The following is a 72,089-nucleotide window of genomic DNA, read 5'->3' on the forward strand; positions in this document are numbered from 1 at the left end:
AGACTTAAAAGGGAGATGCAACACAGCAACGGTAAGTACTTTCCCTCGGTTACGAAACCAAGATATCAGTCCAGTAGGAGGATCCACCTAGACTTTGTAAGCAATACCTTCACACAAGTAACAAAGACTTGCAACCCAACGCGTTAGAGGGGTTGTCAATCCCTCCTCGGTATTGAGGTAGATTAAATCATATAAGATTGGATAAATAGATCTAACAAAAGCACAAAATAAAATAAGTAAATAAAAAGTGTAACAAGGTACTTTTTGGATTTTTAGATTAATAGATCTGAAAAACAATATGATAGGAAATAGACCCAGGGGCCATAGATTTCACTAGTAGCTTCTCTCAAGAAAATAACATACGCTGGATAAACAAATTACTGTTGGGTAATTGATAGAAGAGCAAATAATTATGACTATATCCAAGGCAATGATCATGTATATATGTTGGAAATATGCCCTAGAGGCAATAATAGAATGGTTATTATTATATTTCCTTGTTCATGGTAATTGTCTATTGTTCATGCTATAATTGTGTTATCCGGAAATCGTAATACATGGGTGAATACATAGACCACAACATGTCCCTAGTGAGCCTCTAGTTGACTAGCTCGTTGATCAATAGATGGTTACGGTTTCCTGACCATGGACATTGGATGTCGTTGATAACGGGATCACATCATTAGGAGAATGATGTGATGGACAAGACCCAATCCTAAGCATAGCACAAGGTCGTATAGTTCGTCTGCTAAAGCTTTTCTAAATGTCAAGTATCATTTCCTTAGACCATGAGATTGTGCAACTCCTGGATACCGTAGGAATGCTTTGGGTGTGCCAAACATCACAAGTAACTGGGTGGCTATAAAGGTGCACTATGGGTATCTCCGAAAGTGTCTGCTGGGTTGGCACGAATCAAGACTGGGATTTGTCACTCCGTGTGACGGAGAGGTATCTCTGGGCCCACTCGGTAGGACATCATCATAATGAGCTCAATGTGATCAAGGAGTTGATCACGGGATGATGTGTTACGGACGAGTAAAGAGACTTGCCGGTAACGAGATTGAACAAGGTATAGGAATACCGACGATCGAATTTCGGGCAAGTATCATACCGGTAGACAAAGGGAATTGTGTACGGGATTGATTGAATCCCCGACATCGTGGTTCATCCGATGTGATCATCGTGGAACATGTAGGAGCCAACATGGGTATCCAGATCCCGCTGTTGGTTATTGGCCGGAGAGATGTCTCGGTCATGTCTACATGCCTCCCGAACCCGTAGGGTCTACACACTTAAGGTTTGATGACGCTAGGGTTATAGGGAAAGTTTGTACGTGGTTACCGAATGTTGTTCGGAGTCCCGGATGAGATCCCGGACATCACGAGGAGTTCCGAAATGGTCCGGAGACAAAGATTTATATATGGGAAGTCCTTATTCGGTCGCCGGAAGTGTTCGGGGGTTTATCGGTATTGTACCGGGACCACCGAAAGGGTTTCGGGGGTCCACCAGGAGGGTCCACCTGCCCCAGAGGGCCCTATGGGCTGAATATGGAGGGGAACCAGCCCCTAGGTGGGCTGGGCACCAAAACCCCTAGGGCCCATGCGCCTAGGGTTGGGGGGAAACCCTAAAGGGGGCGCCCCCCTTAGCTTGGGGGCAAGCCTCCCCTCCTTGGCCGCCACCCCCCTCTAGATCCATCTGGAGGGGGCCAGCCCCCCTCTCGCTTGCCCCTATAAATAGAGGGGAGGTGGGAGGGCTGCCGCACCCTTCCCCTGGCGCATCCCTCTCCCTCCTCAACACCTCCTCCTCCTCGTATGTAGTGCTTGGCGAAGCCCTGCTAGAGAACTGCAAGCTCCACCACCACGCTGTCGTGCTGCCGGAGGTCTTCCCCAACTTCTCCTCCCCCCTTGCTGGATCAAGAAGGAGGAGACGTCCCCGGGCTGTACGTGTGTTTAACGCAGAGTCGCCGTTGTTAGGCGCTTAGATCGGAATCAACCGCGACCTGAATCACTGCGAGTACGACTCCTTCATCCGCGTTCTTGTAACGCTTCCGCGTCGCGATCTTCAAGGGTATGGAGATGCACTCCCCTCTCACTCGTTGCTAGTCTCTCCATAGTTTGATCTTGGTGATGCGTAGATTTTTTTTATTTCTGCAACGATCCCCAACAGTGGCATCATGAGCTAGGTCTAAGCGGAGTTTCTATGCACGAGTAGAACACAAATTGTTGTGGGCGTTGATTTTGTCAATTTACTTGCCGTTACTAGTCTTATCTTGATTCGGCGGCATCGTGGGATGAAGCGGCCCGGACCGACCTTACACGTACGCTTACGTGAGACAGGTTCCACCGACTGACATGCACTAGTTGCATAAGGTGGCTAGCGGGTGTCGGTCTCTTCCACTTTAGTCGGATCGGATTCGATGAAAAGGGTCCTTATGAAGGGTAAATATAAATTGGGATATCACGTTGTGGTTTTGGCGTAGGTAAGAAACGTTCTTGCTAGAAACCTATAGCAGCCACGTAAAAATTTGCAACAACAATTAGAGGACGTCTAACTTGTTCTTGCAGCATATGCCGTGTGATGTGATATGGCCAAAAGGATGTGATGAATGATATATGTGATGTATGAGATTGATCATGTTCTTGTAATAGGAATCACGACTTGCATGTCAATGAGTATGACAACCGGCAGGAGCCATAGGAGTTGTCTTAATTTATTGTATGACCTGCGTGTCAATGAAAACACCATGTAATTACTTTACTTTATTGCTAAACGTTAGCCATAGTAGTAGAAGTAACAGTTGGCGAGACAACTTAATGAAGACACGATGATGGAGACCATGATGATGGAGATCATGGTGTCATGCCGGTGACGATGATGATCATGGCGCCCCGAAGATGGAGATCAAAAGGAGCAAAATGATATTGGCCATATCATGTCACTATTTGATTGCATGTGATGTTTATCATGTTTTACATCTTATTTGCTTAGAACGACGGTGGCTTAAATAAGATGACCCCTTGCTATAATTTCAAGAAAGTGTCCCCCCTAACTATGCACCGTTAAGAAGGTTCGTTGTTTCGAAGCACCACGTGATGATCGGGTGTGATAGATTCTAACGTTCGAATACAACGGGTGTAAGCCAGGTTTACACATGCAAAAGCACTTAGGTTGACTTGACGAGCCTAGCATGTATAGACATGGCCTCGGAACACAAGAGACCGAAAGGTCGAACATGAGTCGTATAGTAGATACGATCAACATGGAGATGTTCACCGTTGATGACTAGTCCGTCTCACGTGATGATCGGACACGGCCTAGTCGATTCAGATCATGTATCACTTAGATGACTAGAGGGATGTCTATCTGAGTGGGAGTTCATTAAATAATTTGAATAGATGAACTTAATTATCATGAACATAGTCTAATTATATTTACAATCTGTCGTGTAGATCAAATGGCCCACGCTAATGTTGCCCTCAACTTCAACGCGTTCCTAGAGAAGACCAAGCTGAAAGACGATGGTAGCAACTATACGGACTGGGTCCGTAACTTGAGGATCATCCTCATAGCTGCCAAGAAAGCATATGTCCTTGAAGCACTGCTAGGTGACACACCCATTTTTCCAGCAACTCAAGACGTTATGAACGCCTGGCAGTCGCGTAGTGATGACTACTACCTAACCAGCGCTCGTAGTAGCTCCTGGGTATTTGATACCGGTGCGGTTGCTCATATTTGTAACTCAAAACAGGAGTTGCGGAATAAGTGGAGACTGGCGAAGGACGAGGTGACGATGCGCGTCGGGAATGGTTCCAAGGTCGATGTGATCGCCGTCGGCACGCTACCTCTACATTTACCTACGGGATTAGTTTTAAACCTCAATAATTGTTATTTAGTGCCAGCTTTGAGCATGAACATTGTATCTGGATCTCATTTAATGCGAGATGGCTACTCATTTAAATCTGAGAATAATGGTTGTTCTATTTATATGAGAGATATGTTTTATGGTCATGCCCCGCTGGTCAATGGTTTATTCTTAATGAATCTCGAACGTGATGTTACACATATTCATAGTGTGAATGCCAAAAGATGTAAGGTTGATAATGATAGTCCCACATACTTGTGGCACTGCCGCCTTGGTCACATTGGTGTCAAACGCATGAAGAAACTCCATGCAGATGGACTTTTGGAGTCTCTTGATTATGAATCATTTGACACGTGCGAACCATGCCTCATAGGCAAAATGACCAAGACTCCGTTCTCCAGAACAATGGAGCGAGCAACCAACTTATTGGAAATCATACATACTGATGTGTGCGGTCCAATGAGTGGTGAGGCTCGCGGTGGTTATCGTTATGTCCTCACCCTCACTGATGACTTAAGTAGATATAGGTATGTCTACTGAATGAAACACAAGTCTGAGACCTTTGAAAAGTTCAAGGAATTTCAGAGTGAGGTTGAGAATCAACGTGACAGGAAACTAAAGTTCGTACGATCAGATCGTGGAGGGGAATATTTGAGTCACGAGTTTGTCACGCACTTAAGGAAATGTGGAATTGTTTCACAACTCACGCCACCTGGAACACCTCAGCGTAATGGTGTGTCCGAATGTCGTAATCGCACTCTATTGGATATGGTGTGATCTATGATGTCTCTTACCGACCTACCGCTATCATTTTGGGGTTATGCTTTAGAGACTGCCGCATTCACTTTAAATAGGGCTCCGACGAACTCCGTTGAGACGACACCGTATGAATTATGGTTTGGGAAGAAACCTAAGCTGTTGTTTCTGAAAGTTTGGGGATGCGATGCTTATGTCAAGAAACTTCAACCTGAAAAGCTCGAACCCAAATCGGAAAAATGCGTCTTCATAGGATACCCTAAGGAAACTATTGGGTATACCTTCTACCTCAGATCCGAAGGCAAGATCTTTGTTGCCAAGAATGGATCATTTCTAGAGAAAGAGTTTCTCTCGAAAGAAGTAAGTGGGAGGAAAGTAGAACTTGATCTAGTACTGCCTCTTGAACTGGACAGTAGAGCAGCTCAAGAAAATGTTTCTGTGGTGCCTGCACTGACTAGAGAGGAAGTTAATGATGATGATCAAGGAACTTCGGATCAAGATACTACTAAACTTCGTAGGTCCACAAGGACACGTTCCGCACCAGAGTGGTACGGCAACCCTGTCCTGGAAATCATGTTGTTAGACAATGGTGAACCTTTGAACTATGAAGAAGCGATGGCGGGCCCGGATTCTGACAAATGGCTTGAAGCCATGAAATCTGAGATAGGATCCATGTATGAAAACGAATTATGGACTTTGACTGACTTGCCCGATGATCGGCGAGCCATAGAAAATAAATGGATCTTTAAGAAGAAGACAGACGCGGATGGTAATGTGACCATCTATAAGACTCGGCTTGTCTCTAAGGGTTATCGACAAGTTCAAGGGGTTGACTACGATGAGACTTTCTCACCCGTAGCGAAGCTGAAGTCCGTCCGAATCATGTTAGCAATTGCCGCATTCTATGCTTTTGAGATATGGCAAATTGACGTCAAAACGGCATTCCTGAATGGTTTCCTTAAGGAAGAATTGTATATGATGCAGCCAGAAGGTTTTGTCGATCCTCAGAATGCTGACAAGGTATGGAAGCTCCAGCGCTCAATCTATGGGCTGGTGCAAGCATGTCGGAGTTGGAACATTCGCTTTGATGAGATGATCAAAGCGTTTGGGTTTACACAGTCTTATGGAGAAGCCCGTGTTTACAAGAAAGTGAGTGGGAGATCTGTAGCATTTCTCATATTATATGTGGATGACATACTATTGATGGGAAATGATATAGAATTCTTGGAAAGCATAAAGGCCTACTTGAATAAATGTTTTTCAATGAAGGACCCTGGAGAAGATGCTTACATATTAGGCATCAAGATCTATAGAGATAGATCGAGACGCCTCATTGGTCTTTCACAAAGCACATACCTTGACAAGATATTGAAGAAGTTCAATATGGATCAGTCCAAGAAGGGGTTCTTGCCTGTGTTGCAAGGTGTGAGATTGAGCACGGCTCAATGCCCGACCACGACAGAAGATAGAGAAAAGATGAGTGTCATCCCCTATGCCTCGGCCATAGGGTCTATTATGTATGCCATGCTATGTACCAGACCTGATGTGAACCTTGCCGTAAGTTTGGTAGGAAGGTACCAAAGTAATCCCAGCATGGAACACTGGACAACGGTCAAGAATATGAAGTACCTGAAAAGGACTAAGGATATGTTTCTCGTTTATGGAGGTGACGAAGAGCTCGTCGTAAAGGGTTACGTCGATGCTAGCTTCGACACAGATCTGGATGACTCCAAGTCGCAGACCGGATACGTGTATATTTTGAATGGTGGGGCAGTCAGCTGGTGCAGTTGCAAGCAAAGCGTCGTGGCGGGATCTACATGTGAAGCGGAGTACATGGCAGCCTCGGAGGCAGCACATGAAGCAATCTGGATGAAGGAGTTCATTACCGACCTAGGAGTTATTCCCAATGCATCGGGCACAATGACTCTCTTCTGTGACAACACTGGAGCTATTGCCCCTTGCCAAGGAGCCTAGGTTTCACAAGAAGACCAGGCATATCAAGTATCGCTTCAACTCCATTCGTGAAAATGTTCAAGATGGAGACATAGATATTTGTAAAGTGCATACGGATCTGAATGTCGCAGATCCGTTGACTAAACCTCTTCCACGAGCAAAACATGATCAACACCAGAACTCTATGGGTGTTCGATTCATCACAATGTAACTAGATTATTGACTCTAGTGCAAGTGGGAGACTGTTGGAAATATGCCCTAGAGGCAATAATAAAATGGTTATTATTATATTTCCTTGTTCATGGTAATTTTCTATTGTTCATGCTATAATTGTATTATCCGGAAATCGTAATACATGTGTGAATACATAGACCACAACATGTCCCTAGTGAGCCTCTAGTTGACTAGCTCGTTGATCAATAGATGGTTACGGTTTCCTGACCATGGACATTGGATGTCGTTGATAACGGGATCACATCATTAGGAGAATGATGTGATGGACAAGACCCAATCCTAAGCATAGCACAAGGTCGTATAGTTCGTCTGCTAAAGCTTTTTTAAATGTCAAGTATCATTTCCTTAGACCATGAGATTGTGCAACTCCCGGATACCGTAGGAATGCTTTGGGTGTGCCAAACGTCACAAGTAACTGGGTGGCTATAAAGGTGCACTACGGGTATCTCCGAAAGTGTCTGTTGGGTTGGCACGAATCGCGACTGGGATTTGTCACTCCGTGTGACGGAGAGGTATCTCTGGGCCCACTCGGTAGGATATCATCATAATGAGCTCAATGTGATCAAGGAGTTGATCACGGGATGATGTGTTACGGACGAGTAAAGAGACTTGCCGGTAGCGAGATTGAACAAGGTATAGGAATACCGACGATCGAATATCGGGCAAGTATCATACCGGTAGACAAAGGGAATTGTGTACGGGATTGATTGAATCCCCGACATCGTGGTTCATCCGATGAGATCATCGTGGAACATGTGGGAGCCAACATGGGTATCCAGATCCCGCTGTTGTTTATTGGCCGGAGAGATGTCTCGGTCATGTCTACATGCCTACCGAACCCGTAGGGTCTACACACTTAAGGTTCGATGACGCTAGGGTTATAGGGAAAGTTTGTACGTGGTTACCGAATGTTGTTCGGAGTCCTGGATGAGATCCCGGACGTCACGAGGAGTTCCGAAATGGTCCGGAGACAAAGATTTATATATGGGAAGTCCTTATTCGATCGCCGGAAGTGTTCGGGGGTTTATCGGTATTGTACCGGGACCACCGAAAGGGTTCTGGGGGTCCACCGGGAGGGTCCACCTGCCCCGGAGGGCCCTATGGTCTGAATATGGAGGGGAACCAGCCCTAGGTAGGCTGGGCACCAAAACCCCCTAGGGCCCATGCGCCTAGGGTTGGGGGGAAACCCTAAAGGGGGCGCCCCCCTTAGCTTGAGGGGCAAGCCTCCCCCTTGGCCGCCGCCCCCCCTCTAGATCCATCTGGAGGGGGCCGGCCCCCTCTCCCTTGCCCCTATAAATAGAGGGGAGGTGGGAGGGCTGCCGCACCCTTCCCCTGGCGCAGCCCTCTCCCTCCCCAACACCTCCTCCTCCTCCTATGTAGTGCTTGGCGAAGCCCTGCCGGAGAATTGCAAGCTCCACCACCACGCCGTCGTGCTGCCGGAGCTCTTCCCCAACTTCTCCTTCCCCCTTGCTGGATCAAGAAGGAGGAGACGCCCCCGGGCTGTACGTTTGTTGAACGCGGAGGCGCCGTTGTTCGGCTCTTAGATCAGAATCAACCGCGATCTGAATCGCTGCGAGTACGACTCGTTCATCCGCGTTCTTGTAACGCTTCTGCGTCGCTATCTTCAAGGGTATGATGACGCACTCCGGTCTCACTCGTTGCTAGTCTCTCCATAGATTGATCTTGGTGATGCGTAGAATTTTTTTAATTTCTGCAACGATCCCCAACAATATAGGCATCACGTCCAAGATTAGTAAACCAACTCCTGCCTGCATCTACTACTATTACTCCACACATCGACCGCTATCCAGCATGCATCTAGTGTATTAAGTTCATGGAAAAATGGAGTAATGCAATAAGAATGATGACATGATGTAGACAAGATCTGTTCATGTAAGAATAGACCCCATCTTTTTATCCTTAATAGCAATGATACATACGTGCCTCGCTACCCCTTCTGTCACTGGGTGAGGACACCGCAAGATCGAACCCATCATAAAGCATCTCTTCCCATTGCAAGAAAAATCAATCTAGTTGGCCAAAGCAAACCAAAGTCTCGGAGAAGAAATACGAGGCTATAATAATCATGCATATAAGAGATCAAAGAAGAATCAAATAATATTCATAGATAGAACTGGCATAAACTCGCAATTCATTGGATCCCAACAAACACACCGCAAAAAGAGTTACATCAAATAGATCTCGAAGAGAACATTGTATTGAGAATCAGAAAGAGAGAAGAAGCCATCTAGCTACTGCCTACGGGCCTATTGGTCTCTGGTTAACTACTCATGCATCATCGGAGGGGCAAGGGTATTGATGAAGAACCCCTTCGTGATCGTTGACCCCTCTGGCAAGGTGCCGTAAAAGGCCTCTAGATTGGATCTCGTGGTTCTCGAACTTGCGACGGCGAAAACTCCGATCTCTCTGCCCCCTAGGGTTTCTAGAATATTTGGGTACTTATAGAGCTGATAGGCGGTGGAAAGGACCTCCATGGGCCCCACCACCCATCAGGGCGTGCCAGGGGCCTCTGGCGCGCACAGGTGGGTGGTGGGCCCCACGGGCCTTCCCTCGTGCACTTCCTTGGCTCCCAAGTTGTCTTCTGGGTAGAAAAAATTCTTCAAAAAGTTTTGTTGCGTTTGGACTCCGTTTGGTATTGATATTCTGCGAAGTAAAAAACAAGAAAAAACAGCAACTGGCGCTGGGCACTATGTCAATAGGTTAGTCCCAAAAAATGATATAAAGTTGCTATAAAATGAATGTAAAACATCCAAGAATGATAATATAACAGTATGGAACAATCAAAAATTATAGATACGTTGGAGACGTATCATTGGGCCACTAAATTTCCAGAGGAGCGCCTTCAGATTGGCGATCTTGCCATTCATGATGTTATGAAGCTGAGGCAGAAGGATAACTGGGGCGCCGCCCTAGCCGTTCCTGTGTTTGAGGTACCGACAACTTAGTTCGGCAAGTCTAATGAGCCTGATTATGAGCCACCTGTTGAGCAGCCATCTTGGGCTACCAAGGTCAAGAAGAAGGTGAAGAAGGTCTTCTGCCTCTAGACCGATATCCAGCACAAGATGTGCAAGGCACATCTCGCTGAGAAGACTGCTCGCCAGCGACAGATCTTGATGATGTGCCAGCTTGACATTGAGGTTGCTTGTGGCTCTGAGAAGAAGATCACTTCTGAGGAGGACTGGATCTCCAAGCAGAGCAAGTGGACGGATTGTGATGATGAGGTCACATCTGCTCACCATGCTGCTAGAGACGATGATGAGGAGATAGTTGAGGCAGACAACAAGGAGGAGTGTGTTGTAGATGACGGGGAGGAGTACATGGATGAGGACTCAGAGTAGTGCTACCTTCTTGGGTCGTTAGTCACTCTTTGCTCTTTTGGTGTCTCGATGACAAAGGGGGAAGGAGTTTAGGATCGGGGATTTGCTTTCCTAGGGTGTTGCCTAGTCACAAACTCCTTTTTATTTGCTTCGATTTCTCACTTGTGAACTCTTTTATCTTATTTTCTTTCGTGTGTGAGACTTGAGACTAAGTGTGTATGGTGTGAGACATACTTTACCCCTTATCCATCCTATTATGTCTTATTATGTTAGTATGTGATGATATGCTTATTGTGCCCTTTTTAATATTATGTTTGTTGCAAGTATTGCCTAGTCTATAAAACATAGGGGGAGTGTTGATCCTAGTGTGTGTGCTTTGCATTCCAAAAGCATATTCAAATAGTGCACACATCTAGGGGGAGCCCGTCTATATTTTGTAGATTTTGGGTTTGCATACATTCTTTGATATCCATGTGCAAATCCGGTGTTGTCATCAATCTACCAAAAAGGGCGAGATTGTTAGGGATATTTCTCCCTTAGTGGTTTTGGTGATTGATGACAATACAATTTGCGGACTAATCGTGTGCATCGAGTATTTCAGATATTCTATCATATAGCACGAGACGATTTATTTCGCTCGGTGGTATAGAGTGAAGACGGTTTTTTCTGGTGTTTCTTTTTCGGTGGAATTGATTCACAGGAAAACGTACTATCAAGAGGGGGTACGCTTCGGAAAGGTTTGGGTGGAATCAACATGTACACATTTCCCTATGCACCCACATACCTTCCCCGCATCTTTGTAGTTTTGTCTGTTATCTGCTTTAGGAGTGCTTGAGGCTACTTACCAGTAGTACCTCAGCGGTAGTACCGCTTGTGCGGTACTTCCGCGGTCCAGTGCTGCTGGCACTACCGCTTATTTTTGGGCTACTAGACTCTTTCTCTCTCCAGCGGTAGTTGGGCGGTAGTACCGCTCCTGCGGTACTACGGCCCTAGTACTACCCTGATACATCTCCAACGTATCTATAATTTTTGATTGTTCCATGCTATTATATTATCCATCTTGGATGTTTTATATGCATTAATATGCTTATTTATATCTTTTTGGGACTAACCTATTAAGCTAGTGCCTAGTGCCAGTTGCTGTTTTTTTCCTTGTTTTTTTCTTTTATACCAAACGGAGTCCAAACAGAACGAAACTTTTTGAGGATTTTTCTTGGACCACAAGACAACCACGAAGCTTCGGGAGGAGGCCAGAAGGCCCATAGGTGAGCCATAAGCTCACGAGGCGCGCCCTAGGGGGCTATGAGCTTGTGGGCCCCCGTGGTCCTCTGACCCTAATTCCAGCTCTATAAATACCCAAACATTCCTCTTACATTAGGGGGCACACCAAAAATGCCTTTCCACCGCTGCAAGCTTCTATTCTCGTGAGATCCCATCTTGGGGCCTTTTCTGCACTCTATCGGAGGGGGATTCGATCACGGAGGGCCTCTACACCAACCTTGCTACCCTTCCGATGATGTGTGAGTAGTTTACCACGGACCTAAGGGTCCATAGCTAGTAGCTAGATGGCTTCTTCTCTCTCTTTGATCTTCAATACAATGTTCTCCTCAATGTTCTTAGAGTTCTATTCGATGTAATCTTCTTTTGCGGTCTGTTTGTTGAGATCTGATGAATTGTGGATTTATGATCAGATTATCTATGAATATTATTTGAGTCTTCTCTGAACTCTTTTATGCATGATTAAGATAGCTTTGTATTTCTCTCCGATCTATTGATTTGGTTTGGCCAACTAGATTGATCTATCTTGCAATGGGAGAGGTGCTTTGTGACAGTAGGGGTAGCGAGGCACATATTTGTATTGTTGCCATTAAGGATAAAAAGATCAGTTTTTTTACCATATTGCTTTGCTTAAGACGTTACTCCATTCTTGTTAACTTAATACACTAGATGCGTGCTGGATAGCGGTCGATGTGTGGAGTAATAGTAGTAGATGCAGGCAGGAGTCAGTCTACTTGTCACGGGCATGATGCCTATATTCATGATCATTGCCTTAGATTCGTCATAACTATGCACTTTTCTATCAATTGCTCAACAGTAATTTGTTCACCCACCATATGCTTTCTTCAAGAGAGAAGCCTCTAGTGAAACCTATGGCACCAGGGTCTATTTCCTATCATATTATTTTCAGATCTATACAACCAAAACCCCCAAAATACCTTGTTGCAATTTATTTATCTGTACTTTATTTTACATTTGTACTTATCTTTTATACCTATCCCTATCAGATATCACTCTTGCTAGTGACCATGAAGGGATTGACAACCCCTCTTTTGCGTTGTGTGCAAGTGTTTGTTAGTTTATGCAGGTGCATCTATTGGGGACTTGTGTGTTCCTCCTACTAGATTGATACCTTGGTTCTTAACCGAGGGATATACTTATCTCTAGTTTGCTGCATCACCCTTTCTTCTTCAAGGGAAAAATCAATGCAAGCTCAAGAAGTAGCAGGAAGAATTTCTGGCGCCGTTCCCGAGGAGGATCTACATCAAGCCTACCAAGTACCCATCATAAACTCTCATCTCTTGCACTTACATTATTTGCCATTTGCCTCTTGTTTTCCTCTCCCCCACTTCTAAAATGTTTTCAGAAAAACACAAAAATATTTGCCTTTTTATTCACCTTCTTTCCGTTCGTCTTTTCGTTTTCTTTTTATTTGCTTGTGTGCTAGATTGCTTGCTTTGTCACGATGTCTCAAGAAAACACCAAGTTGTGTGATTTTTCCAACACTAACAATAATGATTTTATTAGTACTCCGATTGCTCCCGCTGCTAGTGCGGAATCTTATGAAATGAATGCCGCTTTGTTGAATCTTGTTATGAAGAACAATTTTCTGGTAGTCGTAACGAAGATGTTGCATCCCATCCAAATACTTTCGTTGAGTTGTGTGATATGCAAAAGAATAAATATGTGGATAGTGATATTGTTAAATTGAAGCTATTTCCGTTCTCAATACGAGATCGTGCTAAAACTTGGTTTTCATCTTTGCCTAAAAATAGTATTGATTCATGGAATAAGTGTAAAGTGTTAGGAAAGCAACTTACCTTTATTGAAGGCCCAAGGGGCATATATATTACACATGACTTGAGGTGTAAGGAAACTAAACATAGACTAATAAGGACTCCTAGACCAATACTAATACTCCTTAACACCCCCCCTCAAATGCAAAGCGTATGCAATAGCATTGCATTTGAATAAGTGTAATACTAAAAAAAATGATAATCCAAATCTGCGTCTTGAGAGTGTCGTCATAGCATGAAGAGTCTTCAAAACCTGTCGAGTCGCCAAAGGGGATAACGAAGAGATGGCACATCAGAGGAAGACACCGCATCGATAGAAGATACAATAGAAGTATCAAGAGAAGATGGGTTGTCGAAAGAAGATGGCACATCAAGAGAATGCATCATTGCTTAAAGAATCATGGCCCATGAAACCGACGGTGAAAGAAGCTAGGCGGCAAGAGAATGGGCTTAGATCAACAATGCAAAGAGAGGCCACAGAAATCCTATATAGAGGACAATGACCAGAAAAAGGCTGACGGACATAGGTATGGTGGACTCACATGACATGAGAAAACACAAAATATCAACGGATTTGGTGGACGCAGTGGAAAAAAGAAAACTAGAAAGCTGGGAACACATACTAGAGTAGATGCAATAGTAGCGGAAGAAAATCATGGCAGCGAGGCCAAAATAGCAGAGTAGCAGCGAAGTAGCAAGCGAGAAGAGAGGTAGTAGCACGCTAGTAGTACAAAGTAGCTAGCTAGCACCTAGTAACAACAGGAAGCAGCTAGCATGTAGGCAAGCATGTGGGTCAAGAGGATCACACGCGGGCGGAGAGCAGAGCTGGACGAGGCGACTCCAATTTGGCTTGCAACGCGGTTACTGATGGGGCGCACTGGTGTGAACGTGGCGCAGTAGCAACCAGGTCGAGGCAGGACTGGCCCATCGGGCGGATCGGGTCGGCAGCCTGCCTTGCGGGCGATCACGGCTGGGCAGGCGCCCCGCGGTAGGTGCCCCATGCCCACGTAGCTTAGGAACGACCGGCGGAAGATGAGATCGATGCAGAACAGATCAATCTAGGGGGAGACGGAAATAAATTGGATCGTAAGGACGGGTTGCGGCGTCCGGAGACCTAAACCTAGGCTCTAATACCCTGTTAGGAAAGCAACTTAACTTTATTGAAGGCCCAAGGGGCATATATATATATTACACATGACTTGAGGTGTAAGGAAACTAAACATAGACTAATAAGGACTCCTAGACCAATACTAATACTCCCTAACATAAAATGCTTTTATTTCCAAGTATTTTCCTCCCGCTAAGATCATCTCCCTTAGGAACGATATAATGAATTTTAAGCAACTTGATCATGAACATGTTGCACAATCTTTGGAGAGTATGAAATTGATGATAAGAAATTGCCCTACTCATGGTTTAAGTTTGTGGATGATCATACAATTTTTTATGTTGGATTGAATTTTGCATCCAGAAATCTTTTAGATTCTGCCACGGATGGTACTTTTATGGAAATTACATTAGGATAAGCTACTAAACTCCTAGATAATATTATGGCAAATCACTCTCAATGGCATACCGAAAGATCTTCTACTAGTAAAAAATTGCATGCGATTGAAGAAATTAATACTTTGAGTGGAAAGATGGATGAACTTATGAAATTGATTGCTAGTAAGAATGCTCCTATTGATCCTAATGATATGCCTTTGTCCAGTTCGATTGAGAGTAATAATGAATCTATGGATGTGAATTTTGTTGGTAGGAACAATTTTGGTAATAACGCGTATAGAGGCAATTTTAACCCTAGGCCGTTTCCTAGTAATTCCTCTAATAATTATGGTAATTCCTACAATAATTCTTATGGAAATTATAATAAGATACCCTCTGATCTTGGGAACAATATTAAAGATTTCATTAATTCTCAAAAGATTTTCAATGCTATGGTAGAAGAAAAATTGCTTAAGATTGATGATTTGGATAGAAACGCTGACAAAATTTCTCATGAGATCGATTCTTTTAAGATTAGATCTATGCCACCCAAGATTGATATTAATGAGTCTCTGAAATCCATTAAAATTTCTATTAATGAAAGTAGAGAGAGAACCGCTAGGATGTGTGCTAAGAGAGATTGGTTAAAAAAGCATGTTCTTCTAGTTTTCGTGATAATAATGATGAAGATCTTAAAGTGATTGGTGTTACTCCTATTGAATCTTTGTTTGCTAATATAAAACTTGATAAATAAGGGACTGGAGATGAGTCAACTTTAGCTAGAAGGCGTCCCAATAATTTGGAGGGTGAAGATCTTAATGAAAAAATTGATAAAAGTGGGATTGACGAGGTCAAAACTTTAAGTACTGATGAACCCACTCTTTTGTATTTCAAGGACTTTAATCATGACAATTGTTATTTGATTGATTGTAGTTCCTTGTTGCAATCTATGCTTAATTCACCTCATGCTTATAATCAAAACAAGGCTTTTACTAAACATATCGTTGATGCTATGATGAAATCTTTTGAAGAAAAACTTGAGTTGGAAGTTTCAGTCCCTAGAAAGCTTTATGATGAGTGGGAACCTACTATTAAAATTAAGATTAAAGATTATGAGTGCAATGCTTTATGTGATTTCGGTGCTAGCGTTTCCACTATTCCAAAAACTCTATGTGATGGCTAGGCTTCCATAAACTTGATGATTGTTCTTTAAATTTGCACTTAGCGGATTCCACTATTAAGAAACCTGTGGGAAAGATCAATGATGTTCTTATTGTTCCAAATAGGAATTATGTGCCCATAGATTTTATTGTGCAATCCTTCATGCCCTATTATTCTTGGTAGACCTTTCCTTAGAACGATTGGTGCAATTATTGATATGAAAGAAGGAAACATTAGATTTCAATTTTCGTTAAGGAAGGGCATGGAACACTTTCCAAGAAAGAAAATTAAGTGACCATATGAATCTATTATGAGGGCTACTTATGGATTACATACCAAAGATGAAAATAACTAGATCTACGCAATATGCCTAGCTAGGGGTGTTAAACAATAGCGCTTGTTGGGAGGCAACCCAAATTTATTTTGTGTTTTTTTGTTTTTGCTTCTGTTCTTGAATAAATACACAATATTACTTCTGTAAAAATTGTGTTTTAGTGTTTTAATTAGTGTTTGTGCCAAGTAAGGCCTTTGGGATGATCTATGGTGATAATTGATTTGATTTTGCTGAAAAATAGAAACTTTTGCGTCCAGTAGTAGAGTTGTTAAAATTCACTGGAGTGTGATAAAATCCCTAAATTTTATTCAATGTTTATATACAAATTTCCTTTGTTTTCCTAATTTCTCAGAATTTTTGGAGTTACAGAAGTTTGGGTGAAGTCCATATTACTACAAATTGTTCTGTTTTTGACAGATTCTATTTTCATTGTGTTGTTTGCTTATTTTGATGAATCTATGGGTAGTATCAGGGGGTATGAACCATGGAGAAGTTAGAATACAGTAGATATAACACCAATATAAAATTGGAATGAATTTACAACAGTACCTAAAAGTGGTTATTTGCTTTGTTTCACTAACGGATCTCACGAGTTTTCTGTTGAGTTTTGTGTTGTGAAGTTTTCAAGTTTTGAGTAAAGTTTTGATGGACTACAGAATAAGTAGTGGCAAGAGCCTAAGCTTGGGGATGCCCAAGGCACCACAAGGTAATATTCAAGGACAACCAAGCATCTAAACTTGGGGATGCCCCGGATGGCATCCCCCGTTTTGTCTTCAATCCATCGGTAAAATTACTTGAGGCTATATTTTTATTCACCACATGATATGTGTTTTGCTTGGAGCGTCATGTATTATATGAGTCTTTGATTTTTAGTTCATCACAATCATCCTTGTTGTACACACCTTTTGAAAGGGACACACATTAATCGTGAATTTATTGGAATACTGTATGTGCTTCACTTATATCTTTTGAGCTAGGTAGATGCTCTAGTGCTTCATTTATATCTTTTTAGAGCATGGCGGTGGTTTTATTTTGTAGAAATTGGTGAACTCTCATGCTTCACTTATATTATTTTGAGAGTCTTAAAAATAGTATGGGAATTTGCTTAGGTTTTGAATTTGGTCCTAATATGATGGGTATTCAAGAGGGATATAATAAAAAAATTGAAGACCATTGAATATATGAGAAGTTTGATTCCTTGCAATTGTTTTGAGACATAAAGATGGTGATATTAGAGTCATGCTAGTTGCTAATTGTGGGTTAATAGAAATACTTGTGTTAAGGTTTGTGATTCCCGAAGCATGCACTTATAGTCTTACGTTATGTGATGAAGTTGGAGTATGATTTATTTTTGATTGTTTTCCTTATGAGTGGCGGTCGGGGATGAGCGATGATCTTCTCCTACCAATCTATCCCCCTAGCTAGGAGCATGCGTATTAGTACTTTATTTCGAGGGCTAATAAACTTTTGCAATAAGTATGTGAGTTCTTTATGACTAATGTTGAGTCCATGGATTATACACACTCTCACCCTTCCACCTTTGCTAGCCACTCTAGTACCGCGCAACTTTCGCCGGTGCATTAAACCCACCTTATACTTTCCTCAAAACATCCACCATACCTACCTATTATGGCATTTCCATAGCCATTTCAAGATATATTGCCATGCAACTTTCACCGTTCCATTTATTATGAGACATACCATCATTGTCATATCGCTCTCATATGCATGAGGCATTCATATAGAGTCATATTTTTGTTCTAGTATCGACTTGTAATTCTTGAGTTGTAAGTAAATAAAAGTGTGATGATCATCATTATTAGAGCATTGTCCCATGTGATGAAAGGATGATGGAGGCTATGATTCCCCCCACAAGTTGGGATGAGACTCCGGACTTGGAATAAAAAGAGGCCAAAGAGCCCCCAAAAAGAGGCCAAAGAGCCCAAAAGAAAAAAAGAAGAAAAAATGAGAGAAGGGACAATGTTACTATCCTTTTCCACACTTGTTCTTCTGAATAGGACCATGTTCTTCATGATAGAGAGTCTCCTATGTTATCACTTTCATATATTACTAGTGGGAATTTTTCATTATAGAACTTGGCTTGTATATTCCAATAATGGGCTTCCTCAAAATTGCCCTAGGTCTTCGTGAGCAAGCGAGTTGGATGCACACCCACTTTGTTTTCTTTTGAGCTTGCATACACTTATATCTCTAGTGCATCCGTTGCATGGCAATCTCTACTCACTTGCACCAATATCAATTGATGGGCATCTCCATAGCCTATTAATTTGTCTAGTTGGTGTGAGAATTCCTTTCTCCTTTTTGTCTACTATCACCTTCTATTCCAACTATAGTGCTATATCTATGGCTCATGCTCATGTATTGCTGAAAGTTTGAAAAGCTTTAGAATGTCAAAAGTATGAAACAATTGCTTGGCTTGTCATCGGGGCTGTGCATAATAAATGCTTTGTGTGATGAAGATAGAGCATATGACAAGACTATATGATTTTGTAGGGATAACTTTCTTTAGCCATGATATTATGAAAAGCCATGATTGCTTTATTAGTATGCTTGAAGTATTATTGTTTTTATGTCAATATTAAACTTTTGTTTTGAATCTTATGGATCTGAATATTCATACCACAATAAGAACGATTACTTGATAAACATGTTAGGTAGCATTCCACATCAAAAATTCTGTTTTTATCATTTACCTACTCGAGGACGAGCATGATTAAGCTTGGGGATGCTTGATACGTCTCCAACGTATCTGATGACCCACAAGTATAAGGGATCTATCTTAGTCCTTTCGATAAGTAAGAGTGTCGAACCCAATGAGGAGCAGAAGGAAATGACAAGCGGTTTTTAGCAAGGTATTCTATGCAAGCACTGAAATTATCGGTAACAGATAGTTGTGTGATAAGATGATTCGTAACGTGTAACAAGTAACAAAAGAAAACAAGGTGCAGAAAGGTGGCCCAATCCTTTTTGTAGCAAAGGACAAGCCTGGACGAAGTCTTATATAAAGCAAAGTGCTCTAGAGGACACATGGGAATTATTGTCAAGATAGTTTTCATCATGCTCATATGTTCGCATTCGTTACTTTGATAATTTGATATGTGGGTGGATCGGTGCTTGGGTGCTGTCCTTCCTTGGACAAGCCTCCCACTTATGATTAACCCCTCTCGCAAGCATCCACAAATATGGAAGAAGAATTAAGATAAATCTAACCATAACATGAAACATATGGATCCAAATCAGCCCCTTACGAAGCAATGCACAAACTAGGGTTTAAGCTTCTGTCACTCTAGCAACCCATCATCTACTTATTACTTCCCAATTCCTTCCCCTAGGCCCAAACAATGGTGAAGTGTCATGTAGTCGATGTTCACATAACACCACTAGAGGAAAGATAACATACATCTCATCAAAATATCGAACGAATACCAAATTCACATGATTACTTATAACAAGACTTCTCCCATGTCCTCAGGAACAAACGTAACTACTCACGAAGCATATTCATGTTCATAATCAGAGGAGTATTACTTATCATTAAGGATCTGAACATATGATCTTCCACCGAATAAACCAACTAGCATCAACTACGAGGAGTAATCAACACGACTAGCAACCCACAGGTACCAATCTGAGGTTTTGAGACAGAGATCGGACACAAGAGATGACCTAGGGTTTGAGAGGAGATGGTGCTGGTGAAGATGTTGATGGAGATTGACCCCCTCTCGATGAGAGGATCGTTGGTGATGACGATGACTTCGATTTCCCCCTCCCGGAGGGAAGTTTCCCCGGCAAAACAGCTCCATCGGAGCCCTAGATTGGTTCTGCCCAAGTTACACCTCGAGACGGCGGCGCTTCGTCCCGAAAGCTTCCTTTTGATTTTTTTTCCAGGTCAAAACACACCATATAGCAGAAGATGGGCATCGAGGGCCTGCCAGGTGGCCCACAAGGTAGGGGGCGCGCCCTCCACCCTTGTGGATGGCAGGTGGCCCCCCTCTGGTGCTTTCTTCGCCCAATATTTTTTATATATTCCAAAACAATTCTCTGTGAAGTTTCATGACTTTTGGAGTTGTGCAGAATAGGTCACTAATATTTGCTCCTTTTCCAGTCCAGAATTCCAGCTGCCGGCATTCTCCCTCTTCATGTAAACCTTATAAAATAAGAGAGAAAAGACATAAGTATTGTGATATAATGTGTAATAACAGCCCATAATGCAACAAATATCGATATAAAAGCATGATGCAAAATAGACGTATCAACTCCCCCAAGCTTAGACCTCGCTTGTCCTCAAGCGAAAGCCGATATCGAAAAATATGTCCACATGTTTAGAGATAGGGCTGTCGATAGAATAAAATACGGACATGAGGGCATCATGATCATCTTTAGAACAACATCATATAGTGTCATATAATTTCTTATGCTAAAGTAACAATTCATTCACAAGGTAAAGTATGAATCAGAAATTCATTGAAAACCAACGAACTATGATCTCAGTCAATGAAGCAATTGCAATTTATCATAACACCGTAAAGAGTCAATATAAGAGCTTTTTAGAAAGTCCACATACTCAACTATCATTTAGTCTTTCACAATTTCTCACACTCACGCGATACTTATGGGTACAAAGTTTCAATCGGACACAGAGAAAGATAGGGACTTATAGTTTCGCCTCCCAACCTTTTACCTCACGGGTAATGTCAACAATAACACTTTATGATAACCTACATCCGAGTGGATATATATATCCGGATCTCTCCAACACATAGTGCTTGCCAAAGGAAAAAGTGTAAAAAAGAAAGGTGAAGATCACCATGACTCTCGTATAAGGGTAGAAGATAAAAGCAAAAGATAGGCCCTTCGCAGACGGAGGAAGAGGTTGTCATGCGCTTTTATGGTTGGATGCACAAAATATTAATGCAAAAGAATGTCACTTTATATTGCCACTTATGATAAAGAACTTTATTATGCAGTCTGTCGCTTTTATTTCTTCCATATCACTGGTGCGCGTTGGTCCTAAACAAACGGTTTTTAACCCCTTTCTGCGACGGCATTTGGAACCGTCGCCAAGTGAGTGTGGACGATAGGGGGGTCCTTCCCACACGACCCAGAAACCGTCGGGGATATGCCCTCCTGGCACACACGCTCAGCAAAATGAGGCCGTGTGCGACCGGCGAGCGCTCAAATATGGAAATACGTACAGTAGAGCTAAAAAATACAATTATACGGCGAAATTGTTTCCCGTCGCAAGTACATCCCACACAGCCAGTCCCCGCTAAACGTTCCCATTCGTATGTACATCCGACACAGTCACTACAAGGAAAACGTTTGCGCAAGGTGGCGTAACGCAAATAGTTTTGAAGAGAATGTCGTGTGTGATTGTTCATTTATCCAACACGGTTTACTCCTAGAAAATGTGTGCGTTGCGTGAGGTCATCGCCCACGGTGTTTTCTCATTAATCGTTTGCAATAGTAAAACCCAATTAGCAAGCTAATTGGCCAATTAGCGGGCTAATTGACCTATTATTAATAATCCATTTACTAATCTAATTGACATTCATATTAAGCACATAATATATTCCATTTCCATATTAAGGAAGCGGGATTTCATAATTGAAATACATCAGAGTGCAACATGATATAGCTTCAGCACTCAACTACCCCATTACACAACCGCACCAGCAACAAGTTTCACATGCAACATCTAGAACCTTTCAAAATTAGCATCATAAACGGTACATAGAGAGATGCATCTCATCTAGAAAACTGCTGAAGCGGAAGGCGAATATTGAGCCTTCATTCATGTTGAAGGTCTTTGCAACTTTAGGTCAGTGCATGTGGATGATTGACCATCCATCCTTCGACCTCTTTAGGAACACTTCAATATTGAACCGTGGGTGTTGTATGAAAACTTTCCTCACCTCCTGACCACAGAGGAGGTTTGAGAGGTAATCATCAGTGAACCCTGAAAACAAGGATGTGCATAAATATTTTCGCTATATTGGAAACGGGGCAAAGGAATAAGAAAAGGCAAGGTATAATAGTTAGTACCATCTTGTAAACCTCAGTGCTTCCCATTGTTTCCCTGCAACACATATAAGGTAGTTAGTCATCAGGTTAAGTAAGGGTTCGCATGCTATCAGTAAAATATGTTGATGAAAAATAAGCAAATTGCAGATTCATCAGATTAATTCAGGCCACATGGAAAACCCATTTATCCAAACCAAGCATGATTAAGAACTAGGAAATACATCACTTGTATATGTTTCTCATGTATTAAGTGCAACCAAATTCGATTTATTTCTCACATGGTATACAATAACAGAATGCAGCCACAACAATTGAACATCGCATTGCAGAATTGAACCAAGCAGTTAACTAAACACCATGACAAATGAACCAAACGTTAACTGAGCACCACATTGCACAATATAACATACTCCTAATAGAAGATCAGACAGTTAACCAAACCAAGCATGCTTAACAACTTGGAAATATAGCAATTGTATTTGTTTCTCGTGTATTTAGGACAGCCAAATTCGATTTATTCCTCACATGGTATACAGTAACAGAATGCAGCCACAACAATTGAACATCTCATTGCAGAATTCAACCAAGCAGTTAACTAAACACCACAACAAATGAACCAAACGTTAACTGAGCACCACATTGCACAATATAACATACTCCTAATAGAAGATCAGACAGTTAACCAAACCAAGCATGCTTAACAACTTGGAAATATAGCAATTGTATTTGTTTCTCATGTATTTAGTACAGCCAAATTCGATTTATTCCTCACATGGTATACAATAACAGAATGCAGCCACAACAATTGAACATCGCATTGCAGAATTGAACCAAGCATTTAACTAAACACCACAACAAGTGAACCAAGCCACAACAAATGAACCAAGCAATTAACTAAACACCAATTGAACAATATAACATACTCCTAATAGAAGATCAGACAGTTAACCAAACCAAGCATGCTTAACAACTTGGAAATATTGCACCCTGGAGAATTGAACATCACATTTGCAGAATTGAACCAAGCAGTTAATTGAACACCACATTTCATGACATATAGAACATATACACTATAGTAGAAGATTGCATGGTAAAAGTAGATAGCACAATTCACTAGAATTTGTTAAGGAAAGGCAGTAGCTAGCAAACTGAACATGGGTCCTTATAGTGAGCTAATAAGACAAGCTACTCCTCATTGTCGGAGATATCAATGACGATTGGCTCCTTGGACTTGGAAGAGGGCGAGGCCTCCGCATCATGGGTGCCCTCATTGTAGTGGTGAGTTGCCTAAGCCGCTCTTGGCACCAACTTGCTGGCTCTCGGGATGAGGTAAGCACGTGCACCCTGAGAAAACACCTCGTAGTCTTCGTCGAAGGCACCGACGGTGGCCTCGAGAAAACGCCATGAACTATCGTTTAAAGCAGCCAACCGCGTCGCGGCGTCGGCGTGCAAGGCGTCAACGGTGGCCTCGACGGCGAGGTGCTCCTCCAAAATCTGGGGGTCGGCACGAATGGTAGCCATCGCGACCTCATCCGCGCGTGCGGCCGTGATTTGCTTCACCGCTGCCAAATGCTCCTTGAGGTCCTAGCTATACTTAGTGCACCATGGCTTAGGCCAGCGCTTATTTGGTGGAGGGGTCGGTGATTTGGGTGGAAGGTGTCGCGCTCGCGCCGGCGGTCGGGGCATGTGGGGTGTGGAAGGAGGAGGAGGATGGGGGTCGGGTGTGGATTACCTGCCTGGATAGGCGAGGCCGAGCAGCATGAAGGAGGGTCGCCGGCGAGGAGGCGGCGGCGTTGCAAGCAAGGAGTGAAGGTTTCAACTTGGAAAGGAAGGACGAAAGGGGGGAAATGTGGCTTTTGGTAAGGGGGAGGGGGCGGGGAGGTAGATATTTCCGCGGAAGCCGAAAATTTGGAATCGCTTCAGCCAAAAAACTGGCGCGCAAAGTGTCATCAGACACGGTCCCTTATTCAGAGCGGGATGTGGACTGTAGCCGTCGCACCTTCTCACGGTGCTCCAAGATATTTTGTGCTGCATCTCACATGGTTGGTTATAATAAACTGTGTGGGATCTACTTGATTTTTCGTCTTGATTTGAATTACATAATGGGGTCACATCGGCCATGTACGGTGTTTGAATTGCTAGACCTTTTATCAGCAGTGATCATAGAAGAATTGGAATTATTCAGGGTTTGTTTGGACATTTTTATGCATTAAGTGAGTTTTCAATGCATTTATGTGCATAATTCAAATTTAAACTACATGCACATGTTCAAGTGCATATAAATTGGTTGAAAAATCAAATCTGTGTCCTTGGGTGCATGCTTAGGTCCCATGCAAGAAATGGGAATGAATTTTAAACACCAGGGCACCGTTGATTGCCGGCAAAACATTGAGATGCCTGGTTTTTAAATTGTAGTAAATCCAAAACTCGTCTGAAATTCATGAAACTTGGCATGCTATCATGGAGTGGCATCAACATGCCGTGGTAAATTTTTTGTCCCATTTGGGGCAGGTTTGGGTATATGCTTCTCACAAACCAGAGCTTCTCACAACAAGCATCATGGTTTCAGTAGGGAACGCCCCACCTTTGGGGGCGAAACGATATCCATTGCCTCTTATTGCTTTCAAAAAATTTCTCGTGCCAACATAGAACAACAGGAGTGTTGTGTTATTTTTTGTGATTTTTCGGGGTTCGTTTGGACATTTTTATGCATTAACTGAGTTTTCAATGCATTTATGTGCATAATTCAAATTTGAACTACATGCACATGCTCCAGTGCATGTAAATTGGTTGAAAAATCAGATCCGTGTCCTTGGGTCCATGCTTAGGTCCCATGCAAGAAATGGGAATGTATTTCAAACACCAGGCCACCGTTGATTGCCAGCAAACATTGAGATGCCTGGTTTTTAAATTCTAGCAAATCCAAAACTCGTCTGAAATTCATGAAACTTGGCATGCTATCATGGAGCGGCATCAACATGACGTGGTAAATTTTTTGTCCCATTTGGGGCAGGTTTGGGTATATGCTTCTCACAAACCAGAGCTTCTCACAACAAGCATGATGGTTTCGGTAGGGAACGTCCCACCTTTGGGGACGAAACGATATCCATTGCCTCTTATTGCTTCCAAAATTTTTCTCGTGTCAACATAGAACAACAGGAGTGTTGTGTTATTTTTTGTGATTTTTCGGGGTTTGTTTGGACATTTTTATGCATTAACTAAGTTTTCAATGCATTTATGTGCATAATTCAAATTTGAACTACATGCACATGCTCCAGTGCATATAAATTTGTTGAAAAAACAAATCTGTGTCCTTGGGTGCATGGTTAGGTCCCATGCAAGAAATGGGAATGAATTTCAAACACCAGGGCACCGTTGATTGCCGGCAAAATGTTGAGATGCCTGGTTTTTAATTTCTACTAAATCCAAAACTCGTCTGAAATTCATGAAACTTGGCATGCTATCATGGAGCGGCATCAACATGTCGTGGTAATTTTTTTGTCCCATTTGGGGCAGGTTTGGTATATGCTTCTCACAAAGCACGGCTTCTCACAACAAGCATGATGGTTTCGGTAGGGAACGTCCCACCTTTGGGGACGGAACAATATCCATTGCCTCTTATTGCTTCCAATTTTTTTCTCGTGTCAACATAGAACAACAGGAGTGTTGTGTCAATTTTTGTGATTTTTGGGGGTTCGTTTGGACATTTTTATGCATTAACTGAGTTTTCAATGCATTTATGTGCATAATTCAAATTTGAACTACATGCACATGCTCCAGTGCATATAAATTGGTTGAAAAATCAAATCTGTGTCCTTGGGTGCATGCTTAGGTCCCATGCAAGAAATGGGAATGAATTTCAAACACCAGGGCACCGTTGATTGCCGGCAAAACGTTGAGATGCCTGGTTTTTAAATTCTAGTAAATCCAAAACTCGTCCGGTGCGCAGGTTCACCGGGAAGTGTGCGAGATGTTCGACGCAGGATTTGTGCATCTCTTCAACGCAAACGGTTTAGTGAAGCAGTAAAGCGGCAGAAAATAAAGCAAATAATATACGTGCTGCCACACGCCCCGTGTGCCGTGCGAGCAGGCGTGATTTGACGGGACGCATGCGAGCAATCCGCCGCGCAGGAAGACGGGGAGGCGTGCGTGCAGGTGTGTGAATTGACAGGGAGGCGTACGAGTAGCTGTGTGAAATGTTGTTAGGAATGGCAGACGTCCGCCGCGCAGGCTCACCGGGAGGCGAGACAACTTTTGACTGCACCCTGCCTCACTCCCACTGGTCCGTATTAATTGCGCGCCCGAGCCTCTGGCCATAATAGGCGGCCGCACCCCCGGTCCACAGTGGTCACCGACGTCTGGACTCCGGAGTGTATAACGATGCCGCCGAAGCGCACCATCGGAGGGGGTGGCTACGCCGGGGCTGGTGAAGCACCCGCATAATGCGTGAAGCTGGCCACAGAGGTTTCCGTCGCCGTGGACGAGGTCTCGCGCGGGCAGCAGCACGACCTTGAATTCGTCGGCGCCGTCGTGCCCCCCCGAGCCAGAGCCGGAGGTCAACAGCAACTCCGGCAACAACTGCGACTCCGACAGAAAACCGGTTAGTCATCTATATACCCATTTGTGCGGCAATCATATCAAGTGTTTTCTCTGGTTAATCCCCCCACCCCACCCCTCTATAATTTTTCTGGAATACAAATCATATGGTTATGTTCTCTCAGTCCATGAAATCAGAGTAATTAAGATCCGTTAGATGCACGTAGTGTATTGATTGTTTGAATGTTATCCGTATAGAGTTAGTGATTAATTGTTTGTTCTGTACAAATGATTTTTGCTAATAATCCGACTAGGGCTAGCTTGCGTGCTAATAATTCGTGGCCAGATCTTGAGAATTGATTTTGAATGTCCTACATATATGTTTGTGCCTTTTTTCTTCCTGATCTTGAGAATTAATTTCGAATTTCCTACATGTTATTCCATTTTTTCTTTCAGATTGGTATGTACACAGATGAGGCTCCGACCAGCGCCGCCGTCGGATGTAGATCTTGGACCCGGCTGTGCGGCCAGAAGCGCCCCATGGACCTGAGGAACTAGTAGAATCTCTGGTGGACCGCATTAGCGATCTCCCGGACGGAATCCTTAGGGAGATCATCTCCCTTCTCCCAACCAAGGATGGCTGCCGCACACAAGTCCTCGCATCTCGTTGGCGCACTATGTGGCGCATCGCGCCTCTTAATCTCGACTGTCGTCAGCTATCTGTCGATGATGATTCTGAACTCCCTGGAGCCATCATCTCCTCCCACGGGGGCTGCGTTCAACGCATCTACATCCCAGCATGCTACCTGCTGGACATACCCTGCACGGTGGCCGCCTGGCTGACATCCCGTCAATTTGATAAACTCCAGCAGCTTGAGTTCTACCATGACTATGTATATAACATACCACGAACCGATGTATCTGTGCCCTCACCACCAATGTCCATCACGTGGTTTTCCTCCTCTCTCCACACCGCCACCTTTGCCCGGTGCCATCTAGCAGACAATCTGGTACCAATGCTTCGACTCCCAGTGCTAAAAAAACTTGCGCTTGTGGTGGTTTATCCGTCGGAGGCTGCACTGCACAACATCATCCACTCCAGATGCCCTGCCCTGGAGCGCTTGCTGCTTGTTTTTGCAATGAAAATTCATATCCGTTGTCTCAAAATAAAGTCGCCCCACCTTGTAAGCATGGAAATTTGTTTTTTTGACATGATCTCGTCATCGAAGATGCCCCTTCACTTTAAAGGTTTCTCCTTGACTCTGGTATAGTACCTTCGCAAATAACTATAGTCTCTGCGCCTAAACTGGAGACCTTGGGTGCAATTCATGATCCTTTTAGATGGTTCAAAATGGTGTTTGGCTCCACACCTATTGAGGTACTGTATATTATTCACGTAAACTTTTGTAATCTGCCTTTTTCATTTGTGCGCATAAGTTAAGTATCATCTTGGAGTACACTTTTGGTACTAATATTATGTTCTATGCTCAATGAAGATCTTGTCCATCCTATCAGTGGTGGTGGATTCTGTCAAGACCTTACATATCAGTATGTGGTGTTTTGATCTGAACACGATTATTGGCTTGCTGCAATGCTTTTCATGTCTGGAGAATTTGTATATAAAGGTGATGATTTCACGCACATTGAAAGCCCATATATAATGTACTATAATTAATCGTTGAGCTATTACTCTTTCAACATAATCTTTTTAGACATTAACTGTTTTCAATCTTCATCTCTATTTAGGCACTAACACATGGAGAAAAAGGTATAACTAATCGATGGTTCAAGAAGCACCGGGATTTTCTCAAATCTCATGACATTCGTTTGAAGACAGTAACACTGGAAGGATATGCATCCAACAATGCAAACACTAGCTTTGTCACATTCTTCATGTTGAATGCGAGGGCACTATTGTTTGTGAGGATTAAGTTTTTTGGCATGAAATTTCTTACGGCTGCAAGTGTTGAATAACATAAATAGAAGTTTCAGGTGGACCTAAGGGCTTCTGATCGTGCTCGGCTTCTATTTACAATAGATTGTCATCATGTACCAGTAGAATTTCTGGCCGGGGATCTTGATTTTATGGACCAGACCGATCCATTTGATTGTGACCGCCGAAAACTTTGGTTGAGCCAGATGTCATTGTCCTGTTCAATCTGGATTTTGTCTAAACCTGATGAGCAATTAATCCTTGTGCTTTTGTACTGTTTATAAGCCGGAGTTAGATATTGTTTCCCTTTTCAACTCGGTGTTGACTCATATTTTCTTTCATACCGGGCCACTGGCTTGCCATTTCTTTCATTAAGACATAAATATTATAAGCATTCAAAACATAGGGAAAAAACATCACTCTCGCGGGATCCTCGAGATCTTTGTTCATTACAGAACCCGCAAGTTCTTAGCGCCCACCAGCACCCACAAACTTATTTTCAGCTAGCACACCAAATGGGTTGTAATTCTTAATAAGAAAAGTAGCATGGTAGTGACAGATTTGGATTTGTCATTTGGGACCCATGAGGAAAAAGCCTATCCAGGGAGGTGCCGACTCGACAGAAAACATTGAGAAACCTGGTTTTAAAATTATTGTAAATCCAAAACTCGCCTCAAAGTCATGAAACTTGGCATGGTGTTATGACATAGCAGCAACATGTTGTGGTAAAAAATTAGTATTTGGGACAAGTTTTGGTACAAACTTCTTACAAACCGGAGCTTCTCTCAAAAAGGCTCATGGTTCCGAGAGGGACCTTGTCACCTATGTGTGCGAAACAGCATGCGCTGTCTCTTCCCGCCTTGATTTATTTTACAAAGGCAACATGCAACTATATATAGTAGTGTCGTCCTAAAAATATGAAATTATTCACGATTCGTTTTTCCTTTTTATACATTATTTGAGTTTCCTAGGCATTTTTAAACGTACTTTCGTGTGTGCAAAGGTCATGTGTGTACTAGCCACATATGTAATTCGATGCTCAATCTATTTATGGAATCAAGTCCTTATAAGTTATAAGTACATATGCTGTTGTTCTGTGTGCAATGACATCGCACACGGACCCTACTGGGGAACCCGTCGGTGATGATTTCATCAATCGCTGACAATTGTATACCACCAAGCGTTTGCCCACAACACACACGGCTTATTAGTCTGTGTTATTATCGATCTTCGCACACATTTCTGATTACATACCTGTTTGCCGCGTATCACACACATCTTGTTATATTTAACCGTTTATGTTCTCTTGGCTCAAAGCAAACAGTTCATCCGAGTGAACCGCATGCCGTATATCGCACACACCTTCATCTGGTTGACCGTTTCTTTTGTGTTGCCTAATCACAAACAGTTCATCCGAGTGAACAGTATGCTGTATATCGCACACACCTTCATTTGGCTGCCCGTTTCTTTTCTTCCTCATCATCACAAATAGTTCACTGACCTAAACCATATGCCGTGCATCGCACACGCAACTAAAATTTGAACCGTGTTTGATGCATCCTCCATCGCAAACGTTTTGCACCTTTTTTGACGGTTTTTTACATCCTTGTTTGCGATTAGTGCATCGCACACAGTTTCGTGAAAGGGTCTCTGATCGTAGTGTCGCGTTAGCAGCATCCTGCAGTAGTGTATCACAAGTTCGTATAAAGCTTATTTTCTTCACACTAATAGATCATGCATATTTAGAGAGCAATTTTTATTGCTTGCACCGATGACAACTTACTTGAAGGATCTTACTCAATCCATAGCTAGGTATGGTGGACTCTCATGGCAAAACTGGTTTAGGGGATGTTTGGAAGCACAAGTAGTGTCACTACTTGGTGCAAAGAATTTGGCTAGCATGAGAGGGAAAGGCAAGCTCAACATGTTGGATGATCCATGACAATATAACTTTTATTCGGATGTAAGAGAACATAACCCATTATGTTGTCTTCCTTGTCCAACGTCAACTCTTTTAGCATGTCATATTTTAATGAGTGCTCAAAATTACAAAATATGTCCAAGATAGTATATTTATATATGAAGCCTCTATTTCTTTATTACTTCCTATTAATTGCAACAATGACCAAAACTATGTTTGTCAACTCTCAATAACTTTTATCATCATACTCTTTTATATGTGAAGTAATTACTCTCCATAAGATCAATATATGATCTTTTTATTTCTTTTTGTTATATCTTTTCTTTAATTTTATTCCCTCAGGATCATAGCAAGAAAGCGAAGCCCTCAAATCAAAACTACTCTTTATTATATATAACTCACGGACTAGATTATATATATAGAGATCAAAACAAAACTCAAAGCTAGATCATACTAAAACTTTATTCTACTAGATCAAAATATAACCAAAAGGATCGAACTAAGAAAAACGATAAAGATAAAGGTGTGATGGGTATACGATACCGGGGCAACTCCCCCAAGCTTGGTAGTTGCCAAGGGGAGTGCCCATACCCATGTATTTATGTCTCTTTCTTCGGAGGTGGTGATGATGGAGTTGTTGATGTAGTAGGCTTGTCATCCATCTTCGAAGGCATAGGCTCAGCATCATAGAAAGATGAACGAGTCTCCGGGATCCTCAAATCTGCAGCCAAACTCATCCTCTTAAATCTGTATTCATACTCACAATTTTGGTTTTGCAGGTCATAGATCTGGGTTTGGAGATGCTCGATTTGCTCATGAAGCTTGAAGATAGCCTCCCCAATGTTCTTGCATCCAGCTTGTGATTTCTGGTGAACTCCGCGATCATCATGTGATTGGTGGTGAACTCCGCGATCATCATGTGATTGGTGTTGAGTCCACGTTCCACCATTCCTTGGCACTTGAAAACTTGCTGCTCCATTGCTTCGAGTCTTGTCTCCGCGTTTCCGGTATTCTTCAGCCCCTCAACATCACGGATGCAGCACCCCCTCACGCATCTTAATGGTTTCAGGGTGTTGCAGCACCTCCGCAAGGTAGGGGTTGTTGACCTTCCCGAAAAACTTTTTCTTGGGGGTGCTTGGAGACATCATGGTAATCTAGGTCTGTCAGAAAAATAGCTCGAAACAAGAACAGAAGATATTGTCGTGGTATGGTGGTCAAAACCTTCGATAGATTATATAATGAATTTTTACCGACCAAAAGAAGTATCGTGCAAGAAAAGGGAGTCCGGAGAGCACACGAGGTGACCACAAGGCAGGGGGCGCGCCCTCCACCCTTGTGGTCTCCTCGTGTCTCTTTCAGACTACTTTTAATTTTCCTAATTTTTTAAATATTCCAAAACGGAGAAAAATTGCTATTGGAAACGTTTTGGAGTCGGTTTACTTACCGTACCACATACCTATTCCTTTTCGGAGTCTGAAACGTTCTGGAAAGTTCCCCTTATGTACTCCCCCGGTGTTACGGTGTCAATTATATTGGTCTCAACATTTATGGGATTACCTGAGATATCATGTTTGATTCTTTCATAGTTTACCACCTTCGGATTTGTGCCTTCGGTGTTTTTGATCTTGATGGCACCGGAACGAGAGACCTCCTCGATAATGTAAGGGCCTTCCGATTTAGAGAGAAGATTTCCTGCAAAAAAATCTTAAACGAGAGTTGTATAGCAAAACATGATCACCTACATTAAACTCATGCTTTTGTATCCTCTTCTCATGCCATCTTTTAACTTTTCCTTTAAACAACTTGGCATTTTCATAGGCTTGGGTTCCATTCATCAAGCTAGCTAATGTCAAATAACCTCTTCTCACCTCCAAGTTGGAAATCATAATTGAGCTCTTTAATATTCCAGTATGCCTTATGTTCTAGTTCAAGAGGTAAATGACACGCCTTTCCATAAACCATTTTATATGGAGACATACCCATAGGGTTTTTGTAAGCAGTTCTATAAGCCCATAATGCATCATCAAGTTTCTTAGACCAATTCTTTCTGGATCTATTAACAGTATTTTGCAAAATCAATTTAATCTCTCTATTGCTCAATTCTACTTGACCACTAGGCTGAGGATGATATGGAGATGCAATTCTATGGTTAACATCATATTTAGCAAGCATTTTACGGAAAGCACCATGAATAAAATGTGAACCACCATCAGTAATATCTAGGGACTCCAAACCTTGGAAAAATAACTTCTTTAAGCATCTTAATAGAAGTGTTATGATCAGCACTACTAGTTGGAATAGCTTCTACCCACTTAGTAACGTAATCAACAACAACTAAAACATGTGTATATCCATTAGAGGAAGGAAAAGGTCCCATATAATCAAAGCCCCAAACATCAAATGGTTCAATGACAAGTGAATAATTCATAGGAATTTCCTGACGTCTACTAATATTGCCAATTCTCTGGCATTCATCACGAGACAAGACAAACTTACGAGCATCCTTGAAGAGAGTAGGCCAATAAAAACCAAATTGCAATACCTTATGTGCAGTTCTATCTCCAGCATGGTGTCTGATACGTCTCCAATGTATCTATAATTTATGAAGTATTCATGCTGTTATATTATCATTATTGGATGTTTTACAATCATTTTATAGCAACTTTATATCATTTTTTGGGACTAACCTATTGACCTAGTGCCCAATGCCAGTTGCTGTTTTTGCTTGTTTTTTACATCGCAGGAAATCAATATCAAACGGAGTCCAAACACCATGTAGTTTTTTGGAGATTTTTATGGACCATAAGACATCCAATGGGCCAGAGCAGCACCTGAGGGGGGCACAACCCACCAGGGCGCGCCTGGGCCCCCAGGCGCCCCCCGGTGGGTTGTGCCCACCTCAGTGGCCTCCTGCACCGCCTCTTCGCCCTATAAATTCCCAAATATTCCAAAAACCCTTGGGGTAACCCTTTAGAAGTTCCGCCGCCGCAAGGCTCTGTAGCCACGAGAAACCAATCTAGACCCCGTTTCGGCACCCTGCCGGAGGGGTAAATCATCACCGGTGGCCATATTCATCATCCCGGCGGCCACCATGATGAGGAGGGACTAGTCCACCCTCGGGGCTGAGGCTTTGTACCAGTAGCTATGTGTTTAATCTCTCTCTCTCTTGTGTTCTTGAGATGTCACGATCTTGATGTATCGCGGGCTTTGTTAATATAGTTGGATCATAGGGTGTTTCCCCTCTCTATCTTGTTGTGATGAATTGAGTTTTCCGTTTGAGATTTCGTTTTATCGGATTGAATACTTTTATGGATTTGAAAACACTTTATGTATGTCTTGCTATGAATACCTGTGGTGACAATGGGGTATCATATTGATTCACTTGATATATGTTTTGGCTCTCAACTCGCGGATTCCCGAGGTGACATTGGGGTAATCTATGCATAGGGGTTGATGCATGTTCTTGTCTTTGTTTCCCTGGTAGAAATCTTGGGGTACTCTTTGATGTTCTTTGTGTTGGATTGAGTATTATGAATCTGAATTTGCTTTAGTGTTATTTTAGTACAAACGCTTGATAGATCGGTCAGAAAGAACAACTTAGTGTTATTTTAGTATGAACTCTTGATAGATCGATAAAGAATAACTTGGTGTTATTTTAGTACGAACTCTTGGATAGATCGATCGGAAAGAATAGCTACAAACAATTTCTTCTTATGTTCTCCGCTAGATAGGAACTTTGGAGTGATTCTTCATTACACGTTGAGGGATGGTTATATGATCCAATTAGATTAGCATTGTTGAGAGATTGCACTAGCGAAAGTACAGACCCTAGGCCTCATTTTCAATCATTGCTATACCGTTTGTGCTCCGTTTTATCAATTGCTACCTTGTTGTTTTTTATTGTTACTATTACAAAAATCAATATCTACTGTCCATATTACACTTGTATCACCATCTCTTCGCCGAACTAGTGCACCTATACAAATTACCATTGTATTTGGTGTGTTGGGGACACAAGAGACTTTTTATTATTTGGTTGCAGGGTTGTTTGAGAGAGACCATCTTCATCCTACACCTCCCATGGATTGATAAACCATAGGTCATCCACTTGAGGGAAAATTGCTACTGTCCGAAACTCTACACTTGGAGGCCCAACACGAGTCTACAAGAATAAAGTTGCGTAGTAGACATCAAGCCCTTTTCTTGCGCCGTTGCCGGGGAGGTTAGTGCTTGAAGGTATATCTTTAGATCTTGCAATTGAATCTTTTAGTTTCATGTTTTATCACTAGTTTGGTTTTATAAAAGAAAACTACAAAATAATGGAATTGAGGTTGCATCATATTATTCTTTCGTGAAAATGATGGAAAGGAAAATTGTGCTCAATTGATAGAACAAGAATTTTATAAAATGTTTGATAAAAAATCTTTGAATGATGAGCATGATTGCAATGTTGTTAGTATGAATTCTTTGAATATTCATGAAGCTAATGATATGCAAAACCATAAGCTTGGGGAAGCTATGTTTGATGAAGATGATACTTTTAGTCCCCCAAGATTTGATGTGCAAATTTCTTATAATGACTGCATGCCTCCTATTTATGATGATAATGATGAAAGTGGATTTGGAGAGGCCATGACTTTATTTTTTGATGAATCCACCATTTTGGATGAGGCTTCAATTGACTATGATAACAAAGTTGCTATCTATGATGATTATGACGATGACATGTATGCTATAAAGGATAATGATAACCATGAAACTTGTCATCATGATTTTAATTTTCACTCTCATGATAGTTATTTTGTTGAGTTTGCTCCCACTACTATTGATGAGAAGAAATTTGCTTACGTGGAGAGTAATAAGTTTTCCATGCTTTTGCGTCATGAAAAGAATGCTTTATGTGATAGCTATATTGTTGAATTTGTTCATGATGCTACTAAAAATTATTATGAGGGAGGAACTTATGCTTGTAGGAATTGCAATAATATCAAGTTTCCTCTCTATGTGTTGAAAGTTTTGAAGTTATGCTTGTTTTGCCTTCCTATGCTAGTTGATTCTTGTTCCCATAAATTGGTTGCTCACAAAATCCCTACGCATAGGAAGCGGGTTAGACTTAAATATGCTTGCCATGTGATTCATGATGCTCTTGTTATGTTTCAATCTGTATCTTTTATGCGAGCATCATTGAACTTATCATGCCTAGCTAAACGACATTAAAGAACAGCGCTTGTTGGGAGACAACCCAACACTTTTACCTACTGTTTTTGTGTGTTCACATGATTATGCTACTGTAGTGATCATGTTTTTTTGTTTTTTTTCAATAAAGTGCCAAGTAAAACCTTTGGGATAGTGTGGATGATAGTTGACTTGATTTTGTCCAAAAACAGAAACTTTTGCGCTCAGACCAGGAATTTTGAAAATTCACTGGAATGTGCTTTTGATCTGAATTTTTTACAGGTGATAGATATATAAATTCTCTAAGTTGTCCTAAGTTTTCAGAATTTTTGGAGTAACATAAGTATGGTTGGAGTACAGATTACTTCAGACTGATCTGTTTTTGACAGATTCTGTTTTCAATGCATAGTTTGCTTGTTTCCTAGTTTCTATGGCTTATATTGCTCAATATAAATTGTGTAAATGATATGATATAGTAGGCATTGTGTGGAAACAATTATGAATCTTCTATTTGATAGTACCAAAGTGAAATGGTTTGCTCTTTATCATACTAACCTATCTCACGAAGTTCCGTTAAGTTTTGTGTGATTGAAGTTTTCAAGTTTTGGGTGAGATGTCGATATGAGGAGAATAAGGAGTGACAATACCATAAGCTTGGGGATGCCCAAGGCATCCCAAGGTAATATTCAAGGAAGGTCCAAGAAACTAAGCTTGGGGATGCCCCGGAAGGCTTCCCCTCTGTCGTCTCCAACATTATCGGTAACCCCACTTGGAGCTATATTTTTATTCGTCACATGATATGTGATATTTTTATTTTATTAGTATTTGCTTGCTGTTATTTAGAATAATTTTTTGCATCTTTTATTTCAATAAAAATGTCAAGTATAGCCTTTGCCATGCTTATTTTGCAAGTCTACATGTTGCTGTTTCAAAACAGAAAGTTTATCACTGTTGCAAAAATTCCCTAGACAAGTCAGAATGTGATAAAATGTTGAAACTTTTTGCACAATAAGCTCTCATAATTTTTATACAGTGTGGTAAATTTTCATAGTTTTTGGAGTTAAAGAAGTATGGATCCTCTTGCATCCTTTACAGACTGTTCTATTTTGCCAGATTGCTGTTATGTTTGCATTGTTTGCATATGTTTGCTTGTTTAATGATTCTATTTGAGGATAGGATTATTAAATATGCAGAGGCATTTAGTATGCAATGTTAAATAATAATTTTAGTGATCTGCTACAATAGAGAATGATAAGGTTTTGCATTGATTTATACTAACGTATCTCACGATTTCTTGTTGAGTTTTGTGTGGATGAAGTTTTTAAGATTTAGGGAAACCGTGATATAAAAGGAATTAAGGAGACACAAAAACTCGAGCTTGGGGATGCCCAAGGCATCCCAAGATGATATTTCAAGAAGTTTCAAGCATCTAATCTTGGGGATGTCCCGGTAGGCATCCCACCTTTCTTCATCAACAATTGTCGGTTAGTATCGGTTGATCCTAAGTTTTTGCTTCTTCACATGATGTGTGCTATTCTTGGAATGCCATTTTATTTTGTTTTGCTTGCTGTTTTAATAAAATACTTAGATATGAAAGTTTTTAAATAAGAAAGAGTCCTCACATAGCTACCTATTTACATAACTACTCGCTTGATCTTCACTTGTATCTTTTTTGGAGTAGTTTGTCATTTACTCTTGTGCTTCACTTATATCCTATGAGTAAATTGTTGAATGAATTGAATATCATGAAGTTGAAATTATATGTTCATATCATGCCTAGTGGTAGCTTCACATTGGGTTTAGAAACTGAAACCTTTTGAAGCCTGACAATCACAATATCGGTCATACAAGCAATTCCTGAATGATTACTATAAGGAAGAGAACTTTCACATGCAAATACACTATCTTGGAAATCTTTTGTGATTGTGAGCCCCCATCAAAATATTATATGCCAAAATTGTTGACGTTGGACAAGGAAGACAATGTAATGGTTTATGTTTGTTCGTATTCACATAGAAGTTATATTGCCATAGATCCTTCAACATGTGGTGCTTGCCCCCCATCTTTGCTAGCCAAAAATTCTGCACCAAGTAGAGATACTACTTGTGCATCCAAAAACCCTTAAACCCAAATCTTATTTTCAAGAGTCCACCATACCTACCTAAGGAAATAGTAAGATCCTTAAAGTAAGTTGTCATCGGTGCAATAAGGCAATAAAAATTGCTTCTAAAAGTGTTAGATCATTAAGTGTAAGAGAAAATTGAGCGTTGTACGAACTTGTGATGGCAAAGAATAAAAGCGTCAGACTGCATAATAAAGGTTGCCATCATAAGGGGCAATATAACGTGACGCTCTTTTGCACTAAGGGATTGAGCATACAAACAAAAAGCGCATGGCAACCTCTGCTTCCCTCTGCGAAGGGCTTACCTTTTACTTTTTTGTATTTACTTTCATGCAAGAGTCAAAGTTTTTCTCTCTATTCCTTTTTATTTTTCTATTTTGGCAAGCATCATGTGGTGAGGAAAGATCTAGGCACATATATCCAGTTGGATATGGGTAGCATGAATTATTATTGTTGACATCACCCTTGAGGTGAATACGTTTGGAGGCGGAATTATAAGCCCCTATCTTTCTATGTGTTTGGTTGAAACGTTTTTCTCATGTGTATGCGATGAGTGTTAGCAATCATAGAAGACTATAAGATGGCTGAGTATGTGGAGCTCTTACTTAGAATCTATTGAATAAGTTGAATTGCAATTGCTTGGTGACTGAGAACATACACTACTGCAGGATGCTGCTAACGTGACACTACGATCAGACACCCTTCAAGAAACTATGTGCGATGCAATAATCGCAAACGGTGGTGTATGAAAACCGTCAGAAATGTATAAAACGTTTGCGATGATGGATGCATCAAACACGGTTCAGGTTTTAGTTGCGTGTGCGATGAAGGGCATACGGTTCAGTTCAATTAACTGTTTGCGATGAGGAGGAACAAAAGAAACGGGCAGCCAGATGAAGGCGTGTGCGATACACAACATACGGTTCACTCGGATGAACTGTTTGTGATTAGGTAACACAAAAGAAACGGGCAACTAGATGAAGGTGTGTGCAATATACAGCATACGGTTCACTCGGATGAACTGTTTGTGATTAGGCAACACAAAAGAAATGGTCAGCCAGATCAAGGTGGGTGCGATATACGCATGGGGTTCACTCAGCCCTTGTCGTCAGTGTGTGACCTCTGTGGCAACCGTTCGCTCCCCAGGCGCCTCTTCGTCTACCGTGGCAACCGTCCACCACCTCTTCGCCTTTCCCTCTCGATTTGGAACTGCTGTCGCACGCTCTTCCTCCCTCCATTTGCCTTCACCCTTCCTTCTGCCATTGTTCGATCATCTTCTCCATGGACGGAACAGGACGGAAACGACCCCATTATTCTTGCCCCGATCTGAAAGATGCCGTGGTGGAGGAACTCATTGATCGGTGCGACATCATCACCTCGGCTAGCGTGGCAGGTTCGTTCAAGACCATTCTCGACTCAACTAATAACATCATTACAAGGAACCCAAGGGTCTAGGAGCAGTTTGATCTCCCCTATCTTCTTCGCCGTGACCCTGCTGACTGGCGCGGGGACGAGGGAAGCCTCGCCTTGTGCAAGTTGATGCCGCTTGATATTGATACGTATGATGTTAAGATGCCATCGCTTGAGGGCAAGGCTTGGGCAGGCGCAAATGGAGATTGGGTTGTTTATATTGGGTACAACTGCGAGTGGGAACTTGTGAATGTGTACACTCGTCACCGGGTTCCACTTCCAAAAATCTCAAACGACTGCCCAGAGGTTGAGTACACCGGTATTCTACGTGAGTTCAAATACGATCATGGTGACTGTCGTCTACGGAAGATATCAATTTGGCGAGTTCCCAACCGCTATTGGGATTACACGAACTATGAAGTTGTTGCTATCTTCGACAAGCTTGTTGCCTTCCTTACTTCCACGCCTCGATGGATATTGCTCAAAAATCAATTTCTGTACACGGATGAGTACTGTGATGCAATTCAATACGAGGGTCTTGTGTTTGCTGCCACCACTCGTGGCACTGTTTTTGCATGGAATCATCATGCTTTCGATACGTTTGTCTTCCACCGTAATTATAATTGTTTCATCCACATGCATGTGGGTTAGCTAGTTTCCCTTTACTAATTAATTAACCTTCTTGTGTTTCCAAGGTCTTGTGAACATTCCACCACCTATACTTGAAAAAATTTATAACCAAGGGGGAGATGATGATGCTGATGATCACGAGCATGAGGATGAGCAAGACCCATATACTCAGTGGCGCCTGGCAACTTATTCCGATGGATCACCTCTTCTTGTCTGTATACAGGGCACTGCTGATGTTACTAAGGAAGTAGGTGTTGTCTCGCATGGTCGCACTCTCCGGACCTATTCCAACATCCGTTGCAGGTTATTCGGGATGGATACTAGTGTACTAGCGTCAACACCTTCTCCCTGGTTCAGTATTGAATGTCATGGAGGAAACTCGCTCTTCCTTGGACAAAACTATCCAATGATGGTGGAAGGCGATCCAGCTGCTGTTGACACAATGTTACTACCATTTATGAGAAGCAAATGTATCTATACCTCGGACATTTCTATGCTTTCCTACCGTCCCACTATGGGTCCTGACAAAGGCCGCTTCAGCCTGGATGATCAGTCATGCGTTGGTCTCGAGATTGACAGTAGCTGGACCTTCCCAGAGAATCACTTTTGGTTCAAAGCAAGTGTTTCCAACACCGACGAGTGGTTGAGCTGAAGTTCATTTCATCGCTTTGTTATTTTTTGTGTGAGAAAAACATTACTAGAATGTTTTGTTGGAAATGATCTATAATCCAACGTGTATCCTCATTATCGTTGTGGGCTGATGACTTGTTGTATGTAATCAATGGTACATTTGCATATGCGTCCATAAACTCACGCCTGCTAGTGGTGTCCATATGAACGGTGCTAGTGATTTTAGTTGCAAAAATTAGATAGTGCTAGTGATTTTTAGCTGCATATTTTGACAAATCGCAGTGTTACAAGGTTGACAAATGGCAGTGTTACTAGACAAACAAATGTCAATCTTTCTAGTTTGACAAATGGCAACATACCCAAAATGACAGATATGCAAATCTTACCAAATTGTTTGTACGTGGTTGCACACGGGTCATGCAAAACAACCATTTGCGTTGAAGGGATGCAGAAATCATGCTCGGCACATTTTCCCTTGGCTTCCTGGGGAAGCTGTCGGTTTGCATCCGGGTGTTCTAACTAAAACGTTTACGATGAGTGTTTTATATTTAAAAACCATTGAAGCTTTTTTCAAAAGAAAATTGTTTGATAAGTCTGTACATTAAGAGAGAAAACGCAAGTTCGTTCAAACCATATCTTTCATTCAGTCACACTGCGAATTTATATTCATATGATCGAGAATTCGAGATATAGTATTAAACCCCAAAAAAACTATTTCCGGCGGCGGCAGAGGAGGCGTGCCACATCGACGTTGTCGTTGTCGTCCTCCGGGACGTCGTTGTTGAAGTCTTCAAGGCAGCACAAAATGTTCTTCACTTGTAAATCAAACATCATGTCATCGCGCGATCGATGAGCGGGGCGCGGGAGGACGACAACTGGCGCCGCTGAGAGGTAGAGGTCGATGGCAGCGTCCCATGCCAATGAGGGGGGAGCGCGCACGGGCACGGGCACAGACTCGGCGGGTGTAGCCAAACGCACGGGGGCCGGCGCCACGATGGGTGGAGGGGCGCGCACGGGCACGAGCGCTAGTGCTGGCATGTACACGAGGTCGTGCGGGTCCGCGGAGACCTCGCTGACGCCTGCGGCTTCCAGCTCTGTGATAGTGCTCGGCGACCAGCCCGTCAATGCTACGGGGATGGTCGCTGGCGTGGGCGCGGGGATGGGAGCTGGGACGGGAGCGCGGGCAGCAACCTCCGCGGCTAGCTCGTTCTGGGCCATGTCCATGAGGCCCCATTCCTCCTTATTTTCTATCTCCTTCGGCTCGGAGTCGACTTCACCAAAGTTGAAGACTAGTGGAAGATGATCGTTCTGCGCCATGGCGTTGGTGGAGGTCTGCGGGAGGGAGGGGAATGGGAGGCGAACAGTAAGGCCGCCCGAATTAAACAGTGGCTCGGGCGCCATTAATGGAGAGGAAGGCGGGCAGCCATGGAAGTCAAAGGGCTCTCTTCCCACTGAGCCTGCGTAGCGTACAGCTCACACGCTTCCCGGTGAGCCTGCGCATTGGAGGACAGCTTGCACGCCTCTCGGTCAGCGTGCGCACCGGACTGCGCTCGCACGCCTCCCGTTCAGTCAAGGTCAAGCAGCTGTCCGCACGGCACCTCCTACAGCCTTTAAAACCAAGACACATGGCGTCACGTGAATGGTTAACAGAACGCACACAGTTTGAATTCTACAAACATTTGAGATATTAAAGTGGCAGCTATTTTTTTTCAAAATGCCTTTGTTGGTTGTCATTATTCGAGTGCGCCTTCTCTCAAAATGGACACGAAAAATGCCACAGCATGTCGGGTGCCGTTCCATGATAGCATGCCAGGTTTCATGAATTTCAGACGAGTTTTGGATTTACTAGAATTTAAAAACCAGGCATCTCAATGTTTTGCCGGCAATCAACGGTGCCCTGGTGTTTGAAATTCATTCCCATTTCTTGCATGGGACCTAAGCATGCACCCAAGGACACATATTTGATTTTTCAACCAATTTATATGCACTGGAGCATGTGCATGTAGTTTAAATTTGAATTATGCACATAAATGCATTGAAAACTCAGTTAATGCATTAAAATGTCCAAACGAACCCCGAAAAATCCCCAAAATTGACACAACACTCCTGTTGTTCTATCTTGACACGAGAAATTTTTTGAAAGCAATAAGAGGCAATGGATATCGTTTCGTCCCCAAAGGCGGGACGTTCCCTACCGAAACCATCATGCTTCTTGTGAGAAGCTCTGGTTTGTGAGAAGCATATATCCGAACCTGCCCCAAATGGGACAATTTTTTTACCACAGCATGTTGATGCCGCTCCATGATAGCATGCCAAGTTTCATGAATTTCAGATGAGTTTTGGATTTACTAGAATTTAAAAACCAGGCATCTCAACGTTTTGCTGGCAATCAACAGTGCCCTGTTGTTTGAATTTCATTCTCATCTCTTGCATGGGACCTAGAAATTCACCAAAGGACACAGATTAGATTTTTCAACCAACTTTAGTGCATTGGAGCATGTGCATGTAGTTCAAATTTGAATTATGCACATAAAATGCCTAGAAAACCCAGTTAGTGCATAAAAATGTCAAAATGAACCCCGAAAAATCACAAAAATTGACACAACACTCGTGTTGTTCTATATCGACACTAGAAATTTTTTGAAAGCAATAAGAGGCAATGGATATCGTTTCATCCCCAATGGTGGGACGTTCCCTATCAAAACCATCATGCTTGTTGTGAGATGCTCTGGTTTGTGAGAAGCTTATACCCGAACCTGCCCCAAATGAGACAAATTTTTTAACACGGCATGTTGATGTCGCTCCATGATAGCATGCCAAGTTTCATGAATTTCAGACGAGTTTTGGATTTACTAGAATATAAAAACCAGGCATCTCAACGTTTTGCTGGCAATCAACAGTGCCCTGGTGTTTGAATTTCATTCCCATCTCTTGCATGGGACCTAGAAATTCACCCAAGGACACACATGTGGTTTTTCAACCAACTTTGGTGCATTGGAGCATGTGCTTGTAGTTCAAATTTGAATTATGCACATAAAATGCCTAGAAAACCTAGTTAATGTATAAAAAGGCCAAACGAACACTGAAAAATTCCAAGATTAAACACAACACTCCTGTTGTTCTATGTTGACACTAGAATTTTTTTGAAAGCAATGAGAGGCAATGGATATCGTCCCATCCCCAAAGGTGGTACGTTCCCTATCGAAACCATCATGCTTGTTGTGACAAGCTCTGGTTTGTGAGAAGCTTATACCCAAACCTGTCCCAAATGGGACACAATTTTCACCATGGCATGTTGATGCCGCTCCATGATAGCATGCCAAGTTTCATGAATTTCAGACGAGTTTTGGATTTACCAGAATTTAAAAAGCAGGTATCTCAATGTTTTGCCGGCAATCAACAGTGCCCTGGTGTTTGAAATTCATTCCCGTCTCTTGCATGGGACCTAAGCATGTACCCAAGGACACACATGTGATTTTCCAACCAATTTATATGCACTGGAGCATGTACATGTAGTTCAAATTTGAATTATGCACATAAAATGCCTAGAAAACTCAGTTAATGCATAAAAATGTCCAAACGAACCCCGAAAAATCCCAAAAATTGACACAACACTCCTGTTGTTCTATGTTGACACGAGAATTTTTTTGAAAGCAATAAGAGGCAATGGATATCGTTTCGTCCCCAAAGGTGGGACGTACGTTCCCTACCGAAACCATCAGGCTTGTTGCGAGAAGCTCTGGTTTATGAGAAGCATATACCCAAAGCTGCCCCAAATGGGACAATTTTTTTACCACGGCATGTTTATGCCGCTCCATGATAGCATGCCAAGTTTCATGAATTTCAGACAAGTTTTGGATTTACTAGAATTTAAAAATTAGGCATCTCAACATTTTGTCGGCAATCAACAGTGCCCTGGTGTTTGAATTTCATTCCCATCTCTTGCATGGGACCTAGAAATTCACCCAAGGACACACATGTGATTTTTCAACCAACTGTAGTGCATTGGAGCATGTGCTTGTAGTTCAAATTTGAATTATGCACATAAAATGCCTAGAAAATCCAGTTAATGTATAAAAAAGGCCAAACGAACCCCGAAAAATTTCAAGATTAAGCACAACACTCATGTTGTTCTATGTTGACACTAGATTTTTTTGAAAGCAATAAGAGGCAACGGATATCGTCCCGTCTCCAAAGGTGGTACGTTCCCTATCGAAACCATCATGCTTGTTGTGAGAAGCTTATACCCCAAACCTGCCCCAAATGGGACAAAATTTCACCACGGCATGTTGATGCCGCTCCATGATAGAATGCCAAGTTACATGAATTTCAGACGAGTTTTGGATTTACTAGAATTTAACAACCAGGTATATCAATGTTTTGCCGGCAATCAACAGTGCCCTGGTGTTTGAAATTCATTCCCATCTCTTGCATGGGACCTATAAATTCACCCAAGGACACACATGTGATTTTTCAACCAACTTTGGTGCATTGGAGCATGTGCTTGTAGTTCAAATTTGAATTATGCACATAAAATGCCTAGAAAACCCAGTTAATGTATAAAAAAGGCCAAATGAACCTCGGAAAATTCATTCCCATTTCTTGCATGGGACCTAAGCATGCACTAAAGGACACAGATTTGATTTTTCAACCAATTTGTATGCACCGGAGCATGTGCATGTAGTTTAATTTTGAATTGTGCACGCGAAATGGCTAGAAAACCAGTTTAATGTATAAAATGTCCAAATGACGCTGAATAATTCCAGTTCTTTTACGACACACATATAGTTGCATGTTCACTGCTGATAAAAGGTCTAGCAATTCAAACAGCGTCCATTGCCGCTGTGACCCCATTTTGTAATTCAAATCAAGTAGATCCCACACAGTTTATTATCACCAACCGTGTGAGATGTAGTACAAAATATCTTGGAGCACCACCGGTGTATAGTACACCTATGGCTTACGCGAGAAGGTGCGTCGGCTACAGTCCAAAACCGGCGTGTCAAGCATTTTACTCTCGCCTCTCAGTTTATTATCACCAACCGCGTCGGCTACAGTCCACAACCGCTCTACTTCAGTCCCTTGATTCAAATTTTCAGTAGCCCCGGCATTTTACTCCCGCCTCTGCATCCCTCGCAATCTCAAAAATATCTGCTCGCCCTTGATCCAAATTTTCAGTAGCCCCGCCTTGTTACTCCCGCCTAGTAAAATTTATATGATGTAAAGTAGACCCGGGGGCCATAGGTTTCACTAGTGGCTTCTCTCAAGATAGCATATATTACGGTGGGTGAACAAATTACTGCCGAGCAATTGATAGAAAAGTGCATAGTTATGAGAATATCTAGGCATGATCATGAACATAGGCATCACGTCCGTGACGAGTAGACCAAAATGATTCTGCATCTACTACTATTACTCCACACATCGACCGCTATCCAGCATGCATCTAGAGTATTAAGTTCATAAGAACAGAGTAACACATTAGGCAAGATGACATGATGTAGAGGGATAAACTCAAGCAATATGATATAAACCCCATCTTTTTATCCTCGATGGCAACAATACAATACGTGTCGTTTCCCTTTCTGTCACTGGGATAGAGCACCGCAAGATTGAACCCAAAGCTAAGCACTTCTCCCATTGCAAGAAAGATCAATCTAGTAGGCCAAACTAAACCGATAATTCGAAGAGACTTGCAAAAATATTAAATCATGCATATAAGAATTCAGAGAAGAACCAAATATTGTTCATAGATAATCTTGATCATAAACCCACAATTCATCAGATCTCGGCAAACACACCGCAAATAGTATTACATCGAATAGATCTCCAAGAAAATCGAGGAGAACTTTGTATTGAGAACCAAAGAGAGAGAAGAAGCCATCTAGCTAATAACTATGGACCCGAAGGTCTGTGGTAAACTACTCACACATCATCGGAGAGGCTATGGTGTTGATGTAGAAGCCCTCCGTCATCTAATCCCCCTCCGGCAGATTGCCGGAAAAGGCCCCAAGATGGGATCTCACAGATACAGAAGGTTGCGGCATTGGAAAAGTGGTTTCGTGGATCCCCTGGATGTTTTCAGGGTATAAGAGTATATATAGGCGAAAGAAGTAGGTCGGTGGAGCTACGAGGGGCCCATGAGGGTGGGGGGCGTGCCCTCCTGCCTCGTGGCCGCCTCGTTGCTTCCTTGACTTCCACTCCAAGTCTCCTGGGTTGCGTTTGTTCCAAGAAAGATCCTCGTGAAGGTTTCGTTCCGTCCGGATTCCGATTGATATTCCTTTTCTGCGAAACACTGAAATAGGCAAGAAAACAACAATTTGCACTGGGCCTTCAATTAATAGGTTAGTCCCAAAAATAATATAAAAGAGCATATTAAAGCCCATTAAACATCCAAAACAGATAATATAATAGCATGGAACAATAAAAAATTATAGATACGTTGGAGACGTATCAAGCATCCCCAAGCTTAATTCCTGCTCGTCCTCGAGTAGGTAAATCATAAAAACAGAATTTCTGATGTGGAATGCTACCTAACATAATTTTCAATGTAATTTTCTTTATTGTGGCATGAATGTTCAGATCCGAAAGATTCAAGACAAAAGTTTAATATTGACATAAAAATAATAATACTTCAAGCATACTAACTAAGCAATTATGTCTTCTCAAAATATCATAGCCAAAGAAAGCTTATCCCTACAAAATCATATAGTTCGTCCATGCTTCATTTTCGTCACACAAAATGCTCTCATCATGCACAACCCCGATGACAAGCCAAGCAATTGTTTCATACTTTAGTATTCTCAAACTTTTTCAACTTTCACGCAATACATGAGCGCGAGCCATGGATATATCACTATGGGTGGAATAGAATATGATGGTGGATGTTGTGTGGAGAAGACAAAAAGGGAAAAAGTCTCACATCGACGCGGCTAATCAACGGGCTATGGGGATGCCCATCAATTGATGTCAATGCGAGGAGTAGGGATTGCCATGCAACGGATGCACTAGAGCTATAAACGTATGAAAGCTCAACACAAGAAACTAAGTGGGTGTGCATCCAACTTGCTTGCTCACGAAGACCTAGGGCATTTGAGGAAGCCCATTGTTGGAATATACAAGCCAAGTTCTATAATGAAAAATTCCCACTAGTATATGAAAGTGACAATATAAGAAACTCTCTATCATGAAGATCATGGTGCTACTTTGAAGCACAAGTGTGGAAAAGGATAGTAGCATTGTCCCTTCTCTCTTTTTCTCTCATTTTTTGGCCTATCTTTTTTTATTTGGCCTTTCTCTTTTTTTCCTCACACGGGACAATGCTCTAATAATGATGATCACCACACTTCTATTTATTTACAACTCAAGGATTACAACTAGATACTAGAACAAAATATGACTCTATATGAGTGCCTCCGGCGGTGTACCGGGATAGGCAATGAATTGAGAGTGACATGTATGAAAAACTATGCATGGTGGCCTTGCCACAAATACGATGTCAACTACATGATCATGCAAGGCAATATGACAATGATGAAGCATGTCATAATAAACTGAACGGTGGAAAGTTGCATGGCAATATATCTCGGAATGGCTATGGAAATGCCATAATAGGTAGGTATGGTGGCTGTTTTGAGGAAGATATAATGAGTTTTATGTGTGATAGAGCGTATCGTATCACGTGGTTTGGATGCACCGGCAAAGTTTGCACTAACTCTCGAGGTGAGAAAGGGCAATGCACGGTACCGAAGAGGCTAGCAATGATGGAAGGGTGAGAGTGCGTATAATCCATGGACTCAACATTAGTCATAATGAACTCACATACTTATTGCAAAAATCTACAATTCATCGAAACCAAGCACTACGCGCATGCTCCTAGGGGGATAGATTGGTAGGAAAAGACCATCGCTCGTCCCTGACCGCCACTCATAAGGAAGACAGTCAAAGAAACACCTCATGCTTCAAATTTGTCACACAACGTTTACCATACGTGCATGCTACGGGACTTGCAAACCTCAACACAAGTATTTCTCAATTCCACAATTACTCAACTAGCATGCTCTAATATTACCATCTTCATATCTCAAAACAATCATCAAGTATCAAACTTCTCATAGTATTCAATGCACTCAATATGGAAGTTTTTATTATACCCATCTTGGATGCCTATCATATTAGGACTAATTTTATAGCCAAAGCAAATTACCATGCTGTTCTAAAGACTCTCAAAATAATATAAGTGAAGCATGAGAGATCAATAATTTCTATAAAATAAAACCACCACCGCGCTCTAAAAAGGTATAAGTGAAGCACTCGAGCAAAATTATCTAGCTCAAAAGATATAAGTGAAGCACATAGAGTATTCTAATAAATTCCGATTCATGTGTGTCTCTCCCAAAAGGTGTTTACAGAAAGGATGATTGTGGTAAACTAAAAACCAAAGACTCAAATCATACAAGACGCTCCAAGCAAAACACATATCATGTGGTGAATAAAAATATAGCCTCAAGTAAAGTTACCGATAGACGAAGACGAAAGAGGGGATGCCTTCCGGGGCATCCCCAAGCTTAGGCTTTTGGTTGTCATTGAATTTCACCTTGGGGTTCCTTGGGCATCCACAAGCTTAGGCTATTGCCACTCCTTATTCCAAAATCCATCAAATCTTTACCCAAAAACTTGAAAAATTCACAACACAAAACTTAAACAGAAAATCTCATGAGCTCCGTTAGTATAAGAAAGCAAACCACCACTTTAAGGTACTGTAATGAAATAATTCTTTATTTATATTTGTGTTAAACCTACTGTATTACAACTTCTGTATGGTTCATACCCCCCGATACTAGCCATAGATTCATCAAAATAAGCAAACAACACGCGAAAAACAGAATCTGTCAAAAACAGAACAGTCTGTAGTAATCTGTATCAAACGTATACTAATGTAACTCCAAAAAATCTGAAATAAATTGGTGGACGTGAGGAATTTATCTATTAATCATCTGCAAAAATAATCAACCTAAAAGCACTCCCCAGTAAAAAATGGCAGCTAATCTCGTGAGCGCTAAAGTTTCTGTTTTTTACAGCAAGATCATAAAGACTTCACCCAAGTCTTCCCAACGGTTCTACTTGGCACAAACACTAATTAAAACATAAAACCACATCTAAAAAGAGGCTAGATGAATTATTTGTTACTAAACAGAAACAAAAATCAAGGAACAAAAATAAAATTGGGTTGCCTCCCAACAAGCGCTGTCGTTTAACGCCCCTAGCTAGGCATAAAAACAAGAATAGATCTAGGTATTGTCATCTTCGGTATGCAATCCATAAGTGTCTCTCATAATAGATTAATAAGGTAATTTAATTTTCTTCCTAGGAAAGTATTCCATGCCTTTCCTTAATGGAAATTGGAATCTGATATTTCCTTCTTTCATATCAATAATTGCACCAATCGTTCTAAGGAAAGGTCTACCAAGAATAATAGGACATGTAGGATTGCAATCTATATCAAGAACAATGAAATCTATGGGCACATAATTCCTATTTGCAACAATAAGAACATCATTAATCCTTCCCATAGGTTTCTTAATGGTGGAATCCGCGAGATGCAAATTTAAAGAACAATCATCAAATTCACGGAAACCTAGCACATCACACAAAGTTTTTGGAATCCTGGAAACACTAGCACCCAAATCACATAAAGCATAGCATTCATGATTTTTAATTTTATTTTTAATAGTAGGTTCCCACTCATCATAAAGTTTTCTAGGGATAGAAACATCTAATTCAAGTTTTTCTTCATAATATTGCATTAAAGCATCAACGATATGTTTGGTAAAAGCTTTATTTTGATCATAAGAATGAGGAGAATTTAACACGGATTGCAACAAGGAAATACAATCTATCAAAGAAAAATTATCATAATTAAATTCCTTGAAATCCAAAATAGTGGGTTCATTGCTATGTAAAGTTTTGACCTCTTCAATCCCACCTTTACCAATTTTTGCATCTAGATCTAAAAACTCCGAATCATTGGGACACCTTTTAACTAAAGTTGACTCTAGTCCCATCTTTATCAAGATTCATATTGGAAAACAAAGATTTAATAGGAGACACATCAATCACTTTTAGATCTTCATCATTATTATCATGAAAACTAGAAGAACACGCTTTCACAAAGCAATCTTTTTTGCATGCATCCTAGCGGTTCTTTCTTTGCACTCATCAATGGAAATTCTCATGGCTTTGAGAGACTCATTGATATCATGCTTAGGTGGAATATATCTAAGTTTCAAAGAATCAACATCAAGAGAAATTCTATCCACGTTCCTAGCCAACTCATCAATCTTAGGCAATTTTTCTTCAAGCAAAGCATTGAAATTCTTTGGCGAAATCATAAATTCTTTAACACTAGTCTCAAAATCAGAGGGCATCTTATTAAAATTTCCATAGGAGTTGTTGTAGGAATTACCATAATTGTTAGAGGAATTACTAGGGAACGTCCTAGAATTAAAGTTACCTCTATACGCGTTATTACCAAAATTGTTCCTACCAACAAAATTCACATCCATAGATTCATTATTATTCTCAATCAAAGTGGACAAAGGCATATCATTAGGATCAGAAGAAGCATTCTTATTAGCAAACAATTTCATAAGTTCATCCATTTTTTCACTCAAAACATTAATCCCTTCAATCGCATGAACCTTTTTACTAGTGGATCTTTCGGTGTGCCATTGAGAATAATTAACCATAATATTATCTAGGAGTTTAGTAGCTTCTCCTAAAGTAATTTCCATAAAAGTGCCTCCCACGGCCGAACCTAAAAGATTTCTAGAAGCAAAATTTAATCCGGCATAAAAGTTTTGTATAATCATCCATAAATTCAAACCATGTGTAGGGCAATTACGTATCATTAATTTCATCCTCTCCCAAGCTTGTGCAACATGCTCATGATCAATTTGCTTAAAATTCATAATATCGTTTCTAAGAGAGATGATCTTAGCGGGAGGAAAATACTTAGAGATAAAAGCATCTTTGCACTTATTCCATGAATCAATACTATTTTTAGGCAAAGAAGAGAACCAAGTTTTAGCACGATCTCTAAGCGAAAATGGAAATAGCTTCAATTTAGAAATATTATTATCCACATCTTTCTTATTTTGCATATCACACAAATCAACGAAGTTGTTCAGATGGGTAGCAGCGTCTTCACTAGGAAGGCCAGAAAACTGATCTTTCATAACAAGATTCAACAAAGCGGTATTGATTTCACAAGATTCAGCATCGGTAGTAGGAGCAATTGGAGTGCTAATAAAATCATTATTGTTGGTATTGGAAAAGTCACACAATTTAGTATTATCTTGAGCCATCATGACAAACAATCAATCCAACACACAAGCAAATAAGAAGCAAGCAAAAAGAGGCGAACGGAAGAGGGCGAATAAAACGGAAAAGGTGAAGTGGGGGAGAGGAAAACGAGAGGCAAATGGCAAATAATGTAATGCGAGGGATAAGAGTTTGTGATGGGTACTTGGTATGTCTTGACTTGGCGTAGATCTCCCCGGCAACGGCGCCAGAAATCCTTCTTGCTACCTCTGGAGCATGCGTTGGTTTTCCCTCAAAGAGGAAAGGGTGATGCAGCAAAGTAGCGTAAGTATTTCCCTCAGTTTTTGAGAACCAAGGTATCAATCCAGTAGGAGACTACACGCAAATCGCCTAGTACCTCCACAAACAATCAAGAACCTTGCAACCAACACGATAAAGGGGTTGTCAATCCCTTCACGGCCACTTGCAAAAGTGAGATCTGATAAAGATAATAAGATACATATTTTTGGTATTTTTGTTGTATAGATTGGAAAAGTAAAGATTGCAAAATAAATAGTAAACTAGAATTGTAGATCGGAAACTTATATGATGTAAAGTAGACCCGGGGGCCATAGGTTTCACTAGTGGCTTCTCTCAAGATAGGATATATTATGATGGGTGAACAAATTACTGCCGAGCAATTGATAGAAAAGCGCATAGTTATGAGAATATCTAGGCATGATCATGAACATAGGCATCACGTCCGTGACAAGTAGACCGAAACGATTCTGCATCTACTACTATTACTCCACACATCGACCGCTATCCAGCATGCATCTAGAGTATTAAGTTCATAATAACAGAGTAACGCATTAGGTAAGATGACATGATGTAGAGGGATAAACTCAAGAAATATGATATAAACCCCATCTTTTTATCCTCGATGGCAACAATACAATACGTGTCATTTCCCTTTCTGTCATTGGGACCGAGCACCGCAAGATTGAACCCAAAGCTAAGCACTTCTCCCATTGCAAGAAAGATCAATCTAGTAGGCCAAACTAAATCGATAATTCGAAGAGACTTGCAAAGATATTAAACCATGCATATAAGAATTCAGAGAAGAACCAAATATTGTTCATAGATAATCTTGATCATAAACCCACAATTGATCGGATCTCGGCAAACACACCACAAAAAGTATTACATCGAATAGATCTCCAAGAAAATCGAGGAGAACTTTGTATTGAGAACCAAAGAGAGAGAAGAAGCCATATAGCTAATAACTACGGACCCGAAGGTCTGTGGTAAACTACTCACAGATCATCGGAGAGGCTATGGTGTTGATGTAGAAGCCCTCCGTGATCGAATCCCCCTCCGGCAGATCGTCGAAAAAGGCCCCAAGATGGGATCTCACGGGTACAGAAGGTTGCATCGGCGGAAAAGTGGTTTCGTGGCTCCCCTGGATGGTTTCAGGGTATAAGAGTATATATAGGTGAAAGAAGTAGGTCGGTGGAGCTACGAGGGGCCCACGAGGGTGGGGTCGCGCCCTCCTGCCTCGTGGCCGCCTCGTTGCTTCCTTGACTTCCACTCCAAGTCTCCTGGGTTGCGTTTGTTCCAAGAAAGATCCTCGCGAAGGTTTCGTTCCATTTGGATTCCGTTTGATATTCCTTTTCTGCGAAACACTGAAATAGGCAAAAAAACAGCAATTTGCACTAGGCCTTCGGTTAATAGGTTAGTCCCAAAAATAATATAAAAGAGCATATTAAAGCCCATTAAACATCCAAAACAGATAATATAATAGCATGGAAGAATAAAAAATTATAGATATGTTGGAGACGTATCACGTACCTGTGAATCGGATAATGCATTGGTTGTTTGAACCTGATGGGTATGAATAAAGCTATAGCCTACTTTCAAGTTTAAATTAGGTACAATTTTAAATAGCAGCAATTAAATTAGGGCAAAATTACGTTGTGCAGGTCATTACGGCACACACGATTGGTAAAACACAAACGTTTGCGATATACACCATAATCCGAGACGGTTCATAGAGAGGAAACGTGTGCAAGCATGCACACAGTTGCCATTTGCAAAGCGTGTGTGATGTCAGACACTATCACATACGGTGCGGGAAAACTAAATGTGTGTGATTGTCTACCCATCGTACACGGTTTATAATCATGAACTGTTTGTGATGTGCCAGGCATCGTAAAACTCCCGTGCCTAGAATCTGCCTGGAAAAATCCCGTGCCTGGAATCTGCCTGGTTTTAGGCAGAACCACAAAACTCCCACTGTGATGGCAATGCAAGCACAAACGAGTAGCAAGGATGAAGTGTTTGGGATATTCGAGATATCGGAAATGGTTATATAGGGACAACTGTATGCATCAAGGCTCCCTATCCCCGACGGTTTCTGGGCCGTGTGGGAACGACCCCCTATCGCCCACACTCACTTGGCGACGGTTCCAAATGCCGTCGCGGAAAGGGGTTAAAAATTGTTTGTTTAGGACCAACGCGTACCAGTGATAGGTTGTTGAGTTTCAAGAGAATTCGTTGTTTGAACCTTAACATGTGAATTGGTTGCTGCTTTGTCATGATGAGTTTTATGAGAAAGAGTTGTTGTTATGATGCTAGGGAAAGTGATTTAAATTATCATTGATCAAACTTATGCACTTTGCTAGCATTCACACTTCATAAATTATTTCTTTTATCATTTACCTACTCGAGGACGAGTAGGAATTAAGCTTGGGGATGTTGATACGTCTCCAACGTATCTATAATTTATAAAGTATTCATGCTGTTATATTATCATTCTTGGATGTTTTACACTCATTTTATAGCAACTTTATATCACTTTTGGGACTAAACTATTGACCTAGTACCCAGTGCGAGTTGCTGTATTTTCCTTGTCTTTTACATCGCTGGAAATCAATATCAAAAGGAGTCCATACACCGCGAAACGTTTTGGAGATTTTTATGGAGTAGAAGACATCCAATGGGGCAAAGCAGCACCTGGGGGGTGCCCCAAGGGGGGGCACAACCCCCCAGGCGCGCCCCGGCAGGTTGTGCCCACCTCGGTGGCCTCCCGCACCGCCTCTTTGCCCTATAAATTCCCAAATATTCCAAAAACCCTCGGGGTAACCCTAGATCAGAAGTTCCGCCACCGCAAGGCTCTGTAGCCACGAGAAACCAATCTAGACCCCGTTCCGGCACCCTGCCGGAGGGGGAAATCATCATCGGTGGGCATCTTCATCATCCCGGCGGCCACCATGATGAGGAGGAAGTAGTCCACCCTCGGGGCAGAGGATTTGTACCAGTAGCTATGCGTTTAATCTCTCTCTCTCTCTCTCTCGTGTTCTTGAGATGTCACGATCATGATGTATCGCGGGCTTTGTTAATATCGTTGGATCATATGGTGTTTTCCCCTCTCTATCTTGTTGTGATGAATTGAGTTTTCCCTTTGAGTTTTCGTTTTATCGAATTGAATACTTTTATGGATTTGAGAACACTTCATGTATGTCTTGCTATGAATACCCGTGGTGACAATGTGGTATCATATTGATTCACTTGATATATTTTTTGGCACTCAACTCGGATTCCCGAGGTGACATTGGGGTAATCTATGCATAGGGGTTGATGCACGTTCTTGTCTTTGTTTCTCCGGTAGAAATCTTGGGGCACTCTTTGAGGTTTTTTGTGTTGGATTGAGTATTATGAATCTGAATTTCATTTAGTGTTATTTTAGTACGAACTCCTGATAGATCGATCGGAAAGAATAACTTGGTGTTATTTTAGTACGAACTCTTGATAGATCAATCGTAAAGAATAACTTGGTGTTATTTTAGTACGGACTCTTGGATAGATCAGTCGGAAAGAATAGCTACAGACAATTTCTTCTTATGTTTTCCGCTAGATAGGACCTTTGGAGTGATTCTTCATCGCACGTTGAGGGATGGTTATATGATCCGATTAGATTAGCATTGTTGAGAGATTGCACTAGCGAAAGTACGGACCATAGGCCTCATTTTCAAGCATTGCTATTCTATTTGTGCTCCGTTTTATCAATTGCTACCTTGCTGTTTTTTATTGTTACTATTAAAAAAATCAATATCTACTATCCATATTACACTTGTATCACCATCTCTTCGTCGAACTAGTGCACCTATACAAATTACCATTGTATTTGGTGTGTTGCGGACACAAGAGACTTTTTATTATTTGGTTGCAGGGTTGTTTGAGAGAGACCATCTTCATCCTACACCTCCAATGGATTGATAAACCTTAGGTCATCCACTTGAGGGAAAATTGCTACTCTCCTACAAAACTCTGCGCTTAGAGGCCCAACACGAGTCTACAAGAATAAAGTTGTGTAGACATCAGTGTCCTCCGTAAGACTCAGAGTGGCACTTGCGTAGGATCTGTTCCTATTCATGCTAATGGTACAACGTCTAATAACACCATCTACTCCCTCTTTATAAAGGTGTGGGTCATCCCAAGAGTAATGTCTCAAATCATAGAAAAACTTTTTCTTTTGCTGGTATGTGAAACTAGGTGGTAAAAATTTAGAAGCAATGCAATTAGCATAATCACCATACCATGGAGTATTACGAGAAGCATTTCTGACAGCTAATTGTTCATTAGGAAAGCTATCATCAATAGGCAGTGGGTCATCAAGAACATTTTCTAACCTAGACAAGTTGTCTGCAACGGGGTTCTCAGCTCCCTTTCTATCAATAATATGCAAATCAAATTCTTGCAGCAAGAGAACCCATCTAATAACTCTAGGTTTAGCATCTTTCTTTTCCATAAGATATTTAATAGTAGCATGATCAGTGTGAACAGTTACTTTGGAACAATATAAGATCTGAACTTACCACAAGCAAATACAACTGCTAAAAATTCCTTTTCAGTAGTAGCATAATTTCTCTGGGCACTGTTTAGAGTTTTACTAGCATAATGATAACATTCAATTTCTTATCAACTCTTTTTCTTAGAACAGCACCAACAGCATTGCTACCTCTTGAGCACTGCGTTGGTTTTCCCTTGAAGAGGAAAGGGTGATGCAGCAAAGTAGCGTAAGTATTTCCCTCAGTTTTTGAGAACCAAGGTATCAATCCAGTAGGAGGCTACGCGCGAGTCCTCGTACCTACACAAAACAAATAAATCCTCGCAACCAATGCGATAAGGGGTTGTCAATCCCTTCACGGTCACTTACGAGAGTGAGGTCTGATAGATATGATAGGATAATATTTTTGGTATTTTTATGATAAGATGCAAAGTGAAATAAAAGCAAAGGAAATAAATAAGTGTTGGAAGATTAATATGATGAAGATAGACCCGGGGGCCATAGGTTTCACTAGTGGCTTTTCTCAAGAGCATAAGTATTTTATGGTGGGTGAACGAATTACTGTTGAGCAATTGACAGAGTTGAGCATAGTTATGAGAATATCTAGGTATGATCATGTATATAGGCATCACGTCTGACACAAGTAGACCGACTCCTGCCTGCATCTACTACTATTACTCCACTCATCGACCGCTATCCAGCATGCATCTAGAGTATTAAGTTCATAAAAACAGAGTAACGCCTTAAGCAAGATGACATGATGTAGAGGGATAAATTCATGCAATATGATAAAAAACCCATCTTGTTATCCTCGATGGCAACAATGCAATACGTGCCTTGCTGCCCCTACTGTCACTGGGAAAGGACACTGCAAGATTGAACCCAAAGCTAAGCACTTCTCCCATTGCAAGAAAGATCAATCTAGTAGGCCAAACCAAACTGATAATTTGAAGAGACTTGCAAAGATAACCAATCATACATAAAAGAATTCAGAGAAGATTCAAATATTGTTCATAGATAATCTTGATCATAAACCCACAATTCATCGATCTCAACAAACACACCGCAAAAAGAAGATTACATCGAATAGATCTCCACGAGTGAGGGGGAGAACATTGTATTGAGATCCAAAAAGAGAGAAGAAGCCATCTAGCTACTAACTATGGACCCGAAGGTCTGAGGTAAACTACTCACACTTCATCGGAGGGGCTATGGTGATGATGTAGAAGTCCTCCGTGATGGATGCCCCCTCCGGCGGAGCTCCAGAACAGGCCCCAAGATGGGATCTCGTGGGTACAGAAGGTTGCGGCGGTGGAATTAGGTTTTTGGCTCCTGTTCTGGTCGTTTGGGGGTACGTAGGTATATATAGGAGGAAGGAGTACGTCGGTGGAGCAACAGGGGGCCCACGAGGGTGGAGGGCGCGCCCTGGGGGGTAGGCGTGCCCCCCTACCTCGTGGCCTCCTGGAAGCTTCTCTTACGTAGGGTCCAAGTCTCCTGGATCTTGTTCGTTCCAAAAATCACGCTCCCGAAGGTTTCATTCCGTTTGGACTTCGTTTGATATTCTTTTTCTGCGAAACTTTGAAATAGGCAAAAAACAGCAATTCTGGGCTGGGCCTCCGGTTAATAGGTTAGTCCCAAAAATAATATAAAAGTGAATAATAAAGCCCAATAATGTCCAAAACAGAAGATAATATAGCATGGAGCAATCAAAAATTATAGATACGTTGGAGCCGTATCAAGCATAATCACTAGCATCACACATGATTTCAAAGGGTAAATTCCAATCAGGTGGCTGAACAATAGGTGCAGAAATCAAGGCTTTCTTAAGTATTTCAAATGCTTCTACACAATCATCATCAAAAACAAAAGGAACATCTTTTTGCAAGAGATTAGTGAGAGGCCTAGAAATTTTAGATAAGTCTTTAATAAACCTCCTATAGAAACCAACATGACCAAGGAAACTTCTTATACCTTTGGTATCTTTAGGACACGGCATCTTTTCAATAGCATCTACTTTAGCTTTATCAACTTCAATACCTCTTTCAGAAATTTTATGCCCCAAGACAATACCTTCATTAACCATAAAGTGGCACTTCTCCCAATTCAAGACAAGATTAGTTTCTTCACATCTCTGCAAAACTCGATCAAGGTTGCTTAAGCAATCATCAAAAGAAGTTCCGTAAACGGAGAAATCATACATGAAAACCTCAACAATCTTTTCACAGAAACCAGAGAATATAGTAGTCATACATCTTTGAAAGGTAGCAGGTGCATTGCATAAACCAAAAGGCATACATCTATAAGCAAAAGTACCAAAAGGGCAAGTAAAAGTGGTCTTTTCCTGATCATCTTTTGACACAGGTATTTGAGAGAAACCAGAATAACCATCTAGAAAGCAAAATTGTGTATGTTTGGATAGACTTTCTAGCATTTGATCAATAAAAGGAAGAGGGTAATGATCTTTTCTAGTAGCTTTATTTAATTTGCGAAAGTCAATTACCATTCTATAACCTGTAACAATTCTTTGTGGAGTCAATTCATTCTTATAATTAGGAACAACAGTAATACCTCCCTTTTTAGGGACACAATGAATGAGACTTACCCATCTACTATTAGCAATAGGATAAATTATACCTAGCTCCAGAAGCTTTAGTATTTCATTTCTTACCACTTCTTTCATCTTAGGATTTAATCGTCGTTGGTGATCAACAACTTGGTTTAGCATCATGCTCCAAATTAATTTTGTGCTGGCATAGAGTGGGACTAATGCCCTTAAGATCATCAATAGTATATCCAATAGAGGCACGGTGCTTCTTCACAGTTTTCAATAATTTCTTTTCTTCTGGCACTGAAAGGTTAGCACTAATAATAATAGGATATATATCTTATTTTCATCAAGATAAGCATATTTCAAAGTATCAGGTAATTGTTTAAGCTCAAACACGGGATCACCCTGGGGTGGAGGAGGATCCCCAAGGATTTCAACAGGCAAATTGTGTTTCAAAATAGGTCGTTGATTAAAGAATATTTCATCTATTTCCCTTCTTTCATTCATAAACATATCATTTTTGTGGTCTAGCAAATATTGTTCTAAAGGATCAGTAGGAGGCACGGCAATAGAAGCAAGACCAATAATTTCATCCTTACTAGGCAATTCTTTATCATGGGGTTGTCTACGAAATTTAGACAAAGTAAAATCATGAGACATATGCCCTAAACCAATAGTAACAATATCTTTCTCGCAGTCTATCTTAGCATTAACAGTGCTCAAGAAAGGTCTACTAAATATAATGGGACAAAAATCATCTTGTGGGGAAGCAAGAACAAGAAAATCAGTAGGGTATTTTATTTTCCCACACAAGACTTCAACATCTCTAACAATCCCAATTGGCGAAAAAGTATCTCTATTGGCAAGCTTAATAGTAACATCAATATCTTCTATCTCAGCAGGTGCAATATCATTCATGATTTCTTTATATAAAGTAAAAGGAATTGCACTCACACTAGCACCCACATCACATAAGCCATGATAACAATGATCTCCAATTTTAACTGAAACAACAGGCATGCCAACGACGGGTCTAAGTTTATTTTTAATATCGGGTTTAGCAATTCTAGCAGCTTCATCACAGAAATAAATAACCTGCCCTTCAATATTATCAACCAAGAGATCTTTAACTATAGCAATACTAGGTTTAACTTTAATTTTCTCAGGGGGTGTAGGTGTTCTAGCATAACTCTTACAAACCACAATTGAAGCTTTAGCATGATCCTTTATCCTAACAGGGAAAGGTGGTTTCTCAATATAAGCAGTAGGAACAATATGATCAACATTATAAGTAATAGTTTCTTCTTCAACTTTAATAGGTTCAACTACTTTAACTTCAATGGGAGGATGATATTTAAACCACTTCTCTTTAGGGAGATCAACATGAGTAGCAAATGATTCACAGAAAGAAGCTACTATCTCAGAGTCAAGTCCATATTTAATGCTAAAATCACGAAAAGCATCGGTATCCATAAAATATTTAACACAATCAAACTTATGGTTTATACCTGACTCCTTACCTTCGTTGAGTTCCCAATCTTCAGAGTTGTGTTTAATTCTCTCCAATAAATCCCATTTGAATTCAATATCCTTCTTCATAAAGGAACCAGTACAAGAAGTATCGAGCATGGATCGATCATTATGAGAAAGCCGAGCATAAAAATTCTGAATAATAATTTCTCTTGAGAGCTCATGATTAGGGCATGAATATACATTGACTTAAGCCTCCCCCAAGGTTGAGAGATACTTTATCCTTCACGAGGCCAAAAATTATATATATAATTTTGATCACGATGAACCAGATGCATAGGATAAAACTCCTGATGAAATTCTAATTTCAATCGGTTGTAGTTCCATGATCCAATATCATCACATAGCCTAAACCATGTCAATTCCTTTCCCTTCAAATATAAAGGAAGACCTTCTTCTTGACAACATCCTCGGGCAAACCTGCAAGCTTAAATAATCCACAAACTTCATCCACATAAATTAGGTGCATATCAGGATGTAATGTTCCATCTCCTGCATAAGGATTAGCTAGCAGTTTCTCTATCATACCCGAAGGAATTTCATAATAAATATTTTCAGTAGGTGCAGTATGTTGAGGAGCAACTCTTTTCTCTTTCGGTCGAGGTGAAGATACCCCGAACAAGCCAATCAAAGGATTATTTTCCATAGTAACAAGTGACAGTTAATTTCAGCACAATATATAAATGTTTCCTTACCAAATTCCACTTACCAAAGGCGCTTCACTCCCCGGCAACGGCGCCAGAAAAGATTCTTGATAACCCACAAGTATAGGGGATCTATCTTAGTCCTTTCAATAAGTAAGAGTGTCGAACCCAACGAGGAGCAGAAGGAAATGACAAGCGGTTTTCAGCAAGGTATTCTCTGCAAGCACTGAAATTATTGGTAACTGATAGTTGTGTGATAAGATGATTCATAACGTGTAACAAGTAACAAAAGCAAACAAGTTACAGCAAGGTGGACCAATCCTTTTTGTAGCAAAGGACAAGCCTGGACGAACTCTTATATAAAGCAAAGTGCTCCCGAGGACACATGGGAATTACTGTCAAGCTAGTTTTCATCATGCTCATAAGATTCGCGTTCGTTACTTTGATAATTTGATATGTGGGTGGACCGGTGCTTGGGTGCTTTACTTCCTTGGACAAGCCTCCCACTTATGATTAACCCCTCTCACAAGCATCCGCAACTACGAAAGAATAATTAAGATAAATCTAACCATAGCATGAAACATATGGATCCAAATCAGCCCCTTACGAAGCAACGCATAAACTAGGGTTTAAGCTTTTGTCACTCTAGCAACCCATCATCTACTTATTACTTACCAATGCCTTCCCCTAGGCCCAAACAATGGTGAAGTGTCATGTTGTCGACGTTCACATAACACCACTAGAGGAAAGACAACATACATCTCATCAAAATATCAAATTAATACCAAATTCACATGATTACTTATAACAAGACTTCTCCCATGTCCTCAGGAACAAACATAACTACTCACAAAGCATATTCATGTTCATGATTAGAGGAGTATTAATTATCATTAAGGATCTGAACATATGATCTTCCACCGAATAAACCAACTAGCATCAACTATGAGGAGTAATCAACACTACTAGCAACCCACAGGTACCAATCTGAGGTTTTGAGACCGAGATTGGATACAAAAGATGAACTAGGGTTTGAGAGGAGATGGTGCTAGTGAAGATGTTGATGGAGATTGACCCCCTCTTGATGAGAGGATCGTTGGTGATGACGATGGCTTTGATTTCCCCCTCCCGGAGGGAAGTTTCCCCGGCAGAACAGCTATGCCGGAGCCCTAGATTGGTTATGCCCAAGTTACACCTCGAGACGGCGGCGCTTCGTCCCAAAAGCTTCCTTCTGATTTTTTTCTAGGTCAAAACACACGATATAGCAGTAGATGGGCATCGGAGGCCTGCTAGGTGGCCCACAAGGTAGGGGCGCGCCCAGGGGGGTAGGGCGCGCCCTCCACCCTTGTGGATGGCAGGTGGCCCCCCTTTGGTGCTTTCTTCGCCCAATATTTTTTATATATTCCAAAACAATTCTCCGTGAAGTTTCAGGACTTTTGGAGTTGTGCAGAATAGGTCTCTAATATTTGCTCCTTTTCTAGTCCAGAATTCCAGCTGCCGGCATTCTCCCTCTTCATGTAAACCTTATAAAATAAGAGAGAAAAGGCATAAATATTGTGATATAATGTGTAATAACAGCCCATAATGCAATAAATATCGATACAAAAGCATGATGCAAAATGGACATATCAGTATCTATAATTTTTTATTGTTCCATGCTATTATATTATCCATCTTGGATGTTTTATATTCATTAATATGTTATTTTATATATTTTTTGGGACTAACCTATTAACCTAGTGCCTAGTGTCAGTTGTTGTTTTTTTCCTTGTTTATGTATTTTACAGAAAATCAATACCAAACGGAATGAAACTTTTTGAGGATTTTTCTTGGACCAGAAGACAACCACGAAGCTTCGGGAGGAGGCCAGAAGGCCCACGGGTGAGACACAAGCTCACCTGGCGCGCCCTAGGGGGGCGCCCTGTGAGCTTGTGGGACCCCCGTGGCTCCTCTAACCCTAATTCCAGCTCTATAAATACCCAAATATTCCCCGTACATCAGGGGGCAACCAAAAATACTTTTCCGCAGCCGCAAGCTTCTGTTCTCGTGAGATCCCATCTTGGGGCCTTTTCTAGCACTCAGCCGGAGGGGGATTTGATCACGGAGGGCCTCTACACCAAGCTTGCTGCCCTTCCGATGATGTGTGAGTAGTTTACCACAGACCTAAGGGTCCATAACTAGTAGCTAGATGGCTTCTTCTCTCTTTGATCTTCAATACAATGTTCTCCTCGATGTTCTTGGAGATCTATTCGATGTAATATTCTTTTGCGGTGTGTTTTTCGAGATCCGATGAATTGTGGATTTATGATCAGATTATCTATGAATATTATTTGAGTCTTCTCTGAACTCTTTTATTCATGATTAAGATAGCTTTGTATTTCTCTTTGATCTATTTATTTGGTTTGGCCAATTAGATTGATCTGTCTTGCAATGGGAGAGGTGCTTTGTGATGGGTTCAATCTTGCAGTGCCCTCACCCAGTGACAGTAGGGGTAGCAAGGCACGTACTTGTATTATTGCCATTAAGGATAAAAAGATGGGGTTTTCACCATATTGCTTGGATCTATCCCTCTACATCATGTCATCTTGCTTAAGGCATTACTCCGTTCTTGTTAACTTAATACACTAGATGTATGCTGGATAGCGGTCGATGTGTGGAATAATAGTAGTAGACGCAGGCAAGAGACGGTCTACTTGTCACGGATGTGATGCCTATATTCATGATCATTGCCTTAGATATCGTCATAACTATGCGCTTTTCCATTAATTGCTCAACAGTAATTGATGTCGCTTGAAGCTACATCGGTATTTCCCCAAAGAGGAAGGGATGATGCAGCACAGCAGCGGTAGGTATTTCCCTCAAATATGAAACCAAGGTTATCGAACCAGTAGGAGAACCAAGCAACACGACGTAAACAGCCCCTGCACACAGATAACAAATCCTCGCAACCCGACGTGTTAAAGGGGTTGTCAATCCCTTTCGGGGTACGGCGCCTCAAGATAGGCAAACGGACGTGAGATAATTTTGTAGTAAATTGATAGATAGATAGATCGCAAATAAAATAAATAGAAATAAAACGTAGCAAGGTATTTTTGTATTTTTGGTTTAATAGATCTGAAAATAAATGCAAGAGAAAAGTAGATCGCACAGGCAAATATATGAGAAGAAAGACCCGGGGGCCGTAGGTTTCACTAGTGGCTTCTCTCGAGAAAAATAACAAACGGTGGGTAAACAAATTACTGTTGGGCAATTGACGGAACTTCAAATAATTATGACGATATCCAGGCAATGATCATTATATAGGCATCACGTCCAAGATTAGTAGACCGACTCCTGCCTGCATCTACTACTATTACTCCACACATCGACCGCTATCCAGCATGCATCTAGTGTATTAAGTTCATGGAGAAACGGAGTAATGCAATAAGAACGATGACATGATGTAGACAAGATCTATCTATGTAGAGATAGACCCCATCGTTTTATCCTTAGTAGCAATGATACATACGTGTCGTTTCCCTTTCTGTCACTGGGATCGAGCACAGTAAGATTGAACCCACTACAAAGCACCTCTTCCCATTGCAAGATAAATAGATCAAGTTGGCCAAAAAAACCCAAATATCGGAGAAGAAATACGAGGCTATAAGAGATCATGCATAAAAGAGATCAAAGAAACTCAAATACTTTCATGGATATAAAAAGATAGATCTGATCATAAACTCAAAGTTCATCGATCCCAACAAACACACCGCAAAATAGTTACATCATATGGATCTCCAAGAGTCCATTGTATTGAGAATTCAGCGAGAGAGAGAGAGCCATCTAGCTACTAACTACGGACCCGAAGGTCTACAAAGAACTACTCATGCATCATTGGAGAGGCACCAATGGAGGTGGTGAACCCCATCCGATATGGTGTCTAGATTGGATCTGGTGGCTCTGGACTCTGCGGCAGCTGGATGAATATTTCGTCGACTCCCCTAGGGTTTCTGGAATATTGGGGTATTTATAGAGCAAAGAGGCGGTCCGGGGGCACCCGAGGTGGGCACAACCCACAAGGGAGCGTCTGGGCCTCCTGGCGTGCCCTGGTGGATTGTGCCCCCCTCGGGGCACCCCCAGGCGCAGCCAGGGCCCGTTGTGTTCCTTCTGGCCCATAAAAATCATCATGAAGTTTCGTGGCATTTGGACTCCGTCTGGTACTGATTTTCTGCGATGTAAAAAATATGAAAAAACAGCAACTAGCACTTGGCACTATGTCAATAGGTTAGTACCAAAAAATGATATAAAATGACTATAAAATGATTATAAAACATCCAAAATTGATAATATAACAGCATGGAACAATAAAAAATTATAGATACGTTGGAGACGTATCAGCATCCCCAAGCTTAACTCCTACTCGTCCTCGAGTAGGTAAGTGATAAAAACAGAATTTTTGATGTGGAATGCTGCCTAACATGTCATATCATATTATTTTCTTTATAGCATGGAACATTTGGACTTTTAGTTGTTCAAAGCAATAGTCTAGTTTTGACATAATAATTTAGATACTCAAGCATATCAACAAGCAACCATGTCTTTCAAAATATCAACGCTAAAATAAGTTATCCCTAGCCCATCATGCTCAAACATTGATCCATTCATGAAACACGCTCGAATATTAGCTACACCCAATACTTAAGTATGATCATATTGCCTCCTAGTTGGTGGCTTTATAAGAGAAGATGGAGACTCAAATTCGAAAATAAAAATTGCATAAAGTAAAAGAAAGGCCCTTCGCAGAGGGAAGTAGGGATTTGTAGGGGTGCCAGAGCTCAAAGCGAAAAACTTAGAGATGAAAACATTTTGGGAGGTGTATCCATCCCACCAACGAAAACGACTTAGAGTTCCCAACACTTTCCATGCTAGATATATCATACGCGGTTCCCAAACAGAAAATAAAGTTTATTCCTTTTTCCACCATACTTTCACTTTCCATGGCTAGCCGTATCCACGGGTGCCCTCCGTACCAACACTTTCCAAGGAATTTATTATTTGACAACATAAAGTAAATTCATTTCTTTTTTGCATTTCAGGACTGGGCATCCCTAATACCTTTGCCTTACTCTCGTGCAATGACAAGTGAATAAACACTCATCGTGAGAATAACACATCTAGCGTGGAAAATATTAGCCACCCCTCACCGCTCCGCGAGCGAAACAAACACACAAAAGAGAAGTTTATTTTGAAAACTAGAGATGGCACATGCAAATTTGCTTAGAACAGCAAAAGAATACTGCATATAGGTAGATATAGTGGACTCATGTGGCAAAACTGGTTTAAAGGATTTTGGATGCACAAGTAGAGATCATACTTGGTGAAAATGAAGGCTAGCAAAAGATTGAGAAGCGACCAACCAAGAAACGGATAATCTCATAAGCAAGCATTAAGCATAAATAACACCAAATAATGCACCACAAGTAGGATATAATTTCATTGCAAGACTATTGACTTCCATACTTGCATAGGGAATCACAAACCTTAACACCAATATTCTTACTAAAGCATAATTACTCGTCAACATAACTCACATATCACATCATCATATCTCAAAACCATTACTAAGAATCAAGTTTATTTTGTCCAATGATCTTCCTGAAAGTTTTTATTATATCCTTCTTGGATATCTATCACTTTGGGACTAATTTTCATGTGTTGCTTTTCATAAGCTCAAACAAATATAAGTGGAGATCATGAGCATAATTTTTCTTCTTTCTCTCAAAATAATTTAAGTAAAGCAAGAGAGAATTTCTTGAAAATTTTACTAACTCTCAAATAAATCTAAGTGAAGCAAGAGAGCATTTCTTCAAAAATACTAAGCACACCGTGCTCAAAAAGATATAAGTGAAGCACTAGAGCAAGTCCATTGCTCATAAAAATTTAAGTGAAGCATAGAGAGCAATTCTAACAAGTCATGACATAATTTTGGCTCTCCCAAATAGGTGTGTCCAGCAAGGGATCAAGACTTAAAACACAAAATAAAACAAGCAAAGACTTATATCATACAAGACGCTCCAAGCAAAACACATATCATGCGACGAATAAAAATATAGTTTCGAGTAAAATACCGATGATCGTTGGAAGAAAGCGGGGATGCCACTCGGGGGCATCCCCAAGCTTAATTGGTTGCTCATTTTTGGATAATAGCTTGGGATGCCGGGGCATCCCCAAGCTTAGGATCTTCCATCCTTCATTCATCCATCATAAGATAACCCAAAACTTGAAAACTTCAATCACACAAAACTCAACAAAACCTTCGTGAGATCCGTTAGTATACGAAAGCAAACCACTACTATAAGTACTGTATCAAACCAATTCATATTTTTTTGTATTATATCTACTGTATTCCAACTTTTTTATGGAAAAAACTCATCAAAGAAAACCATAGAGCCATCAAAATAAGCACACAACACAAAGAAAATAGAATATGTCAAAACAGAACAGTCTGTAGCAATCTAACTTTTCGAAAACTATGGAACTCCAAAAATTCTGAAAAAATAGGACGACCTAGGAAATTTGTATATTAATCTTCTGCAAAAGAATCAGGGCAAAATCTCTTTTTGATAAAGAAATGAGAATTGTTTTCGTGAGCACAAAGTTTCTGTCTTTTTCAGCAAGATCAAACAACTATCACCAAAGAAGATCCTATCGGTTCTACTTGGCACAAACACTAATTAAAACACAAAAAACACAATCATAACAGTAGCATAATTGTGCTAACACTCAAGAACAGAAAGCAAAAAGCAAAAATAAAATTTATTCATTGGGTTGCCTCCCAACAAGCGCTATAGTTTTACGCCCTTAGCTAATCATAAAGCGTGGATCTAAGTTTTGTCATCTTTGTCCAACTCTTCAATCAAACACTTAGGATCCTTAAGAGATTTAGCATAAAGATTTTCAATAACAATACTCCTAGGAATAAATTGAAATAATTCATTCTTTCAAAAAGGATCACTTATCACTTCAACAAAATCTGGGTGAATACTAATCATCTTAAGATCTCCTTTATTACTGTTACTAGAAATTGCACCCTTGTTCTTGGATCTACCACTCTTTACGGGAGTTTTCTCAATAGTTTTAGAGGAAGCAAAAGCCATGCTTAGATTACTAAAGATTTCTTCTAATTTATCAATCCGAGACGGACTTTCTTCTATTCTTTCATGGATTATGGTACCCTTCTCTTTTAACAACTTAAAAATATCTCCCGCTTTTGACCCAATATTAGTGGCAAAATTATGCAACTTTTTATTTATAATTTCCACATGATCTTCGGTGAGCATTTTCTTCTCAATAGCATCTAATCGTTCCATAACATGCTCAAGAGTCATGAGAGGTGGTGATCCCACTAAATTTCCCTTAGAATTAAAAGCATCAAGAGAGGGACACATCAAGAAATTTCCACCAGTAATCGTATCTAGGATGGATCTATACCAAGTGGTGATGCCAACATAAAAAGAGCAAAGAAGAACAATGGTAGATTGCTTACGGATAGATCTATTATGAGCATTGCAAATTCTATACCAGGCATCTTTTAAATTTTCTCCTCCCCTTTGTTTAAACTTGAGAACCTCGTTCTCGGGAGTGCAAGCGATAGAGGAAGAACTATCCATAGTGACGGCAAACAAGTTTGCACACAAAAACAGATCCGGCAAGAAAATAGCGAACGAAAAAAGACAGGCGAATAAAACGGCAAATTTTTGTGAGGTGGGGGAGAGGAAAACGAGAGGCAAATGGCAAATAATGTAAATTGCAAGGAGATCAGATTTGTGATTAGGAACCTGGTATATGTTGAAGATCCCTCCCCAGCAACGGCGCCAGAAATTCCTTTTGATGTCGCTTGAAGCTACGTCGGTATTTCCCCAAAGAGGAAGGGATGATGCAGCACAGCGGCGGTACGTATTTCCCTCAGATATGAAACCAAGGTTATCGAAGCAGTAGGAGAACCAAGCAACACAATGTAAACATCCCCTGCACATAGATAACAAATCCTCGCAACCCGACGTGTTAAAGGGGGTGTCAATCCCTTTCGGGGTACGGCTCCTCAAGATAAGCAAACGGACGTGGGATAATTTTGTAGTAAATTGATAGATAGATCGAAAATAAAATAAATAGAAATAAAACACAACAAGGTATTTTTGGTTTAATATATCTGAAAATAAATGCAAGTGAAAAGTAGATCGCAAAGGCAAATATATGAGAAGAAAGACCCGGGGGACCGTAGGTTTCACTAGTGGCTTCTCTCGAGAAAAATAGCAAACGGTGGGTGAACAAATTACTGTTGGGCAATTGACAGAACTTCAAATAATTATGATGATATCCAGGCAATGATTATTATATAGGCATCACGTCCAAGATTAGTAGACCGACTCCTGCCTGCATCTACTACTATTACTCCACACATCGACCGCTATCCAGCATGCATCTAGTGTATTAAGTTCATGGAGAAACGGAGTAATGCAATAAGAACGATGATATGTTGTAGACAAGATCTATCTATGTGGATATAGACCCCATAGTTTTATCCTTAGTAGCAACTATACATACGTGTCGTTTCCCTTTCTGTCACTGGGATCAAGCACCGTAAGATCGAACCCACTACAAAGCACCTCTTCCCATTGCAAGATAAATAGATCAGTGGCCAAACAAAACCCAAATATCGGAGAAGAAATACGAGGCTATAAGAGATCATGCATAAAAGATATCAAAGAAACTCAAATACTTTCATGGATATAAAAAGATAGATCTGATCATAAACTCAAAGTTCATCGATCCCAACAAACACACCGCAAAAGAGTTACATCATATGGATCTCCAAGAGACCATTGTATTGAGAATTCAGCGAGAGAGAGAGAGAGACAGAGACAGAGAGCCATCTAGCTACTAACTACGGACCCGAAGGTCTACAAAGAACTACTCACGCATCATCGGAGAGGCACCAATGGAGGTGATGAACCCCATCCGAGATGGTGTCTAGATTGGATCTGGTGGTTCTGGACTCTGCGGCGGCTGGATGAATATTTCGTCGACTCCCCTAGGGTTTCTGGAATATTGGGGTATTTATAGAGCAAAGAGGTGGTCCGGGGGCACCCGAGGTGGGCACAACCCACCAGGGCGCGCCTGTGTCTCCTGGCGTGCCCTGGTAGGTTGTGCCCCCCTCGGGGCACCCCCCCCCCCCCAGGCGCAGCCAGGGCCCATTGTGTTCCTTCTGGCCCATACAAAATCATCATGGAGTTTCGTGGCATTTGGACTCCGTCTGGTACTGATTTTCTGCGATGTAAAAAACATAGAAAAAACAGCAACTGGCACTTGGCACTATGTCAATAGGTTGTACCAAAAATGATATAAAATGATTATAAAACATCCAAGATTGATAATATAACAGCATGGAACAATAAAAAATATAGATACATTGGAGACGTATCAGTAATTTGTTCTCCCACCGTATGCTTTCTTCAAGAGAGAAGCCTCTAGTGAAACATATGGCCCCTGGGCCTATTGCCTATCATATTATTTTCAGATCTATAAGACCAAAAACCCAAAAATACCTTGCTACAATTTATTGATATTTACTTTATTTTACACTTTGCCTTATCTTTTATACCTATCTCTATCAGATCTCACTCTTGCCTATCTCTATCAGATCTCACTCTTGCTAGTGACCGTGAAGGGATAGACAACCCCTTTTTGTGTTGTGTGCAAGTGTTTGTTAGTTTGTGCAGGTGCATCTATTGCGGACTTGTGTATTCCTCCTACTGGATTGATACCTTGGTTCTTAACTGGGGCAAATACTTATCTCTACTTTGTTGAATCACCCTTTCCTCTTCAAGGGAAAAATCAATGCAAGCTCAAGAAGTAGCATACCCCACTACCGCTATCTTCTCTGTAGCCCAGAGTTTGAAGCGATAGTAGGGCGGTAGTAGAGTGGTAGTACCGCTTATGCGGTACTTCCGTGTCTTACTACTGCATGCACATCCGCTTATATTTAGCTTTGTACTCCTTTTCCTCTTTGCGGTAGTAGAGCGGTAATAGCAGACAGTAGTACCGCTTCAGGTGGTACTTCCATTCTACCCACCTCTACCACCGATGTTCCACCGGGCTTTGTGACACCAAGCGGTAGTATCGCTGGTGTGGACGGTAGTACCGCTTCGGCGGCACTACCGCTCCCGTTTTCACTAACTCACAGGCTCCAGCTGAAACTACCGCCTCTAACGGTAGTACCGCTCCCCTGAGTGGTAGTACCGCTTGAGCGCGACTTTGAGGCAGATAACAGTTGGATTTCCCCCACTATATATAGGGGGTCTACTTCCCCAAGAAGACCACCCATTTTTCCCCCAAGCTCCATTGTTGCCAGAAGCTCCATTTTCGCCTGATCTCCCACCCTAGCCAACAAAACTTGTTGTTGCTCTAGGGTTTGCTTGAGAGGGCCTCGATCTACACTTCCATCGAGAGATATTTGATTCTGCCCGCACTAGTCCCTTGCGGATCTTGTTACTCTTGGGTGTTTGGGCACCCTAGATGAAAGAGGTCACCTCGAAGCCACAATCCATTGGGGTGAAGCTTCGTGGTGGTGTTGGGAGCC

Source organism: Aegilops tauschii, chromosome 5 (genome assembly GCF_002575655.3).
Source record: "Aegilops tauschii subsp. strangulata cultivar AL8/78 chromosome 5, Aet v6.0, whole genome shotgun sequence".
In the NCBI taxonomy this organism is placed as follows: domain Eukaryota; kingdom Viridiplantae; phylum Streptophyta; class Magnoliopsida; order Poales; family Poaceae; genus Aegilops; species Aegilops tauschii.